The 72,089-nt window shown below is 32.6% G+C and overlaps 4 protein-coding genes across 7 annotated transcripts; 3 read left to right on the top strand and 1 right to left on the bottom strand.

The window, feature by feature from the left end:
- Positions 1 to 16,764: 16,764 nt before the first annotated feature.
- LOC134683000 (uncharacterized) lies at positions 16,765 to 26,586 on the bottom strand. Of its 2 annotated transcripts, none has more exons than XM_063541985.1 (4): positions 26,541 to 26,586; positions 23,391 to 23,519; positions 20,754 to 20,915; positions 16,765 to 19,879 (listed from the first exon to the last, which is right to left on the bottom strand). In XM_063541985.1, the coding sequence occupies exons 2-4, from the start codon at positions 23,507 to 23,509 to the stop codon at positions 16,840 to 16,842; spliced, it is 3,321 nt and encodes a 1,106-aa protein (XP_063398055.1). In that variant the 5' UTR covers positions 23,510 to 23,519; positions 26,541 to 26,586; the 3' UTR covers positions 16,765 to 16,839. The 2 variants fall into 2 exon arrangements, with proteins under 2 accessions (XP_063398055.1, XP_063398056.1); XM_063541986.1 differs by having other exon boundaries at positions 26,496 to 26,560.
- Positions 26,587 to 33,937: 7,351 nt separating this feature from the next.
- Positions 33,938 to 39,700, top strand: LOC134682999 (Rieske domain-containing protein-like). The gene is made up of 3 exons (XM_063541984.1): positions 33,938 to 34,138; positions 37,234 to 37,416; positions 37,768 to 39,700. Exons 1-3 carry the CDS (start codon positions 34,087 to 34,089, stop codon positions 37,995 to 37,997), a joined length of 465 nt encoding a protein of 154 aa, XP_063398054.1. The 5' UTR covers positions 33,938 to 34,086; the 3' UTR covers positions 37,998 to 39,700.
- A 6,418-nt stretch (positions 39,701 to 46,118) lies between these two features.
- On the top strand, positions 46,119 to 53,973 carry LOC134683006 (uncharacterized). Of its 2 annotated transcripts, XM_063541997.1 has the most exons (4): positions 46,119 to 46,355; positions 50,479 to 50,496; positions 51,001 to 51,052; positions 53,454 to 53,973. In XM_063541997.1, the coding sequence occupies exons 1-4, from the start codon at positions 46,216 to 46,218 to the stop codon at positions 53,778 to 53,780; spliced, it is 537 nt and encodes a 178-aa protein (XP_063398067.1). In that variant the 5' UTR covers positions 46,119 to 46,215; the 3' UTR covers positions 53,781 to 53,973. The 2 variants fall into 2 exon arrangements, with proteins under 2 accessions (XP_063398067.1, XP_063398069.1); XM_063541999.1 differs by lacking the exon at positions 50,479 to 50,496 and having other exon boundaries at positions 46,121 to 46,355.
- A 7,040-nt stretch (positions 53,974 to 61,013) lies between these two features.
- Positions 61,014 to 67,324, top strand: LOC134682998 (uncharacterized). Of its 2 annotated transcripts, none has more exons than XM_063541983.1 (2): positions 61,014 to 61,083; positions 65,252 to 67,324. In XM_063541983.1, exon 2 carries the CDS (start codon positions 65,256 to 65,258, stop codon positions 66,954 to 66,956), a length of 1,701 nt encoding a protein of 566 aa, XP_063398053.1. In that variant the 5' UTR covers positions 61,014 to 61,083; positions 65,252 to 65,255; the 3' UTR covers positions 66,957 to 67,324. The 2 variants fall into 2 exon arrangements, with proteins under 2 accessions (XP_063398053.1, XP_063398052.1); XM_063541982.1 differs by having other exon boundaries at positions 61,046 to 61,087.
- The last annotated feature ends 4,765 nt before the right edge of the window (positions 67,325 to 72,089 follow it).

Below are 72,089 nucleotides of genomic sequence, written 5' to 3'. Positions count from 1 at the left end.
CTCTTTATAGGGGTGATTGCCCTTGGTCAAAATATTACCCCTTTTTGTGTTCCAGGATAAAAGTAAATAAATAATAGTAGAGAAAATGTAAACAGGAAAAATGATCAGCAAAACATGATCTACAAAAAAAAAGATTGTTTGCATAAATTTACTTTTAGTCTACAATGTTGAAGATTATCATTTGTTGAAGATGCACTTATTCCTATGAGAGCAACAGAGTCTCTAAAGAGCCTCATTTTTATTTCCTGTCGTTTTAAGAAATTTTTTTCGAAGGTTTCGTTTCATTAAACATATTATTTTGCTAAATTATATAACTCTTTTCACTTTTAACTTATATCACGAAAAGTTACTGTTCTGTTGGACTGATGATATCATCAGCCTACTTAGAAGTCAGTGGTTTGTCATTGTGGCATGCGTTTTGAATGGTCTGATGATATTTTTTTGGTTAGAAATAAGCAGTACCTTGGCCTTTTTATAAGTGACAATGGCCGGATGACAAACTGCATTTGACACTATTGTCATTTTATCTAACTTACACATCAATTATGGGTATGATCATACTTTACCTATACAGTGACATTGGAATCAGCATTTTGATCTTAAATTGAGATACAGTTTGATATACATTACAATGTATGGTTATTGAATGATTGATCCAAATGAACCTCTTTAAGATATGTTTTAATTTTTTATGCTATTATAGTTCATTTTTTCATGTCTGCGTTATTAATTTCAACCAGTGAAAAACTAAACGCTAAATAACCCCTGACTACAAAGATAAATCACAAACATTATTATTTTGGCCTAAATTTTAGCTGTAAGCAGTTGATTTCATGTACATATATGGTGTTGGTTTAATGCTTAGAATTCATTTTTCTTTGTTTTAGTAAGACCTTAAACAGCCCAAATGAATACATTTATATAGCTTCGTTTACAATTATATCCATTTCTTTTTTATATTAATGTGTGTAATAATGCTCGTTTGCTCAGTCTTTATTTTTCTATATTGTATTTTGTATACTGTTATGTGCTTTTTTGCTAGGCGTTGTCAGTTAATTTTCTTTTTTGGAGTTTGAATGTCCCTTTGATATCGTTTGCCTCTCTTTGACAACCGTTGATATATGTATTTCGTCAATGTCAGCTCTATACAAACAACCATTCTACTTTTTGCACTATTTTCTTTAGATTTTAGTCCATTTTATTATATGCAAATTACTTGATGTCGTTATTACTTTTTATTGATATTTTCTATTGAATAGTGATTTTAGGTATGTTACAGAAAAATACTATGCTCTCCCCCAGGGATGATGACCCACAGAAGATAAGATACCCCCATATATACCATTGAACATTATTAAATGACTCCAACCCATGTAACCAAGAAAAAAACACTGAAATAAACCTATTATTGTCTTGTTAAACTTTGCAGCTATCACTTAGTTGCAGGGTGAACTTATTCACTGAAGATTTTTCTTTTATCACTCCATGGATATACCATGATCATAATATGGTCGATTTCTCTTATGAAGCACATCTTAAAAACATATTTGGTTTAGCCAAGCTGATAGGTCTAATTGTATAGAAAGCAGGATTATGATATACTCTTTCAACTATGTATTTCCAGTTATTGTATTAACGTTCATCTGTTTAAACTTGTCCATTAGCTGTTTGTTTTCGAGTGTTAATGTGTGTCTTGGTTCTCGTAAATGTTGATTCACTCGGATTGATGGCACCAATTCTATAAATTTATCCAGGCACTTCAAGTGATTTCTAGAATATATTAAAATATCACCAGGAATGAAGTATTTCAATTCCTTAATCAGGTGGAGTAATGTTTGACATGAATTAAATGGGGATGTTGGAATGTGTGGATGTTGGGTTCCATTTAATTTTCAATTCTGTTTTGGTTCGTATGTTTCAGTTTTTTAACCGTTTTCTCATATAGCATTAAAGGAACTAGAGCAAAATGGGGTTTTGCAAGGTAGGATAAAGTGTCAGCCTAGGGGGGAATGTCTTGCCTCAACCTGTAGATACACTAACTAGTCTCACAAGAGCTTAATTAGTTTACCTTGTACATTTAAATCATGGTTTTGATGGAAACTGTTAACCTCCGCTGCATGACTCAAATGTTTTGCATCTAATCAGATCACAATAATACTGTAGCCATACCTTTTGTGACAATTCAAATACAGTATTTATCTTTTTTATAAGAATATACACAAATATTAAATATAAAATAATCAAGAGAATAACGTTGTATATATATATACATTAATAAATGATTTCTAAACTAACCATGCTTTTGTGTTTTCAATTAGTGTACATTAATATATGCTTTGAAATTAAGATGGCAATCCACTTACAATCTGTCCGTATCAATTGAGGCAATACACATGATAAACTTCAACCGAGCGATGTCTAGAATGAAAAGACACCAGTAAAAATAGGAAATGTAAAACATTCTAAAAGGCAACAGATAAGTTTCCAAGATGAACTAAAACTGGAATTGAACCCTTCATATTCCCATATAAATAATGAACACAGAAACACAGACAAACGTCCTGTAGAAAAAGTCTGAGCCAGACTTATCCTGTAACATAATCAACATTGATATACTTTTGATTCCTTACTTTATTCTGTATATACTAGTACCTAAAGTTGCAAGTGGTGAATGAACAGGTATATGGACACAAATTACATTCAGTGCCAATATACGGACAGACATTTCGTCTTTAAAGAATTGCCAGGTACTAGTATTTGATTGTCTGAAGGAGAGAAGTTAAAGATATTAAACTCATAAGTAGATAACAAACTGACAACTCGAGGGATTTTTTCTCTTTTTGTTTTATACAGATTCAGTCTTATCGATTGAGGAACTGTCTAAATATGTTACGTAATATAAAAAAAAAAAGATTTGGTATGACTGCCAATGAGGCAACTCTCCACAAGAGACCAAATGACAAAAAAATACATTTACAGGTCACAAGCCGGGTAAAATGACTAAGAATTAGTTCAGCCAACCAAGAGAATCTGACAACCTTGAACAGTCGACAAGGATAATCACAATACCAGGTGTCGTCAAAAAGAATCGCAACAACAAAAGCTTTTCAAGACAAGACAAAAATATTTTATTTTCTCAGAGACAAACGTGAACAAGATATAGTATAGTCAAAACGAGAATTCTAGCACATTAAACAGAAACCTATAAAGATAATTCAACATAATTATAGTATAGTACATGTGTTCGTTGTTTTTCTGTGGTCTATGATGATTTTATCTGTAGGTTGAAACGAACTATTTATATATTATGTATTTATGTCTTGCATTTATATGTACTGTATTCCTGTCACATTATGTTGTAATGTTGGCGGTATTTTCAAAATTGCATTATAACCAGGAGGTTTTGCTAGTCTTAACACCAGGTTCAACCCACCATTGTTTCTTTTGTTTCTTAAAATGTCCTGTAACAAGGAATATGGCAGATTTTATCACATAGTCCATCTCTGTTTTGTTTTTGAAGCAATTCAGTGTTTCTGTTGTTCCGTATTGTTTCCTCTTATTGTTATGTGTTTCCCTCAGTTTGGGTTTGTGACCCGGATTTCTTTCAGGTACATCAATTTATGACTATTGAACATCGGTTTACTACTGCTGGTTTTTTTTAATATACAGTATAAATAAAATTGAGAAAGGAAATTGGGAATGTGTCAAAGCGACGACCCAACCATAGAGCAGACAACAGCCGAAGGCCACCAAAGGGTCTTCAATTTAGCGAGAAACTCCCGCACCGGGAGGCGTTCTTCAGCTGGCCCTTAAAAATTTATACTAGTACAGTGATAATTTATTATATAACCCTTTATTATATGATGCTTTTTGTTTATCTAAATGGTTTAGCTCTAACGGTATATTTTCATGGTTCTCATATGTAGAAAATACAGCCAATGTAAATAAATCAGACATAAATAAAATACAGGATATAAAATGGGCGTCAAGTTGGTTACCTATTCCCTATTCCCTATTCGTTACCTATTCCCTATTCCCTATTCGTTACCTATTCGTTACCTATTCCCTATTCCCTATTCGTTACCTATTCGTTACCTATTCCCTATTCCCTATTCGTTGCCTATTCGTTACCTATTCCCTATTCCCTATTCGTTGCCTATTCGTTACCTATTCCCTATTCCCTATTCGTTACCTATTCGTTACCTATTCCCTATTACCTATTCGTTACCTATTCGTTACTTATTTGATTTTTAATATCCTTCCCCCTTTTTAATTATGGCATTGAAAAGTTTAATATGGCTGCTATGGAAACGGCACAATTGTGAAAAAAAAATCTGTTTTTGGTTTTTGGTGAACTGTTTGGATATGCTTCAACTCAGAATCATCATATTTTAAAACAATGTAGGTGCCCACTATATACAGGTGTTGGATGACTTTGGCGATCATTGGAACTACAATGTTGCCATGGAAACTACACCAAAATTTTCAAAATTCTCAAAATGCTCAAAACTTCATGAAACTTCACAGTAATGATGAGCAACAATGGTAGATGTGGCATTTGGAGTTGGAATTTCCAAAATAGGTCTTGTTACCATGGAAACAATGCAAAAATTTCAAAAATTTCAAAAATAAGAATTTTGAGTAAACTGGATGAAACTTTACAGGATGGTAACTGGCATAGGCAGAGTCGGATTTTGAAGTTAGAATTTTCAAAATGGCAGCCGTAACCATGGAAACAGCAAAAATATCAAACATTTCAAAATGTTCAAACTTAATGAAACTTTGCAAAAATGTTACTAGACATCTGTAGATGCTCTCTTTCACTTTGGAATTGTCAAAATGGCTGCCGCTCACCTGGTAATAGGGGGAAGGGTGCCATCCGTTATTGCTAGCAATTACAAATCTAGTTGTTAATACTCTTACATATGGTAATAGTTCTAAATTTGATGAGGTAAAATGATCTTTTTATGACCTATTTATATGTGTTTGTGCTCAACCGATCCTTTTACTTCATGTTCGATACGCATTTGTTCCTTACTTGTTTTTTTTATACGTTCTACCTTTTAACTGCTTTATGTCCGTATGTTTGAAGATGGATCTTGGTTCGACGGGATGAAATCACCGTGTTAGCACTTGCATAAAAAAGAAGATGTGGTATGATTGCCAATGAGACAACACTCCACATTAGACCAAAATGACACAGAAATTATCAACTATAGTTTACTGTACGGCCTTCAACAATGAGCATAGCCCAAACCGTGTAGTCACCTATAAAAGGCCCAGGCATGACAACCTCATACAATTCAAACAACAAAATTGACCGCCGTATTTCATATACAAAAAAAAAAACGGAAATATGTAACACAAAAACAAACAATAACTACTTAATTTGAGGCTTATAATACGAGTATCTTAAGTTGCACCTTTTAAAACATCATTTTCAATTGTTTTGTTGTCACTGGTGGAAGATTTGGGCTCTTAGAGGTGATATAACTCTATAAGTGCATTTGTTATAACTCTATAAGTGCATTTGTATCCGTTCCAGCGCTCGGAAAATGCCCTGTTACCTATTCGTTACTTATTCGCTTTTCAAAAGTTTTTTGTACGTTGCACCTTTTTGAAAAGAATTTTCAATTATACTCATATCTCTGGTGGTAATAATGTGTTCTTATAGATGAAATACCCCTATTAGCACATATGTACTCGTTCTAGCGCTCGGATAATACCCTGTTACTTATTCGTTCCTTATTTAATGCACGAGGTATACGTTGCACCTTGAAATAAATCGTTTTTTAATTGTGTTCATGTCTCTGGTGGTAACAATGTGTTCTTAGAGATGAGATGACCCTATTAGAGCGCATGAACCCGTTCCAGCGCTCGGTAAATAACTTGTAACCTATTCGTTACCTATTCGTTACCTATTCACTTATGATACGTTTGTTGTACGTTGCACCTTTGAGAAAAGGATTTTCTATTAAATTCATATCTCTAGTGGTAATAATGTGTTCTTATAGATGAAATACCCCTATTACCGCGCATGTACCCGTTCCAGCGCTCAGTAAATACCCTGTTACCTATTCGTTACCTATTCGTTACCTATTCACTTATAATACGTTTCTTGTACGTTGCATCTTTTAGAAAATAATTTTCAATTATGTCCGTGTCTCTGGTGGTAAAAATGTGTTCTTAGAGATGAAAATATCCTATTGGCGTGCATGTACCCGTCCCAGCGCTCCGTTAATAACCTGTTACCTATTCGTTACCTATTCACTTTTAATATATTTGTTGTACGTTGCACCTTTAAGAAAAGGATTTTCAATTGTGCCCATAAGTCTGGTGGTAAAAATGTGTTCTTAGAGATGAAATGACCCTATTAGCGCGCATGTACCCGTTCCAGCGCACGGTAAATACCCTGTTACCAATTCGTTACCTATTCGTTACCTATTCGTTACCTATTCACTTATTATCCGTTTGTTGTACGTTGTACCTGTTACAAAAGGATTTTTAATTGTCTTTATGTCTCTTGTGGTAACAATGTGTTCTTAGAGATGACATTACCCTATCGCCGCGCATGTACCCGTTCCAGCGCTCCGTTAATACCCTGTTACCTATTCACTTATAAAACGTTTGTTGTACGTTGCACCTTTTAGAAAAGGATTTTTAATTGTCTCCATGTCTCTTGTGATAACAATGTGTTCTTAGAGATGAAATTATTCTATTAGCGCGCATGTACCCGTTTCAGCGCTAGGTAAATACCCTGTTAACTATTCGTTACCTATTCGTTACCTTTTCACTTATAATACGTTATGTACGTTGCATCTTTTAGAAAAGAATTTTCAATTGTGTCCGTGTCTCTGGTGGTAAAAATGTGTTCTTAGAGATGAAAATACCCTATTGGCGCGCATGTACCCGTCCCAGCGCTCCGTTAATAACCTGTTACCTATTCGTTTCCTATTCACTTTTAATATATTTGTTGTACGTTGCACCTTTTAGAAAAGGATTTTCAATTGTGCCCATAAGTCTGGTGGTAACAATGTGTTCTTAGAGATGAAATGACCCTATTAGCGCGCATGTACCCGTTCCAGCGCACGGTAAATACCCTGTTACCTATTCGTTACCTATTCGTTACCTATTCGATACCTATTCACTTTTTATCCGTTTGTTGTGCGTTGTACATGTTAGAAAAGGATTTTTAATTGTCTTTGTCTCTTGTGGTAACAATGTGTTCTTAGAGATGAAATTATCCTATTAGCGCGCATGTACCCGTTTCAGCGCTAGGTAAATACCCTGTTACCTATTCGTTAACTATTCCTTACCTATTCACTTATAGAACGTTTGTTGTACGTTGCACCTTTTAGCAAAGGAATTTCAATTAAGTTCATATCTCTGGTGTTAATAATGTGTTCTTAGAGATGAAAGACCCCTATTGGCGCGTATGTACCCGTTCCAGCGCTCAGTTATTACACTGTTTCTTATTCGTTCCTTATTTGCTTTTTATGCACGAGGTATACGTTGCACCTTGAAATAAATCGTTTTTTAATTGTGTTCATGTCTCTGGTGGTAACAATGTGTTCTTAGAGATGAAATGACCCTATTAGAGCGCATGTACCCGTTCCAGAGCTCGGTAAATAATCTGTTACCTATTCGTTACTTATTCGCTTTTAATGCGCGGGGTATACGGTGCACCTTGAAATGAATCGTTTTTTAATTGTTTTCAAGTCTCTGGTGGTAAGAATGTGTTCTTAGAGATGAAATTACCCTATTAGCGCGCATCTACCTGTTCCAGCGTTCGGTTAATACCCTGTTACCTATTCGTTACCTATTCGTTACCTATTCACTTATAATACGTTTGTTGTACATTGCACCTTTTAGAAAAGGATTTTCAATTGTGCCCATGTCTCTGGTGGAAACAATGTGTTCTTAGAGATAAAATGACTCTATGAAAGCGCATATACCCGTTCTAGCGCTCGGTAAATACCCTGTTACCTATTCGTTACTTATTCGCTTTTAATGCGCGGGGTATACGGTGCACCTTGAAATAAATCGTTTTTTAATTGTGTTTATGTCTCTGGTGGTAACAATGTGTTCTTAGAGATGAAATGACCCTATTAGAGCGCATGTACCCGTTCCAGCGCTCGGTAAATAACCTGTTACCTATTCGTTACTTATTCGCTTTTAATGCGCGGGGTATACGGTGCACCGTGAAATGAATCTTTTTTTAATTGTTTTCAAGTCTCTGGTGGTAACAATGTGTTCTTAGAGATGAAATGACCCTATTAGCGCGCATGTACCCGTTCCAGCGCTCGGTTAATACCCTGTTACATATTCGTTACCTATTCACTTATAATACGTTTGTTGTACATTGCACCTTTTAGAAAAGAATTTTCAATTGTGCCCATGTCTCTGGTGGTAACAATGTGTTCTTAGAGATGAAATAACTCTATTAGAGCGCATGTACCCGTTCCAGCGCTCGGTAAATAACTTGTTACCTTTTCGTTACTTATTCGCTTTTAATGCGCGGGGTGTACGGTGCACCTTGAAATGAATCGTTTTTTTAATTGTTTTCAAGTCTCTGGTGGTAACAATGTGTTCTTAGAGATGAAATAACCCTATTAGCTCGCATGTACCCGTTCCAGCGCTCGGTTAATACCCTGTTAAATATTCGTTATCTTTTCGTTACCTATTCACTTACAATACGTTTGTTGTACGTTGCACCTTTAAGAAAAGGATTTTTAATTGTCTCCATGTCTCTTGTGGTAACAATGTGTTCTTAGAGATGAAATACCCCTATTAGCGCCCATGTACCCGTTCCAGCGCTCAGTAAATACCCTGTTACCTAATCGTTACCTATTCACTTATAATACGTTTGTTATACGTTGCACCTTTTAGAAAAGGATTTTTAATTGGGTCCGTGTCTCTGGTGGTAACAATGTGTTCTTAGAGATGACATGACCCTATTAGAGCGCATGTACCCGTTCCAGCGCTCGGTAAATAACCTGTTACCTATTCGTTACTTATTCGCTTTTAATGCGCGGGGTATACGGTGCACCGTGAAATGAATCTTTTTTTAATTGTTTTCAAGTCTCTGGTGGTAACAATGTGTTCTTAGAGATGAAATGACCCTATTAGCGCGCATGTACCCGTTCCAGCGCTCGGTTAATACCCTGTTACATATTCGTTACCTATTCACTTATAATACGTTTGTTGTACATTGCACCTTTTAGAAAAGAATTTTCAATTGTGCCCATGTCTCTGGTGGTAACAATGTGTTCTTAGAGATGAAATAACTCTATTAGAGCGCATGTACCCGTTCCAGCGCTCGGTAAATAACTTGTTACCTTTTCGTTACTTATTCGCTTTTAATGCGCGGGGTGTACGGTGCACCTTGAAATGAATCGTTTTTTTAATTGTTTTCAAGTCTCTGGTGGTAACAATGTGTTCTTAGAGATGAAATAACCCTATTAGCTCGCATGTACCCGTTCCAGCGCTCGGTTAATACCCTGTTAAATATTCGTTATCTTTTCGTTACCTATTCACTTACAATACGTTTGTTGTACGTTGCACCTTTAAGAAAAGGATTTTTAATTGTCTCCATGTCTCTTGTGGTAACAATGTGTTCTTAGAGATGAAATACCCCTATTAGCGCCCATGTACCCGTTCCAGCGCTCAGTAAATACCCTGTTACCTAATCGTTACCTATTCACTTATAATACGTTTGTTATACGTTGCACCTTTTAGAAAAGGATTTTTAATTGGGTCCGTGTCTCTGGTGGTAACAATGTGTTCTTAGAGATGACATGACCCTATTAGCGCGCATGTACCCGCTCAAGCGCTCGGTAAATACCCTGTTACTTATTCGTTACCTATTCGTTACTTATTTGCTTTTAATACGTTTGTTGTACGTTGCACCTTTTAAAAAAGGATTTTCAATTGTGCCCATGTCTCTGGTGGTAACAATGTGTTCTTAGAGATGAAATGACCCTATTAGAGCGCATGTACCCGTTCCAGCGCTTGGTAAATAACCTGTTACCTTTTCGTTACCTATTCGCTTTTGATTCGCGTGGTATAAGGTGCACCTTCAAATACATCTTTTTATAATTGTGTTCATGTCTCTAATGGTAACAATGTGTTTCTCAGAGATGAAATGACCCTATTAGCGCGCATGTACCCGTTCCAGCGCTCGGTTAATACCCTGTTACACGGATACAATTGAAAATCCTTTTCTGAAAGGTGCAACGCACAACAAACGTATTATAAGTGAATAGGTAACGAATAGGTAACAGGGTATTAACCGAGCGCTGGAACGGGTACATGCGCGCTAATAGGGTCATTTCATCTCTAAGAACACATTGTTACCACCAGAGACATGGGCACAATTGAAAATCCTTTTCTAAAAGGTGCAATGTACAACAAACGTATAATAAGTGAATAGGTAACGAATAGGTAACGAATAGGTAACAGGGTATTAACCGAACGCTGGAACGGGTAGATGCGCGCTAATAGGGTAATTTTATCTCTAAGAACACATTCTTACCACCAGAGACTTGAAAACAATTAAAAAACGATTCATTTCAAGGTGCACCGTATACCCCGCGCATGAAAAAAGATTAGTAACGAATAGGTAACAGATTATTTACCGAGCGCTGGAACGGGTACATGCGCTCTAATAGGGTCATTTAATCTCTAAGAACACATTGTTACCACCAGAGACTTGAAAACAATTAAAAAACGATTCATTTCAAGGTGCACCGTATACCCCGCGCATTAAAAGCGAATAAGTAACGAATAGGTAACAGGGTATTTACCGAGCGCTGGAACGGGTACATGCGCTTTAATAGAGTCATTTCATCTCTAAGAACACATTGTTACCACCAGAGACATGGGCACAATTGAAAATCCCTTTCTAAAAGGTGCAATGTACAACAAACGTATAATAAGTGAATAGGTAACGAATAGGTAACGAATAGGTAACAGGGTATTAACCGAACGCTGGAACGGGTACATGCGCGCTTATAGGGTTATTTCATCTCTAAGAACACATTGTTACCACCAGAGACTTGAAAACAATTAAAAAAACGATTCATTTCAAGGTGCACCGTACACCCCACGCATTAAAAGCGAATAAGTAACAAATAGGTAACAAGTTATTTACCGAGCGCTGGAACGGGTTCATGCGCTCTTATAGGGTCATTTCATCTCTAAGAACACATTGTTACCACCAGAGACACGGACACAATTGAAAATTCTTTCCTAAATGTGCAACGTACAACAAACGTATTATAAGTGAATAGGTAACAGGGTATTAACCGAGCGCTGGAACGGGTACATGCGCGGTAATAGGGTAATGTCAATTCTAAGAACACATTGTTACCACAAGAGACATAAAGACAATTAAAAATCCTTTTCTAACAGGTACAACGTACAACAAACGGATACTAAGTGAATAGGTAACGAATAGGTATCGAATAGATAACGAATAGGTAACAGGGTATTTACCGTGCGCTGGAACGGGTACATGCGCGCTAATAGGGTCATTCCATTTCTAAGAACACATTGTTACTACCAGACTTATGGTCACAATTGAAAATCCTTTTCTAAAAGGTGCAACGTACAACAAATATATTAAAAGTGAATAGGTAACGAATAGGTAACAGGTTATTAACGGAGCGCTGGGACGGGTACATGCGCGCCAATAGGGTATTTTCATCTCTAAGAACACATTGTTATCACAAGAGCCATGGAGACAATTAAAAATCCTTTTCTAAAAGGTGCAACGTACAACAAACGTATTATAAGTGAATAGGTAACAGGGTATGAACCGAGCGCTGGAACGGGTACATGCGCGGTAATAGGGTAATGTCATCTCTAAGAACACATTGTTACCACAAGAGACATAAAGACAATTAAAAATCCTTTTCTAACAGGTACAACGTACAACAAACGGATACTAAGTGAATAGGTAACGAATAGGTATCGAATAGATAACGAATAGGTAACAGGGTATTTACCGTGCGCTGGAACGGGTACATGCGCGCTAATAGGGTCATTCCATTTCTAAGAACACATTGTTACTACCAGACTTATGGTCACAATTGAAAATCCTTTTCTAAAAGGTGCAACGTACAAGAAATATATTAAAAGTGAATAGGTAACGAATAGGTAACAGGTTATTAACGGAGCGCTGGGACGGGAACATGCGCGCCAATAGGGTATTTTCATCTCTAAGAACACATTGTTATCACAAGAGCCATGGAGACAATTAAAAATCCTTTTCTAAAAGGTGCAACGTACAACAAACGTATTATAAGTGAATAGGCAACAGGGTATGAACCGAGCGCTGGAACGGGTACATGCGCGGTGATAGGGTAATGTCATCTCTAAGAACACATTGTTACCACAAGAGACATAAAGACAATTAAAAATCCTTTTCCAACAGGTACAACGTACAACAAACGGATAATAAGTGAATAGGTAACGAATAGGTAACGAATAGGTAACGAATAGGTAACAGGGTATTTACCGTGCGCTGGAATGGGTACATGCGCGCTAATAGGGTCATTTCATCTCTAAGAACACATTTTTACCACCAGACTTATGGGCACAATTGAAAATCCTTTTCTAAAAGGTGCAACGTACAACAAATATATTAAAAGTGAATAGGTAACGAATAGGTAACAGGTTATTAACGGAGCGCTGGGACGGGTATATGCACGCCAATAGGGTATTTTCATCTCTAAGAACACATTTTTACCACCAGAGACACGGACACAATTGAAAATTCTTTTCTAAAAGATGCAACGTACAAGAAACGTATTATAAGTGAATAGGTAACGAATAGGTAACGAATAGGTAACAGGGTATTTACTGAGCGCTGGAACGGGTACATACGCGGTAATAGGGGTATTTCATCTATAAGAACACATTATTACCACTAGAGATATGAATTTAATAGAAAATCCTTTTCTCAAAGGTGCAACGTACAACAAACGTATCATAAGTGAATAGGTAACGAATAGGTAACGAATAGGTAACAAGTTTTTTACCGAGCGCTGGAACGGGTTCATGCGCTCTAATAGGGTCATCTCATCTCTTAGAACACATTGTTACCACCAGAGACATGAACACAATTAAAAAACGATTTATTCCAAGGTGCAACGTATACCTCGTGCATTAAAAGCAAATAAGGAACGAATAAGTAACAGGATATTATCCGAGCGATAGAACGAGTACATATGTGCTAATAGGGGTATTTCATCTATAAGAACACATTATTACCACCAGAGATATGAACTTAATTGAAAATTATTTTCTAAAAGGTGCAACGTACAAAAAACTTTTGAAAAGCGAATAAGTAACGAATAGGTAACAGGGTATTTTCCGAGCGCTGGAACGGATACAAATGCACTTATAGAGTTATATCACCTCTAAGAGCCCAAATCTTCCAGCAGTGACAACAAAACAATTGAAAATGATGTTTTAAAAGGTGCAACGTAAGATACTCGTATTATAAGCCTCAAATTAAGTAGTTATTGTTTGTTTTTGTGTTACATATTTCCGTTTTTTTTGTATATGAAATACGGCGGTCAATTTTGTTGTTTGAATTGTATGAGGTTGTCATGCCTAGGCCTTTTATAGGTGACTACACGGTTTGGGCTATGCTCATTGTTGAAGGCCGTACAGTAAACTATAGTTGATAATTTCTGTGTCATTTTGGTCTAATGTGGAGTGTTGTCTCATTGGCAATCATACCACATCTTCTTTTTTATGCAAGTGCTAACACGGTGATTTCATCCCGTCGAACCAAGATCCATCTTCAAACATACGGACATAAAGCAGTTAAAAGGTAGAACGTATAAAAAAACCAAGTAAGGAACAAATGCGTATCGAACATGAAGTAAAAGGATCGGTTGAGCACAAACACATATAAATAGGTCATAAAAAGATCATTTTACCTCAACAAATTTAGAACTATTACCATATGTAAGAGTATTAACAACTAGATTTGTAATTGCTAGCAATAACGGATGGCACCCTTCCCCCTATTAACAGGTGAGCGGCAGCCATTTTGACAATTCCAAAGTGAAAGAGAGCATCTACAGATGTCTAGTAACATTTTTGCAAAGTTTCATTAAGTTTGAACATTTTGAAATGTTTGATATTTTTGCTGTTTCCATGGTTACAGCTGCCATTTTGAAAATTCTAACTTCAAAATCCGACTCTGCCTATGCCAGTTACCATCCTGTAAAGTTTCATCCAGTACACAAAATTCTTATTTTTGAAATTTTTGACCTTTTTGAATTGTTTCCATGGTAACAAGACCTATTTTGGAAATTCCAACTCCAAATGCCACATCTACCATTGTTGCTCATCATTACTGTGAAGTTTCATGAAGTTTTGAGCATTTTGAGAATTTTGAAAATGTTGGTGTAGTTTCCATGGCAACATTGTAGTTCCAATGATCGCCAAAGTCATCCAATACCTGTATATAGTGGGCACCTACATTGTTTTAAAATATGATGATTCTGAGTTGAAGCATATCCAAACAGTTCACCAAAAACCAAAAACAGATTTTTTTTTCACAATTGTGCCGTTTCCATGGCAGCCATATTAAACTTTTCAATGCCATAATTAAAAAGGGGGAAGGATATTAAAAATCAAATAAGTAACGAATAGGTAACGAATAGGGAATAGGTAACGAATAGGTAACGAATAGGGAATAGGGAATAGGTAACGAATAGGGAATAGGTAACGAATAGGTAACGAATAGGGAATAGGGAATAGGTAACGAATAGGCAACGAATAGGGAATAGGGAATAGGTAACGAATAGGCAACGGATAGGGAATAGGGAATAGGTAACGAATAGGTAACGAATAGGGAATAGGGAATAGGTAACGAATAGGTAACGAATAGGGAATAGGGAATAGGTAACGAATAGGGAATAGGGAATAGGTAACGAATAGGGAATAGGGAATAGGTAACCAACTTGACGCCCATGGATATAAACTATAAACAAGAGAAGAGTTCATTCTCAAAAAAATATTAAAAAAAGAACTTAAAGATAGTTTTTGGAAATGTTTTCTTTGAAAAATTAAAATTAACTAATGAAACCAGTAAAATATTCTTGTACAGTAAAATAAAAACAAAATATGAAATAGACAAATACATTTCAAAAATAGTTTTGAAAATAGAAAATTATTATGTAAAATGCGAGTAAGTGACCATTTTTTGGAAATAGAGAGGGATAGATATAAAAGAATTCAAAGAGAAAATAGAATATGTAAACATTGTAATATAAATGCGGTTGAAGATGAAACCCACTTTTTCTTAAAATGTAAAATTAATAAATCTTTACGTAATCAGCTCGAAAAAGATATAAATAATATATGACCAGAATTCTTTAATTTGTCTGAAACAGATAGATTACAATTAATTCTATCTTCATTTCATATTATGCAGCTTACTGTTCCATTCATTAAAAAGTCATTTGCACTGAGGGGAGTGGACACAACGCCTGCATAAATATTACTGTTTTGCCACTTTATATATAATGTTTTTATGTTAATTTTTCTATTGTGTATATTGTATTGTATTGTTTGTATATGTTTTATATTGTTTCATTCTTGTTTGCTGTATTACCCATAATTGACTCATTTGCAATCATAGCACGTCTCCTTATTTTTATACAAATCACAAATATTTGCAAAAATGGCTTTCTTAAGAGTAACTACAAATGCGGACAAGGTTAGATGATTCTGGTAAACATATATGGAAAGTATACCAATTAAGCAAGAAAATGAATTCAGGTGATCAACATCTAATGAAAACGTATATACCCTGCAATGAATCTGTATACCAAATACAGATGTCCAAATAGCCATGATAAACTGTTGATATAGAGTTATGTCTCAACTTTTCAAAGTTTGGTCATGTTGATAGCTATATCAAAAATATTGAATCCAAATAGCAATATTTAAACTATGCATCATGTAAAGTCAATGAACCATGATGTTGGTGCAGGACCAAATAACCTAATAGAAATGAGAAATGCGAATACATATAAAACTGCAAACCAATAATCATTGACTTATCATAAGTGGTTACCTTTAACTTAAACTTAAATTTAAAAGCATTGTCCAAACAGCATGGTGAAGGTTGGGGCCATATAATCACCATTGGAAAGAGACTTACAAATGCTTATACATTGAATGCATACCAAATATCATTGACTTAACATTAGCAGTTTTTTTCAAAAACTGATCTTACACAAACTGAAAATTTAACATAAATGTATGTCAAACATTTTAGGCCAATGACCATGACTGAGGAGGCCAAAATAAATAATTTCTATGGAAATGAGATGTGCCTATGCAACTATATACCAAATACCATTGATCTGTCACTAGTGGTTCTTCTTAAACTGACCTAATCACAAACTCATACATGTAAAATAATTAAATGTTTTAATGTCAACAGACCATGACATGAGGGAGAGGGGCAAAATAATCTCCAGGGAATTGAGATGTGCAAATGGTAATACAACTGCCTAGTGCCTACAAAATACCATTGACTTATAATTACCACTTATGTTTCCCCATCAACTGACGTTTCCGACCTAGTAAAAAACTAATACACTGTTAAAGATGCTACTGCCACCATCGCCAGAAACAGCATACCTTAACATTGCTCTGTCAAGACAAAAACTGGATATAATACTAAAAATGTATTATCTTAATTGACTTACAGCAGAAAAAATGCAAGAACAGTACAGATAAAACAAATTATAATTCTTTAAAATTCTATCACAATTACAAATATCACAAACAAATATGTAAAATATATCACATCTTATCAAGGAACAGTTTTTTAACTGGTAAATTTCCATAAGGTGAATGTCTACTGTTATATATGGATGGACTAAACAGGTCACATGAGTAGTTAACAGAATGTAAATTAGTAGAGTTATTCCCCCTTATAAAACTTGATTTAGAAATATTGTCTCCCCTTTCAGATAATTTTGAACTTGAAAATGAAAACAAAGAATTACTCTGAGAAAATAAAGCTGGTGACGTTACACAATTGTCATACTTTGCAAAGTTTTCAGTCTTTTCTGATGGAGATATGTTTTCTTTACATCCATCCAAGCCCTCCTCAAAAGTTTCAGAGAAAATTGAAATTAAAGATTTATTGTTATACAATTTGTTGTCAGCCTCATCTGTTTCTGATTCTATCGGTGTAGATGAATGTCGGCTTGATTGCACTAAATCCTTTTGACCTCCAAGATGATTACAGACCTTTGGTAGTTTATTGATCATTTGCAGGGGCTTTGGTCTTTTGAAACATATATCTGGACTTGGTGAAAATAAATCTTGCGATAAGTCAACATGACTACTGGTATAATTTACAATCGGTGAATTTTCTGCTGCAGTAATAATATTATAATTCATGGTTTGGTTTGCTGTTATCTTGTTTTCTGGAATTTTTTCCAACCCTGTTTTTAAACATGATTTTCTTGATTCACCATTATACACTGCAGGATTAGAATTAATTTTCATTTGGAGGTCAATCAACTGAACAGAAGTTTGATAGCTCAGCCGACGGGAAAACTTTACCGATTTCTTTGAAGAATCTTGTCTTTCAGGTCTTCTATTTTCCTGTTCTTCAAATTTATTGTCCTGATTAACATTTTCAACAAGATATCTTGTTAAACTTTTGGAAACAGCAGAAGTTTCGCCAAACAAATCTTCCGATGCATTTAAGTAAAGTGATTCTGAAACAAAACTGTGCCCACACTGAAATTGGTTATTTATACTGTCCTTATAATCAAGGTGTTGCGGATCCAGATTGTGCTGACTTTCACAAATGAATTCCAAACTTTTTTCTGCATCTCTTTGTAAACATTCATTTTTTGTTCCTGAATCAACCAAGTTTTCTCTGAATTCTTTATCATTATGAGTTTCCTTTATTTCGATTGATATCGCTGGAATTTTATCATGTTTATTGATTTTATCCCATTTATTCAAGGAAATGTTAGTTTTTACATTTGCTTGCAGATTTTTGTCAAATTCGTGACTAAGATCTTCAATATCAATATCATTCAATTCTGGGGCACAAGAAATAACAACATCTTCATCATGATCATCATTACAAAACTTATTGAATTCATTTGGAATCTTTTCTTGATTATGATGTTTATTGATTGGAATGGATTTCTGATTGTCAATTTCAGATTTATTTTGCCCTAAAACTAACCTTTGAAGAACAATTTCATTTGTTTTAATGTTACTGCTTTCACTGACTGAGGGTTGCATCTTTTTGTTTTTACTTTCACAAGGCTTGTTAATCAGCTGTTCAAATGAATCTTCAAACATATTGTCAAATATTTCTTCCTCTGTTTCAGGTTTAAATACTGCTCTTGACTTTGTTTCTGGATTAGTGTTAAGGGTTTCCTTTTTTATCATACGAGTCGAATTATCCAAGTATAAATTTGAATTTGCTTCAGCTTGTAAGTTAAGTTCTGTTTTAGATTCCTGAACTGGTACATCAAAAATGGCCCTAGGTTTTCCTTTTGTAAGATGAACAGAATGTTTGACAGCTTTATTTGGCATTGGTGTAGAAACAACATCAGTTTGGTTCTCAAATTCAAAACTTGAATCATCAAATAAATACAGCTCTAATTCTTCAGACTCTGGTACATCGTCTGGTAAATCTGGTACTTTTAGATTCTGCAGTAAGATTGATCCTTCTAGGCTAACAGACATGTTTGCATTAGGAGGTTTTGATTTTAGATTGGACTTCTTTTCTGGGTTAAAATTTGTGCATGTAGATACAGCACTAGTATAACCTGCATCATGACAGACTTTGATATTAGCTTGTCCTATTAGTGGAATATGACTGAAAGAACTATCAACCTGTGAGAAAAGGGGCTCTGAGTTTGTACAAAGTATATCATCCATTTCTGAACTCAAATTGACTGTTTCAAGGTTGATTTTGATTTCACACCTGTTGTTTCCGGAGTCAACCTGAACAGGGCTTTGGTAGGCAGAACTTTCATCTTGAGAGAAAAGCGGTTCTGAATTTGTACATAGAATTTCCTGTTCTATCATATCCTGAGTTTCTCCATCATCTTGTGAGAACAATGGTTCAGAATCTGTTTCTAATTCAGTGTCTAAGTTCCTACTCAATTTCAATTCTTTGTCAGAAAAATTCAAAATGTTTTGCTTATTATCTCCCTTGGATAGACAAACTTCTTCAGACAAATTTTCAACAGTAAAAACATTTTTAGATGAACTTCTTTCAGTGCATTCTGATTTAGAAACCTGTAATTTTGTTGAGGAATTTAAACTGGTTTGAGATCTTCTAAAGCTTTTACCATTTCTATTCTTAGATTCTGATTGAAAAGAAGACTTCTCTATATCGGACATTTCACAACTCAACAAAGCAGTTGTTTGACCTAGAGTTATAGAACTTTGCTCATTTGACCTTGATTGTTGTGAGGAATCTGTTCCCATATTTGAATGCTGCATATATGAGGTACCAGATTTAGATTTATCTGATACATGTTCCTTGCCTACTGTTTCCTCGCTACCATCTTTAAAGAAATTCCTTATAATCTCATAAACTGTCTTTGTTTCTCTGTTGATTGCAGGAACCATTTGGAAAGCCACCATATTTGAGCTATCTTCCTGGGAAAACATGGCATTCTGACATGCAGTACGTTTTGGCGTTATCAAATCTTCTAGACATATTCTTTCCTTCCCACCAACTGCACTAGAAGCTTTCACACCAAAGTAATAATGCTGTCCAATAAAACAATGTTTAAGTCCTAGAAGTAGAATATCTTCTGAGTTACCATACATACTTTCTATCTTTCTTAAAAACCTATAAAATAATTAATACTGAAAGTAGAAATAATTTATGGTGATAGAATACATCTAATTTCTGTGTCATTTTGTCTCTTGTGAAGAGTTGTCTCATTGGTAATTATAATCATACCACATCTTTTTTATATGAAGAAAAAGACTCACAATACATGTACATAAAAGAGTATAATTTTGTGTTTCCATTTTGTAAATGATTTACCGAGCGAGTACTGGAGTATCGCTCGGTAAATCCAATGAGTAATCGATTAGTAAATCTTCACCGAGTTGACATCCCTACTAAATATAAACACATGATATAATAAAAAAAAATAATTGGCAAATCAACTTTAAATGATCTTTTGTAAAAAATGAAGGAGAAAAAATGTGATTTTGAAATTCCAATGCTGATGACATTGAAAAATAAATAAATGCAATCCATGTTTTTTTTAATATTCAGATACAACATGCTGAAAAGTCATCAATTTGTAATAAATTACAATATCAGACTCATTTCTAATAAGGATTATATTTGTTTTAACCATGATAACTTCTGATACATGTACATTGTATATTTACTCTTAACTTGATCAGACCTTATCCTGAAATATCACCTAGTCACATGAATATCAAAATGGAAGTCAACACCTTTTTTTATTCTAGTAACAGGCAAGACAATACAACTGAGAGCCTGATTATCATATAGAGTCAAACCTGCTTGAGACCACCATCTTAAGCAAAAATCTGTGTTATAAGACCATTAATTTAAGGTCCAACTATAATGCATTTCAAAGAAATTAAACCTGTATTAAAAGACCACCTTTCTTAAGAATCCACTCTTTTGCTCTGCCTTAGGTGGTCTCTTAAGACAGGTTTCACTGTATTTTACAACTTACCTAACAAACTGATTGGTAGACATCCCAAAATAAGGCTGCAACACACTACCAAACAAACAAATATTAGCCAGTGTATGACCATCAGTTACCTTTAGTGACAATCTATATCTCCAATCTAAATCTTCTGTGGTAGAGCTACAACCACATTTTAAGCACTGCCATCTACACAAATGGAAATTAAAATGTAAATGCTGGTTAGTCCATGAAAACAGAGACAGAGAATGTACTCCCAACAGACATGGGGTAATCGTAATCAGTAATCATAATCAGCTGTAATCGATTACATTTTGCAGTGTAATCATATGTAATCAGTAATCATGCCATTTCTGATTACAAGTAATAATAATGTAATTGATTACATTGCCATAAACAGGTGTAATCATGATTACTTTTAGATTACTTTAAGATTACATTCATATGATTACTTGCAAATTACAAATCTTGTATACTTGTATATAGGAAAATAGTTTTTGATAGACAATATGAAAATGTAGAGCATGAATAAAAAAATCATGAAACTAGTATTCCCTATGATGGGACTTTGTTTAATGTGATAAATAGTATCATCTATATAACAAGTTTTGTATAACCAAGTGTTTTATTTTGTTAATAGTTTACTGAAGGAATTTGCTTTCCAGTGTTTGTGAGATTGAGCTCCTATGATATAAGAGTATGTCTTGAAAGCATTTTTGTTCATTGATTGAACACTTCTGATATTAAACCAAATTTCATATAAGTATGCCCAATATTTTTATAAAACTACAATGAAATTCAAAAGCAGAAAACATTTAGTTCCAATTTGACTCTGAGGGTCGACATACATAACTGCATAAGCCCTTTTATTCAAAATGGAATATAAAATCATATTTCATTTTTGACAATTTTAATAAATTTTGTTTTCCATAAATATTATGATATATATGTATTCAAAATTTTCAACCAACAAATTATAACAATTAACCACTAATAACTTTATTGATATTGCAATTAAGACAATAAAATTTTAATACCCTAGCTCACCTATTGTTTGTTAAAAAATGGAAGTAGTGATTAACACCTGTAAAAACATTTATGGATGTGTCAATTATGTCCTCACAGACAATAAAACTATACCTAATTGATTTTTCATTATTTGTCCAGGTTTTTTGTGAATTGGGCAGTTGGTTCAAATTTGTAGAAAAAAAACAAAGTTATATCTTTTACATAGAGTTAGGACACTTGTCTATAGCTATGTTATCAAATTACACATGTTACACTGTACTTCTCTAAATTCTTTTAAATAAGATTAATAAATTATGGCTTTAAAAAAAATCACCAAAATTAGCTTTTTCGTGAATATAAAAAGTTATTAGAAATTCTTTAATATTGCAATATACAATGTAATCAAGTAATCACAAGTAATCATGATTACTTTAAAGAAAAGTAATCTAATGTAATCAATTACATTTGAAATAAGGTGTAATTGTAATGTACTCGATTACATTTTATAAGCAAAGTAATTGTAATTTAATCGATTACATTTTAAAGTAATCGACCCCATCCCTGACTCCCAAAGCCCTAATAGAACCATATGCATGCATGGTACAATTGTACAATTGTGCTATATGTTTACAATGGTGTAATCTGAATAGATTTAATAATATACTGCATTATCATTATGGAGCAGATATTTTAGAGCAACAGTGCTTTTTCAAATCCAATGCAAACATGGCAAAGGTGCTATTTCTAAACACTGGGAGATCGCTAAGTCAAGAATATACCCTTTTCATTGTACATTTTGTAAATATGTAATGTTGTTTTTCAAAATGTATGACATTACTTATATAATTACATGTACATACTAGTAAAACATAAAATATATATGCTATCTGAGGATATATGTAGTCAACTCAGGCCTTTGTTAGTCTTTTCTTAATTTTTAATTTTAGTTTCTTTTATATACATGTATTTCGAAGTTTAGTATGATGTCCATTATAATGTGTACTGAACTAGTACAAATGTAGTACATATTTTTGTTCAGGGGCCAGCTGAAGCACACCTACGGATGTCAGATTTTCACGCTGTATTGAAGACCCTTTGATGGCCTTCTGCTGTTTTCTGATCTTTGGTTGGGTTGTTGTCAGCCTTTTTGACACATGCCCCATTTCCATTCTCAATTTTAAGATATAGAAATAACATACATGTAAATCTATTAAAAAGAGCAAAAAATACATATATGTATATATGTGCCTGTCCCAAGTCAGGAGCCTGTTATTCAGTGGTTGTCGTTTGTTTATGTGTTACATATTTGTTTTTTCGTTCATTTTTTAAATAAATAAGGCTGTTAGTTTTCTCGTTTGAATTGTTTTACATTGTCATTTCAGGGCCTTTTATAGCTGACTATGCGGTATGGGCTTTGCTCATTGTTGAAGGTGCTGTACAGTGACCTATAGTTGTTAATTTCTGTGTCATTTTGGTCTCTTGTGAAGTTGTGGAGAGTTGTTTCATTGGCAATCATACCACATCTTCTTTTTTAATAATATGAGTTTGTAAACCAGTTGAGAAAGATGAAATCAAATGCATATCAAATATTTCAAAACTTTTACTCCATTATTGTTTATACTACATTGTACTTATATTCTTAGTAAACATTCATACCTATCTTGAAAGCAATCAGATCTAAGTTTAGAACAGCATTGTGAGCAACAAGGGTAGACAACTTGTCCATCTCTGACATCTGTCACAGTACATAATATCATGTGGCGCTTTTCTGGCATATTTGTTTACCTGTAAATAAAAAAGATAAAAAAATCAAAACAACATGAACAATGGCACAAACTACATGTACAAATGTATGAAGGCATTCTGATTGATTTTTTTTATGCAACACATTTACTGATTGACTGAAAGTTTTTTTTATCTATCAGCTCAGAAACATATTTTTTTCCCATGTGACCCTGATGTGTTAAATACATGTACTCTTTAAATATTAAATTTAGAATTGAGCTAAAAGTAATGACTGCAATGTATTTTGTCTATTCCAAATAATCTTAAAAATAAGGTGCACACTTTTAAATAATGTTCTATATAATGTATGGGTTATTCAATGTGCACAACACATTATAGTACTGCTTCTTTTTATAAGGTTGTCTGCATATATAGAGAATATCATATGGCTTTTTCAATATCGCATCCGTATCAACCCAAGCCACCAAAAGCTCTGCTCGAGGGATTATATTGATTGAGGGTTGATACGGTGTGTGATATTGAAAAAGCCATATCATATACACTTTATTATATAATGATATATATACATATACCTCAAGTAGATGTTTTTTTATGTGACATGATGTCATACAGATAAGGAGGTTTGAAATGACGCCATACAGATTATAGGTTTGACATGACGTCATACATTTTAATGACTGCAATCGATGATGTGACGTCATACAGATTAAAGGTGTGATAAAGCTTTTGCAACCGTGCTGATATCGATATCATCACGGGTGGCTGATACAGCACGTTTGCCGTTAATTGTATTACACATACAATTTATCTGTATTTACTACTAAGTATATAATAAATATGATATATATCATGTATCTACTGATATTGTAAATATCAGCTGCACGTCACAATATCATTAATATGTAGGTTTTAGGATGAGCAGCAGATATTTGGCAATTTTGCACTTATGGTTGCATTTGTGTATTTTGAAATTGCTCGATTGAAACAAGTGTTTTCTTTGTTTTCAAAACAAACAGGAATAAATCCTGATATGTTCAGCCTGGTCAAAACTTAATTCATCAACATGATCAATGTTGGTTATCGTCGAGATTTCCTACATTTTGCCAGACAAGCTGGGACCATGGGTCAAAACAGCTGTTGGACATCAGAGTAATCTTGGACTACGTGTAAAAAATACATTATGACTTGGCTGTTACATGCAATGTCATCGGTCAAAGTTATTAATATTAAAGCTGGGTCAACATATTTGGTGTCACAAAGCCATGATATACAATTTTATTAAAATCTATTACAAGTTACATTTGTGTACCTTGTAACAAGTTACAAGTGGACAGGCAAAAATCTCAAATGCTGTTTGACATTAACTCCTACATACAATACACCTTATCGCTATTTCTCCACCATTACTGGCCTGGATATCTCACAGGTAAAATTAAAAAACATAAAACAAAATATTTGACGCCGCAATGGAAAAGAGATTGTTGTATGCATCAATAGTTCAAGGTGCTGGGTCTGCTGGGATAAGTGATAAGATGTATGTACATGTGACATATATTCAAAGTGATAAATAAACAAGAATGTGTCCATTACAGTCAGCGCGGTTAGCCACTAGACTGATGCCGGTATCAGGATCGTTCGCCCTAATAACATGTTCGCCCTGGGTACGTTCGCCCTGAGTTTGTTCGCCCAGAGAGTCTGTTCGCCCTACTAAAAAATATTGATATTCAGGGCATTGAAGTTGAAAAAACTTATTCAGATATTTCTATGGTATATATTCTTGAAATTTATCGAAACAGAGAAATATTTAAAAGTTTATGGCTTGTTTCGGATCGTTAACTGTTCAATGACAAAATAATTCGGATCACTGATTATTGTCATACTTGTCTTTTGATGGATTATTAATAAAAATCAAACGTTTTGTTTTGATAAAATATTCAGCTTGAAATTGATAAACACAATGATGTACGAACTGTAAATCATGAAACGGATTTACAAGTTCATTATTATACTCGGAGACAGTGCTAGTCTCAGTTATACTGCATGCATTCATGATTGACAGCTGAATACAATCATTTTGTTAACAAATATCAATAAAGAGAAATACATTGTATACCAATTCTACTCTGTAAATCAAAGAGAAAATGATAAAATGGTTGCGGCAATATAAATATTCTGTCAATTTGTTAACAAACTTTAACATATTTTGTTCAAATACTTAAAATTATGTGACTGGACAACAAACAGAAAAAAATAAAAAATATGGGCGAATGGACTCTTGGCGAACAGGTATCAGGGCGAACACGTAGTATGGCGAACGTGAATCAGGGCGAACGGACCCGGATTCACCGATGCCCCAGACTAGTGAAATCTTATATGGACTAGTAAGTTATTGCAAAACTTTGTTTGGACCAATATGAAAAATTGTTTGAATATTGGTTTTTGGACTAGAAGTTAAAAAAGTTTTTGGTGCAGACTGCCATCATTGTCAACATTGTCCATAGAACATGGATGCCCTACTCGATCACAGTCATTTTCTATGTTTAGAGGACAGTGAAAAAAAGGTAAACATTGAAATTTGGCATTAAAATTAGAAAGATCATAAAAATAAGAATATATGTTAATTAGAATTCAACTTCATCAAAACTACCTTGACCAAAGACTATACAATCTGAAGCAAGACAGACGGACGAACGAGTGGATGCACATACAGAACAAACAAAAAAATATATGCCCCTGCCCCTGGTATACATGTAGGACAAGGGGTTTGTTACAATTGCCGGGTTTACTATCCATACAAACCCCTAAAAAAACACATGCTTTTTTAGGGGTTCGTATGGATAGTAAACACGGTAATTGTAACAAATCTCTGTGTGTGGCCTGAGGGGCATTAAATATAATTAAAAGTTATATGTGGGGTGATATGGGGTCCTCCCACTCAGGGGTTGATAATAAGCTCTATGAATCAAATCTATATTAGACTGCTGAACACATTTGATTGATGAGGAAATGTCATACAGGACTACTATAAAGTTCATATACTTGGAAACATTACAATCGTACATTTGTTTTGAAAATGCCGCTGTACAACCGGAAACTCATATTCTAGTTTAAAAATATGACGGTATGGACTAGGATGTCGTTCCGAACATAAAATTATTTTAAAGAGGTATCAAGGATTTGTATAGTAAGTACTGTAGTGTACAAATCCTTGCTACCTCTTTAAAATAATTTTTGACATATAAACAAAAATAACAACATAAACTTTATCCCTTTCTTTAAAAGTTTGAACAATATGCATGCAAATATGTCATATGTCATCATGTATATACATATATATCAAATAAAAACTGGTATTAATATTTTTTTAATGTGACTTTTCAAAGATCTTCAACATGTTCAAAGGGAGGATGGATGATCTGTTGTTTTTTTTGTTGTATTTACTTTTATGTTTATTATTCAAAAATAAAAAAACTTGTGGTATGATTTCCAATGAAACAACTCTCCACAAGAGACTAAATGAGACAGACATTTACAACTCTTGGTCACCGTAAGGCCTTCAACAATGAACAAAACCCATACCGAATAGTCTGTTTAAAAGCCCCAAAAAATACAAATGAAAACAATGAAAACGAGAAAACTAACTCATGGCACAGGTCTATAGATGAATAGATAGCTATAGTATATATGTAGAAAACTTGAATAACAAACGAAAAAAAAAGGTGTATGTACTATATTCTTTCTGTACAACATTCGAGATAAAAAATAAAAAAACTAGTTTTCCCGGTTTATTGTTTTGTTTTTTACCATCAATGTCCATGCTGATTGGTGGGCCAACATTTTCACAGAAGAGGATTTTTTCTCAAAATTTCCAACGACAACTGGCCGCGGGCGGCAACCCTGAGGTAGTCAGTCACTTCCTATATATTCAATTGATATTTTATAGCGTGTCTTTTTTATATTGTGATGTTTCACTTTTTTACAGATCAGGGCGAATGATGGTACATATCAAAACGTTTAAATTCCGTTGCATTTGTTTGCATCTGTCCTTAGTCAGGAATCTGATGTTCAGTAGTTGTCGTATGTTGATGCGGTTGATGCGGTTGGTTAGTGTTTCTCGTTTCTCGTTATTTATATATATTAGACCGTTGGTTTTCCCGTCAAAGTTTAATGGTTTTACACTTGCATTTTTTGGGACCCTTTATAGCTTGCTGTTCGTTGTGAGCAAATGATCCGTGTTGAAGAACATACTTTGACCTATAATGGTTTACTTTTATAAGTTGTTACTTGAATGAGAGAGTTGTCTCATTGGCACAAAGACCAATATCTTTTATATCCAGTATTTGAGGATCCATACCATAGAACGTGCCGCTGGACTAGGTAACATTTTCCATCTTGACTAGGTGGGGAAAACTAGAAGAAATATTGGATAAGGTCAATAAAGTTTTCATTATACTTGGTACTCAGTGGCGGAGCTAGAAAAATTTATGTAAGTAGGAGCCAACTGATTGCCGAAGTGGGCCCGCTCCGGTCACGCTTCAGTGATTCTCTATATAATCAACCATTTTTTTCTCAGATAGGGGACCCGGCCGCTCTGCTTCCCCTAAATCCGCCTCTGTTATTTGAAAAGCCCTGTAACTTTCTTTGAGTTATGGCTGTGTTTTATTCATAAATTTCCCCTCTTTTTGACACTTTGGTATTACATTTTTCCAACACACAAAACTAAACCAATATGGGAAAAGGTTTCATTTTTACCTATATTACATATGAAAAGGTATTCATTTTTACCTATATTACATATGAAAAGGTTACATTTTTACCTATATTACATATGAAAAGGTTTACATTTTTACCTATATTACATATGAAAAGGTTACATTTTTACCTATATTACATATGAAAAGGTTACATTTTTACCTATATTACATATGAAAAGGTTACATTTTTACCTATATTACATATGAAAAGGTTACATTTTTACCTATATTACATATGAAAAGGTTACATTTTTACCTATATTACATATGAAAAGGTTACATTTTTACCTATATTACATATGAAAAGGTTACATTTTTACCTATATTACATATGAAAAGGTTTACATTTTTACCTATATTACATATGAAAAGGTTACATTTTTACCTATATTACATATGAAAAGGTTTACATTTTTACCTATATTACATATGAAAAGGTTACATTTTTACCTATATTACATATGAAAAGGTTACATTTTTACCTATATTACATATGAAAAGGTTACATTTTTACCTATATTACATATGAAAAGGTTACATTTTTACCTATATTACATATGAAAAGGTTTCATTTTTACCTATATTACATATGAAAAGGTTTCATTTTTACCTATATTACATATGAAAAGGTATTCATTTTTATAATCTATAATATACGAAAAGAGGGGGGTAATAAAGCCCCAGCGGGCAGTGCCCTCTATCAATTAAGTATCCGCTGTACACTTGTTCTTTTGAACATATTTTTTTTGTTACTTTAACTCCCGGCCTATATCGTGTAGAAATAATAGAAATGTAAACATTTCAATTATTCAAACAAGGGTTAAAGTTCAAAAATTTCAATTTATTTTGCAGTTGGAGAAAACAAAGAAAAATATGTTATAATATTTATATCGTGTTTATATGTTCTCAAGTTTATTTGATTACGTGCGGATAATTGTAAAATGAAATATGAAAAAAACAGATACTTCCTTAAAATATTGATTGTGTCTATAGATCTATATTCCAATATAAAAAAAATGATAAACTATTTCGTAGTAAAATGTTCACTACCGAATTCCTATATATATATATGAATGTTCAATACTAAGACGAGAACGAGACCAATATTTATATTTTTCAATTACGCAACATTGGGGTGAACGACCACGCAGAAAATAGTTGAACGAACCCTATTGGGTTGAATGAACGTTTGAAATCAATGACAAACTGATCTTTCAGAGGTTACTAACCCTAAAAATTATATCAGTTTTAGGACAACAAGGTCACTAAAGGTTAAAAAGAATGATGCGAGGACGCGTCCTTTTTCTCACCGATATTGATTAGATTTCTATCAACATTGATGAATTATAATTAGCTTTTTATATTTGTTTTTAATAAAGATATTGTTCTACATCTATATTTGTTTATCAGTAATGAGATATAATCAATAAATATACGTTTTATAATATTAAAAAAATAATATAACTAGTAATGTTTATTTTAGCAGTAACGTACAAGTAGAATTAAAAGTGGGGTTGTAGAGAGGTAGGAACTTTTGGAAGTAACCAGGGAAAAAGACACTCACACGAAACGTGTGTCTTATATTTTAAAAGTAATGCAGTGTTAATTTTGTTTATTTTTTTCAAACAATCTGTTTTTGCCAAATCATGGGGCGGGGTGAAAAATCAGTACTCTGTTTCGTCCGTGTGTACTGAGATTTAATGAAAAAACATTATTGAAAATTATCATTGAATAGAGATACAAACATTAATGTTTACAAGACGAATGTAACCAATCTATCAAAAACGTAACATTTAGAACAAATTTACACAAAGGGATTCTACAAAATCCGTTGAATTCTGACCTTTTTTTATAACCGTTGTGTACTAACAGAATATGCTCAGAAAATGCAATTAAATTATCTAATCTACATACATGATATTATTTGTGTACGTTTTTTTTTTGTCGCTTCTCAGTTTATCGTATTTTACATGGGCGGATATAAGGGTGCCCCCCTTTTCATTGGAAAAATTTGGTTGAGTACCACTGTTTTATGCGCACTCTCCTTTGCCGTACATAGTATACAGAAATCATTTTTTTTAGAGTAATTCTAAGATAAAAATATGGCACATAATATTATAATGTCTTTTTCAGAGGTTTTTGAATACTTTAACTGTTTTGAATTGCAGAGTAAACAAAATAACGTCATTAGCATTTTTCAAACACCTATCTACCACCCCTATTTTGTAAATGGTATGGTGCTGTCTAGACGATTGGACTTGACTGAGATCCTAGCTTGGTTCATATCAGGTCATGATAACCGAGAAGAAAGGTCATTTCAGGTCACTTCAGTAGATCATTGGAATATTCCATCTGACTGACACAGTGATCGTAATCAATGAATGAATGAGAAATAGACTAATCCACGGTAAATCGTCATAGACTGATCTGGGATTATACCATTTGCTGGAAACTTGATGATGTAAACAAGTGTATGACGACAAGAAACACAAACATCCTCTGTGAAAATAGATATACTATACTAAATGAGATTTTAAAAGGACATAAATCTTTAACATCAATTCTCTGTAATAATAGACCAAATATGAAAAATTTTGGCCAGATTTTTTCGATTACTTTTTTTTAAAGATTAAATGGTCCAAATAAACAGTCAAATTAAAAAAAAAAAATCAATAAAAAAAATATGTATAGTCTGGTTGCCATAAAAAAAATTGACTTCTCTAAACAATATGTTAATTTGAACCGTGATGTAGCTGGGACATAATATATGTATCAGAATGAATTAACTATATTATAAAAATCAAGGAATAATTATTGTATATTTAAATACTACTGGTATACAATTCCTTGTAAAAATATATTATACTATTAATCATTATGTGCATTATTTTTTTTTTTTAATATATGTTCTATCTCAGACTCCGGGATCCTGGATTTGATGTTAGGACACTCCTAGGAATTATCATGCGTTAAATATTCATCAAGTTAATTTTCCACTGGACGTTATATACGGCCATCTAGCCATCTAGAAATGCTGAAGGGGATTTGCTCATAGTTGAAGGCTGTACAGTGCCCTATATAATTGGAGGCTATATTATCGTCCTTTGGTCATGTTGGTATCTTGTAGAAAGTTGTCTAATTGGTATATGACATGCACGGTTATGTCTGACTTGTAAGATATATATATATATATACATAAATTAGGCCGTTAGTTTTCTCGTTTGAATTGTTTTACATTGACATTTTGTGGCCTTTAAAAGTTGACAATGCGGTATGCAGTGGCGAATCCAGAACATTTCTTAAGGAGAGGACCGCTGACTGACCTCAGGGGGGGGGGGTTGCTCCAGTCATGCTTTAGTGATTTCCTATATAATCAACCAATTTCCCCCCCTGGATCCGCCTATTGGACTTTGTTGGAGGACGTACGGTGACCTATAGCTGTTAAATTCTGTGTCATTTGGTCTCTTGTGGAGAGTTGTCTCATTGACAATAAAACCACATTTTCTTTTTTATATCATGGAAGGTGTCAATATAATTTAACTATCTACCCATGTCAGCTTATAAAATGTACTGCAGTGCACGTACATTGAATGCAGGTCGTGTGGTCTAGCGGGACGGCTGCAGTGCAGGCGATTTGGTGTCACGATATCACAGAAGCATGGGTTCGAATCCCGGCGAGGGACGAACCAATATATATATATATATATATATAACTCGTCTAAACATCATCCCAACAATGTTAGGTCTGTAAATTTGCTTTTGCAAATTTTTGGTTCTTCCCTCGCCGAAAGATAAAATATACAAATATACAAAAATAAAGCTTTCGGTGGCCGTGTGTTACTGACTCAGACCGTACTTATAAATATAATTATTTTCTGTAACTGTATCATGCAATAATTTCTAGGATCCTTTACTATAGATAATTGAGCTGATCTGTAACAATCTCCATGCCTTATATATCATGTACTGTAGTATGCCGCTAGTTTAAAACTGACGAGGAAAGATAACACACGGCCACCGAAAGCTTTATTTTGTAAAGCCCAGGTGGTCGTGTGGTCTAGCGGGACGGCGGATGTGCAGGCGATTTGGTGTCACGATATCTCAGTAGCATGGGTTCGAATCGGCCGGCGAGGGAAGAACAAAAAAATTGCGAAAGCAAATTTACAGATCTAACATTGTTGGGTTGATGTTTAGACGAGTTGCATAGTCCCCGATATAAAAGGATCCGATATGACAATGTTAAACAATTCAAACGAAAAAATGAACGGCTTTATATATATAAAAAAAATGAACGAAAAACAAATATGTAACACATAAAAAAGCGGCATCCACTGAATTACAGGCTCCTAACTTGGGACAGGCACATACATAAATAATGTGGCGGGGTTAAACATGTTATTTACTATATCATTATTAGGCATAACAAATGTTCAGTGGAATAAAACTTGGTACGATGCAGGGCACTTTATGGTAAGGGCACATTTAGGTGGTTTATTTTGAATTATGTTTGGGGCTAAGAGGTCACATATCTAGGTTAGGGTCAAGGTAGTAGGGTTAATTCATAGCTGAGTTGTCACGTAAAGTACCGTCATGGGGTTAAGGTATCGGACTACTAACACAAAGGTTCCTGGTTCGATTCCCGTTTCAGGAACTCAATTTTCGGCTCTCCCTTGACGCCATTTGCGAGTATGGTCTTGAGGAAACGATGATAGCCCGTCGGAAGGGGACGATAAATGGCTGACCCGTGTTAAGAGAGAGTCATATCTCTTGCACGTTAAAGACACCCTTGTAGATTTCGAAAAAGAGTAGGCTAATGCCACTACAAGGCAGCACTCGCACCCGCAAAGTGGAAAGGGATTAATATAAGTTGCAAAACTTGTTTCCCAATCCACTATAAATAAATATGTTTAAACTAAGGTATCAAAGCCATTTACCCACAATAGTTTTTTTTTTCTCGATGATAGAAACTATATTTTATATAAATCTGTACCACGATTAAGTGTGTGGAATTATATAACTCATGCGTTGTTTGTCATTATATTATTTAATACAAAACGGTAAAAAAAATTATCCATATGCTAATAAATTCTCCGAGTGACGTGTTGGATATTTAGGAACACGGCGTATATATACTATGAAATAATGAACACATGGAGAAACTAGTCGAAAAGTATTTGACATAATTTGGTGAACCCTAGAAATTTATCATAGACGACATGAACCAAAATCAAAATTTGGATGATATTGATTGATTGATTGATGGATTGATTGATTGATTGATTGATTGATTTATTGATTGATTGATTGATTGATTGATTGATTGATGGTTGGTTGTCGTTAATGTTCATCCAGTCGGGCAAATGCGGTTTCATGCATGTTTAGGGCGATTTAGAAAATAACGCCATCAGTAAGTTATCTTTCGGAAATTTATTTAACATGTCCAAAAACTATCAACTTTTACAAAAGTGTATAAAAAGTATCCCAAATAGAATAAATACATTTCCTAAAGGCACCGGCTTAGTCTGCGCAACGAAATACGCAATCGTGGACAATATTCTCCTCTCAGGCATATATTGATTTGTAATGAAATATACTGACCAAAGAAGGCTAACTCAGCCTATTTTTATAAGCATGTCGGTTTCCGGAAAGAAAGGTTGTTAGTTCCGAAACCGGTTCTTAAATTACAGTTATTTGTCCTTGACCTCAAATGTAAATACAAACAAGGGCGCCAGAACATGTGTTTTTAAAATGCTGAAAACATTGATATAGACCTACATCATGTATCAAGATGAGGAAATCATACATGAATTTCAAGTTTAATAGACTGATTTAACCAGAGTTAGAGGCCTGAAATGCAAAGCAGTTACAAAATATTCATCCCTGTTGATGGGATAAAATACTCTGGTACCATATGGAAATTTAGTAGCTTTAAATTCCTCAATCATGATTCTATGTCTGATCTATACACTAAAATTTTCATTTGTACATGCCATGTTGGGTATCTATGTATATTCCTGAACAACTAGAGCTGACTTTTATTTAGAAATACTATAAAAATAACTACTAAAAGATAACATTGTTTTGATTGTACACATCTTACAGTTTGTGGTTTCTGTAAACTGTTTACATACATTTGTACGATGAACATGACAAAGTATGGTACATGATGATATGTACATAATTATATCAATTATTCTGAAACAACTTTTCAAACTTTAACCCACTTGACAATTTTTAGCGTCAACAAGCGACAAGAAGCGACAACAAGAATTATTTTAGCGACAACAAGCGACAAGAAACTATTTAGCGACAAGAAAACATTTTTTTTTTAATTAAGATTAATTATTGCAATAAATTTTAAAAGAATATGCAAAAGAAAATAATTTTAGCGACAAGAAAGTTAAAATTGATAGAAAAAAAGGAAACATTATTTACATATTTATTTTATCATCTATTATGTATAACAGGCAGTATTACGTTTTTAAAATTATTGTATTATGAGATTACTTTTCTGTGTGCTTAAGAACATATTATTTATCTTATAATTTGTTTTTTAAAACTCTTTTCGTGCAATATATATTAAACTCGCAAAATGAATTATTTGTGCATCATTGTCCTGAAAATAGTGACAAAATACAAAGAACTGAAACCAAACAAGAGGACTCATGGGAGAAAGTTAAACGCAATCCTAGAGTCCACCACTTCAACAGATGGTTGGCTGACAATCCTCAAAACAAGTGCATGTGCACGTAAACCTTACCAACAGAAACGTATTAAAAATGCTAAAACTACAACTTCAAAAAGGGCAAAAATACAGTGAACCTTAGTGGTAAAAATCTACGGCTTATCAAAATGGGACCACCATGTCTAAATATTATGTTAGATAGGAATGTACATATTACTATATAATGACTAAAAATAATTTAAAAAAAAATAATAAAACAAAATATATATGGACCCAAGGTAGAACCACGTCCTCGTCGTGCGGTCTGGAAACACGCTTAAATAATAAAGATAGAAAAGTGTGGCTGAGAGTTCTACAAACAAAGCATCGAATTGACATAACAAGAGTACACTTAGAGCATACTGTAGTATTAAGCAAATGAATCAATATATTATATTCCATTATGCCCACTCCATATATATCTCCATTCGTTTATTCATACTTTGACTTTGATGAAAACAGATACATACATTATCTTATACATATTCTTCATATTCAAAAATTAAAAAAAGAAGCTCAATCTCTTTCTTCTTCACAAATGTTTAATTTCTTCATCTACCAATATACTAATATAAACTTCACAATCTCTTTCTTCCTCACAAATGTTTCATTTCTTCGTCTATCTATATAATAAAACATTTTAATTAGACATATCTGCTCATAAATTTAAAAAAAACCATTACATACAAATTTCTTTATATCTAATAAATAAAAATTGTTTTCTTGTCGCTTGTTGTCGCTGAAATAATTCTTGTTGTCGCTTCTTGTCGCTTTTTGACGCTTGTTGTCGCTTCTTGGCGCTTGTTGTCGCTAATTAGTGAGACCCTCAATGAGGAAGGACTCCACTCAGCGACAAAATCTGAGGGAGATTTTGAACGAAAAACATTTTCAAAATAAATCTATGTCATCACTCATGAACGTCTATGACATGTATTTCATTTTAACATCTCTTTAATCATGTTAATTACATATGTACTACATAACATGTATACATGCTTAAGGTTTATATAATAATTTATCAGGACATAGACTAAGTCACAATGATTGGTTTAAATAAAAAAATAAACTCTTATTACTGACTACATGAACACAAAAATGTACCCGTTTCCCTGAAATGTTTTGTTGTGTATTTAAACTAAAAAGAAAATATATTTCACCAGCTACATGTATATATATTTATCGTCCTTCCCTACGCCTATATCACTCTGCTCTGTCGCTCAGTAATTCTCGTATCAAAACTTCAAAACGAGACCAGGCATTATCAGCGACGTCACAATGTTAGAGGAGAAGTTATCAGCGACGTCATAATGCGAGAGGAGACGTTATCAAGCTTGCTTTCGTCAAGCGTAAAACTGTCTTAGGGAGACGAAACAAGACCATTAATAAAACGATAAATAGATAATCGGGTTTTCTACGTATAGATATCGTAAAATATCAGCCGCTCGACACAATATGAAACTTTTTAACTCGTTCGCTACGCTCACTCGCCAAAAAGGTTCACATTGTGGCTCGCGGCTGATATTTTACGATATCAATGTGTAGAAAACCCGATAATCTATACGTATCAGGCCTGTTCGCGCCCAATACACTTTCGCACCCTACACGTTTGCACTCTACATGTTCGCGCCCAAGTTTACTTCCAATTCCAGTTGAATAATTTGAAAATCATGATTGTTGTTTTAAATTGCTTTGGTGTAAATACTGAATGTATTTATAGCTTGGTATGAGTGAAACATTGAAGATTTTAAATGAAAAACACAAAAGATAATTGTTTTTAACAGCTTGATCCTTTTGATCTGAAACAATGAAATATTTGTGAAATATAGCAATACACTATTATGACCAATACATGATAAAATTTATTCAACACACAAAAAAAACATAGTCAGAATCTCACTTTATTAAGAAAGGATTATTATTTTTTTTAACAATACACTATCCAAAATATATTTATTCAACACCAAAAAAAAATGCTGTCTCACTTTATTTTGAGACAATGACAACAATTATACTTATAAAAATACACTTGCCAAAACTTGATTACAAAGTTATTCAACACAAAACGAATTAAAATTGGGCCCGAACATGTAGGGTGTGAAAGTGAAAGGGGGCGAACATGAGTGGGTGTGAACGTGAATGGGCGGGAACAGACCCAGATTCATATATATAGAACACATTTCTGACTTGTACTTATACATGTGTGATGTACATAATTTAACATTTATGGTAACTTTAAGTCGTTACTTTATAAATCATTTAACTTTATATTTTTCAGATTTGTTTGACTGGTCTGATCCTTCACAAAAATGTAAAGTAGTACAAACTTCAATACAGCGTCCTGGTTTACTGCGACAGAATAGTAGAACTGGTTCCTTAATCAACTGTAATGAGCAGAAAATAGCCTTGTTCAGACATGGAGTAGATGTGTTTGCCATTAATGAAAAATGTCCACATGCAGGTGCATACAGTTAGATGTACATTGTATTTAAAAAAATAAATAATTATAAATGAACTTGCTACAAGTGTATATTGAATTGCAGATACTTAATAAACACCTTAGAGTATATGTACACACTGTTTTTTTCGGTTTATTTTTTCTCTCCAACTTCAGGGATTTGTGAACTGATGTTTCTTTTTTCATTACTAATTTTGTAACTGGGTACAACTTTGATATACAAATGTACTCTAATTAATGTCTTTCTTCAACATGTTCAGCATATACTTTTTTATTGTCCTTATATAATTACCGTATTATGTGGTATCTTCAATGTAATAAAAAGTTTAAACTTACCACATGGTTTTGTTTTAGGTGGTCCACTGCATTTAGGAGACATTGAAGAAATGCCAGATAATACTTTATGTATACGATGTCCGTGGCATAGCTGGAGGTTTGATTTACTGACTGGGAAAGTAAGAATGCCAAAAGGACAAAACCGTGAAGCCAAAGTTTATCCTGTCAATGTTGGAGAAAATGGAAAACTCTCTATAGGGTTTGATGAATTTAATGCTAGATATTTTAGTGGAGACATTGATTTTTAATCATAGCTGATACATGAAGAGGGTAACTAATATCCCAGAAGATGATAGGCTACATCTAGAAGAGAATCGTTACTCCTTGACTTCAGAGAGGTTAGGGAAGACTGCAGAAATATGTAAAAGAGTTTATAAATTTTTTTCAGAAAAGATACAGAAAATAGCAGTGTGAATTTGTAATTTTATTGTAGCCTTGTGAAATTAGATCTTAACCATGTTAACAAGGAAATTGGTATTATTGTTATTTAAAAAAAATGTTCCTTGTTAGTTATTTTGTTAAAGATTGGAATTTATCTATTTGTAAGCAACTTGGCTGCCAGTGGCTTAAAATGCATGTTTACCTGAAAAATATCAAAAATTGTATTTATGGATGTATAATCCATTTTTCAAAATAACAAATTTCCTGGAGGTTTGTATGAGGACTTGAGCAAAAATAGTATGCAGGCTTTGACAAAATTAAGAATTAAATTATCCATTTAAATGTTTTTTTCTCCTCAATCCACTTAAATTGGTACCCACATACACAAACGAATCCACACTATTTTATTTGCATCGACAATTTTTTTTTCACTTCAGTCTCACTAAAAGAAAGCCTACTATACATGTACAATTAATGGGTAGTATATATTAAGTATAAAATTTGTTATTGATATTTGTTTAATATGTTCTGTAATGCATGTTTGAATGTCTTTTACAGTTTATACATTGTACATGTTAGAGTTAAAACATGCAAAGATGATAAAAAAGTGCATTAAATGTTTTTGATGAATTGAATTACAGTATATTTCTAGTCCAATGAAAATTGCTTGTTATCATACAAATGTATTGTGTATATTTAGTTTGTTATAGTTTTTATGAAGTATATTGGTTACTTTTAGTTTCAATGTTATGATAGACACTTAAAGATATTAAGGAGAGAAGTTGTTGAAGTGGTAGAAAAAGATAAGGATTAGAAAAAGTACACAAAAAAAAGAAATAGCCAAAAAAAAAGCATAGTAATTTAAAATCCTTTTTTAATTCCCTAATATAAAATGCTCATGTAAAGTAGTTTGTTTAAAAAGGTGACATTTGTGATTGTTACATATTTGAGTTTTATTTTCATTACAGTAAATTTAAAACAAAATAGGTTTTTTTTACCATTATAACTTTCATTTCAATAACCCATAATTTGTTATGCTAATGTTATCAGATATAATAGGGCATGTTTACATATGAAGTCAAATACAATCAAAATTAAGAAACCCGTGCTTCAGTTGTGTTTTGTCTTTTTTTTTAGGTTTTTAGAAGAATTTCAGATTTTGTGGGCATTTTTTAACAAATATTATTAATCTTGTATGTCATGTATGTTCTTGCCAAATCTTTTTTTTTTGTAATGGAAGTTGTCAATGTGATTTGTTAATTAGTTGTAAATACAGGTTGTTTTTTTAAATACATATCAGTTTTATGCCCAAAAAAAAATCTGTAAAGCAAAAATCGGAGCAACTGTAGGTTTTCTTGTAATTTTTTTAACAATGTATTCAAATTTTAGATGTTATTGCTTCAGAGATGATTTTTGTATCGTAGAGTTGTTGATATATTTGCCCTTTTGTCTCTTGTGAATAGTTACATGTATCATTCCATATCTTTTTATTTTTGAAGTTTTATGTTCAATGGGAGATAACCCACAATTTTTGTTTATTTTTTTTTGTTTATTTTTTTTTGTTTAAACAGTTATTGTGATTTTTATTAATGGAAGATTTTTAATGTTTTGATTTTGCATCAGATGATAAATTTCATTAGCTATATTTAATTTAATAATTTGAATTTATTCAAATGTTAATAAAAGCCAAACAAAATTAATATTTTGTTCTGCAGATTTTAATTTTTGAATATTTTAACTGTTTTTTTTTTGTTTTAAAAAAATATCTTTAGCTCACATCGATATTTAATGATGGGAAAAGAAAATTTTGAACAAAATGTATATGTTATATATATTTCTAAACAATAAAATGTTTTAATATAATTTATGTCAAGATTGTAAAGTATTAATGAAAGAAGTACTTCCCATGCACTTGTTTTGTCTTCTTTTAATAAATCCCATAGAGAAAAAAACAATTAATTTTGCAAAGTCACTGGGCATTAGTCAAATTAGAAAGCTTAGTGATAGATTTTATTTGTTGAATATAAATATATGTGGTACAGATTTCAGTCTGTTTATGATAACAATGGCATAAAAAAATATAAAAAGTTAAAAAAAATGTCACTATTATAGACAATAACCCTTTATTGTTTCTTCAAACCTTGGATCTGTTAATAATAAATGACAATACCAAAGCACTATCTACTAATTATAAGGTTATGCAAGAGGGGGTTTGGGGGGGGACTTTTTTCAGGATGTAGGGATCTGGTGTTTTTAAGCTGGGGATTTCAGGATTGATCCTTTTGGGAACCGGTAATTCTTTTTTTTTTGAATTTTCGGATGATGGGTCATGATCTAAATTTCTTTAAATTTTGGACCTCAGGATTTCATGTTTTTTTCAGTTTTTAAGACCAGGATTTCCGGATTAGGACCCCTCTGAACCCCCTTCATTCAAGGACAAACAGTGCATTGGAACCTTTTTTAAGTCATAGTTCTATTGAGAGTCAGAGGAAGAAATATTTTTTCAATTACTGCATATTATGATTTATAATGATAATGGTTTTAGGGCATACTTAAGTTTTATACATATTTTATATTTTGTTCATTATAATGCATTATTGTTAAATAATTTAATTTTGGATGTAACGCTTCTTCTGATTGGCTGACGTTATTTTATTATCAGCCCATAGACATAATTTAGTCATGTGACCGTGACGTCATCAACGTTTTTTCATGGTTTCTACGGTTTAAAATAGAATTTAGAATTAAATTATAAGAAATTTTTATCCAACTATCTTTTTTATTTAAGGAATGACTGTAATATTTTTTCTGTCTATTCGAAATAACATAAAAAATGTGGTGCACACTGTTAAATAACCCGCTACACGAGTTATTCAGTGTGCCCCATATTTTTTATGTTATTTCGAATAGACAGAAAAAATATTACAGTCATTCCTTAAATAAAAAAGATAGTTTGATAAAAATGTTTTGTTGAACAATGGTGAATTTGTGTAAAAGAAAGAGAAGAAAGTTTAGCTTTTTTTTGTAGATTTAAGTTACAAATTTCAGAGTTGATTTTGGTGTCTTGTAGTTGTGACAATCCTTGTCATTTGTTTTTTTGTTGGATTGTTGTCGAATAGGCAACTACATCACATCTGTTTATTTTCGAATTTGATGTTCAATGGGAGATAACCAACAATTTTGTTTTTAACTGTTTTTAAACAGTAATTTTGAAATGTACTATTGTATTTGATGAATGATATTTCATGTTGTAGACTATTTAGTGCATCATATGTTTATATTCTTTTAAAAGATATTAAAAGCTATATAGTAGTAATGGTCAATAACAAAGCCTTACCTTCTTTGGTTTAGGTTCATTCAAGGACAAACAGTGCACCAACATTGGAACCTTATATTGTGTCATAGTTTTCTGGAGATTAGGTGTACATCATACATGTAAAAATATTTTTCAATTACAGCATTATATGTTTAATCATGATAATGGTTCTAGGGCATACTTTTAAGTTTTATACAGATTTATATTTTGTCTTTTATAATGCATTATTATTAATAAACAGAAAATTTTAAACATGTTTTGTTGAACAATTGTTGTATAGGTGAATTTGTGTAAACGAATTACTGTAAATTCAGAAAATATTGCAAGGTTTTTATTATTGCAAAAAATGCAACAGAGTTGTAGACACAATAATTTAAACTCGCATTTTGAATTATTTTATATGAATTTAACAGGGTTTTTCTCAAAATTGAAAAATTAAAATCGCATTTAAGTCTAAAATGACATTATCACAAAAAGAAATGCACGCAATAATTTTTGAATTTACAGTAGTTTGACAATGTTAATAAACTGGTAGGTCCTTTCAAGTCCATCATAAGAAGTCAAAGTTAGCTGTTATAAAGTATGACATTATTATAAAAGATAAACTTTCAAATTAATGTCTGTTGAATCTTGTCAAACAAAAAACACTCGAAAAGACAGATGACGATGCAATGTGTCATTCTCTAAATAAACTCATCACAGATACCACAACTTAATTTAGTGTATACGCCAGACGTGCGTTTCATCTACAAAGACTCATCAGTGACGCTCGAATCCAAAAAAGTTAAAAAGGTCAAATAAAGGGTCACATAAAGTATGTAGTTGAAGAGCATTGAGAACCAAAATTCCTAAAAGCTGTGCAAAAAACAGCTAAGGTAAAAAAAAAAAAAAAGTGCTGACTACTAAATTGTCCTTTAAAAAAGTTGTGTGTGAAAACAACAACAGCTATCAAAGATCTACAAGCAACACAAAATTCTCTAAAAACATACACCTTGTGATGAGAGTAACTCATTTGACCCCTTGGGCCAGATGAGTTAATAAAGAATATATTTAAAGAGGAGAGGAAAAGCTGGCTTTCAAAAGGAATGTTGATTGCCTGTTTTCGAAAACTTGTCTTCCAAACACAACAATTTCTTATCAATCAAGAAATTATTTTATTTTTAAAGAAGTATAATACATCTATCCCTTAAACAAGATGTTTGAATCTACTTTAACAATTCCTTCCAATGAAACAAAGCAGTACTTACTCTTTCAATCTGTTAACCTAAGATTGGGAAATAATATATAAAGAGTAAAAGTCGAATGCTTTTATACTGTTAATTTTGCAAGAGGAAAATTTGATTATGACTTCTAAATGATTTGTTTTCTTCTGAATTTTCCTAGTATGATGCCATGAAAAAAGGCTACAATGTCTGATGACGTCGCATAAAAAGAACTCAAGTTTCTGAAAATCTTTGAAAAAGAAGGATAAAAACAGAGAAACAGATTCCGACACTATAACACGTGTATTACGATATTTCTCAACTCTCGACAGTTCAATTTTAGTTATTTTAAAGCTTGGCAAGCCTCGCGCTTTAAATAATAAAATTTAATTGTCTCGAGTGGAGAAATATTGTTATACACTTGTTGCAGTGTAGGAATCTATATTTCCTGAAAAGAGCTTTTGAATTCTCAAGTTTCCACATCTGTCACACATTTAGTTATTACCCCAAGATTGATAAGTTTTAAAGAAACTCTAAAGCTCATCTTGAATAGTTGTTACAATTGTTGTTTATACAGTTTGGAAAAAAGCTTTGTAGATCACTATGCAGACACAGCTATGCGGTATGGGCTTTGCTCATTGTTGAATGCCGTACGGTGACCTATAATTGTTTATGTTTGTGTCATTTTGGTCTTTTGTGGATAGTTGTCTCATTGGCAATCATACCACATCTTACAGCAATATAATTTTGTTTGTAAGGACACTTATGCTATTTTGGTATCCAGTAAAATGAAGGAAGATCTAGTTCTTCATCTTTGGTTGAAATTATTAGAAGCAGAAAAGATGTATGTTTGCCTAGGATTTCCTCTTTGATATAGGTGTTGTTATATATATAGGAAGATGTGGTATGAGTGCCATTAGTACAACTCTCCATCCAAGACACAATTAGTAAAATTAAACATTATAGGTCAGAGTGCAGCCTTCAACACAGCCTCAGCTAACATGAAACAGCAAGCTATTATGGACCTGAAATAGTCTAGTCAAACTAAGGTTTAACCTCAAATTAATTGCAACAGAAAATGTTTTAATTCTAATCTATAGCATTTAGTCCCAAATATACACAGAAAAAAAGTCCCATAAAATCTAACTCGAGGAAAAGTCAAAATCAGCAATTTAATTTCCTATGGAAATAATCATTGGAAAGGGAAGATAAATCTGCAAAAATGAGTCTTTTTTGTCAGTTTTTTGTTTATTTTCTTGAAATTCATGTAAAGCATGATACATGACTATATTACAGGTATATCTGACATCTTCTTCTCATGAAATGTACAAAACCAAAGTGTTCTGTTTATTTTCTTTTTTGGGCACATATTTTATTGAAGAAATTGCAAATTTGGTATTGTTTATATCTGTATATCATATTTGTTCAGCATTTTTTTTATTCTACCTTGTTTAAAGAAACTTTAAAACACAAAAAGAAGAATATATGCTCAATTATTTTTTTATTAAATTTGTGATTCTGTACCTTGACATATCAAAAAATCTAATAAATCATGGTCAACTAGTCATAATGATTTAAGAAATTTAGGTTGAAGCTTGATAAAAGATATGGAAACTCCTTTCTAGTTGTTTGTTGTACTCTAAAGACAGTTAAAATATCAAGAATCAATTCCTTCTGCTAAAAAGAAGCGATAAAGTTGTAATTTTGTTTCAACTTTTTATTGATATTTCTGCCTCTTTTGCAGAGTTATCTCCCATTTTAATGCAAATCTCCATAGGAATTTTAAAATTGTTATTTTTAAGTCTATCATAAGTCATAATTTGTTTAACTTTTTCCTGTGTTTTTTTTAGGTATAGTGCTAAAGATTAACACTTAAAAGTCTTCTGCTGTTGCAATGGTCTGATTTCTGCTAGATTGACTGGAATAAAAATTACTAGTGAATATAACACCATTCAAATAGGAAAACCAACGGTCTAATCAATATATGAGAAACGAGAAATATTAATAACAGTTTTTGGTTAATTTTCCAAATGTCAACCCCTTTTTTACGATATTTTTTTTAAACGAGAACGGAAATTAGGAATGTGTCAAAGAGACAACCTGACCAAAGAGCAGACAGCCCACCAATTCTAATTATGGTTTGTATGAATTTTTACTGAAATGGTATATTTGTTTCTACTGGGAATATACAAGTTTTCAGTCCTGTAACGTTACTATATAGTCCCAGGTTTCTTCTGATTCAGTGAGTTGTGAGCTGACATAATTTTGACTTCGCGCTACCTATATGGCAAACATAAGCAACTTCCCCCTTTAAGACTGATCCCTCGTTGAAATGAGTGAATTCTAAACCCCCGCAAAGTTAGATAGTTTCAGTTCATACATATATCCAATGTTTAAAGGTTGGACAGGTGCTCCGTGAATGTAATCTAACCAATAATTAAATTGTTAATGTAAGAATTAAATAACAAAACATTAAGATCAGATTGTTCAATAAGAATTACCGTATCATACATAACAAATGTGATTGATACTTTAAATTTCGGATTCGGCGATCATGTGTTAATTGTTTCGTCATGGTTACTATATATGTTTATGAAGTTAATACTAGCAAGTATCAGAGACATATAATAACATACATGTCTTTTCAAGTCTTACAACTTGATCGAACCTTCATGCTGTACATGTAAACCTCGGAATCACCGATCACGTGTTGTTTTCGTCATGGTTACTATGTTAGGCTTGAAATTAAAGCCAGCAATTGCAAGTATTCAAACTTTCTGAAGATTGGCTAGTCAAGAAAATATACAACTATAGGGAAAGTTTGACATTATAGAAACAGGTGTGCTTTAATCTTAAATAGAAAGCTAAAACATACACCTCAGGAAAATATGATAAAGGATTTTTAGAAATCAATCTTCGAAGCGGAAAATGCATCTTTTACATAAATTCCATAGACACTGGCCAGGTTTTCTTAGGGGGTGGGGGATTTATCTATATACCTGATTATAACAGAGTTGGTTTTCTATCAAAGACAAGATCCGCCCTAAACAATTATAAATCTATTTCATAAATTTTTGTGTCTATCGAAGTTTGAATGCTACGAAACACTTTTTTTGTGCGATATTCAGATACAAATTAACAAACTCTAAATGCATGCGAAATCCAAAAACGAAATCAGAAAATGCTATATTCTATATCTAGTGTGATGACCTAACACAAGCAAACTATACCCATTTATTAAAATATTATTTGTCTTTGTTCTTTACCTAATGCACACATCACATAAATGGTCAACACAGTTGACAAATAAACTGCATGGTTATAAAACTGAAGTGCATTCGGCTCCGTCTCGAGTATTTTAGATAACGTTAGGCAAAGATACCATAAGAAACCAGCATAACAAATAATTTTTAGAACATTTATTGTACAGAATTAAATATTTAAATGGTATATGTTGTAAAGCTATACCTATAAATATTGTAATGTGTATAAGGTCGGTTTCTATTGATTAGGCCTAATTATATTTTACATATAATCTGGGGTATAAAAAGGAAAGTTGAAATCACAATGTTTAATCGGTTTTTACCTATAGAGATTGAGGACAAGTACGATAGTCACTTCTGGGAGGAATACGTTTTTCCGGGTTACTTCAGAGATCGAACAATGTCCCAGTCTACGGACCCAGCAACTAAAAATAAAATTGCAGAGTAAGTGATTTTACAATTTATTTGCAAGGTTTTATTTATTTATCTTATTCTTTTTTTTTCAGGTATACGTTTGCTGATACTAACACGCTTAAAAAAAAATTCAACTTTTAATTAATTCGACTTGCTGGTCAGCACACAGTTGTCGCACTGTTCACATCATCAGCATTACGCTTATTTTATTCAAGATTAGAAATGATATTAAGATAACTTTTTATTTCAGAGTGGAGCAATTATAAGACTGTCCTTTTTAATTGTCTCAATATAAGCATAAGTTTTTCAGCTAACGATTTACTAGTTTTAATTGTAAACTCTTCATAAATGATGCATACAGAATTAATTTATACTCTCGACTAAACTCGATAACGACCGTTGTAACTTTTTGCCTAGTATGAGACTGGTTTCTGATCCAGTACGTGTTTACTATGAAGATAACTTTAGTTCTATATATATATAGAAATCTTAGTCATGTATGGAAACCTGTTTTAATTTATAAATAAAATTTACCATCATCATCTTGTCTTGGTCTTTAAAGCATTTTTAATCTAATTATGAGTTAGAATTATACTCTGAACTTAAAATCCGTATGTTGTCTCTGTCACGGATACAATGTGTAAGAGGTTTCTGAACTTGATTACAGAATACAGAAACTGGGGGTCCTCTAAGAGCGCGGTATTATTTTTTCAAGTTGTCTTTTTGTTAGTTGTTTTTGTGCGGATGAGTTGACCCATTTTCAAATTGGTTCTTGCAGTTTGTTTATGTGTTGTGTGGGGGACCAATAGTTATGCAGGAAGGCTAAAAGCTCGTTATCATGTTTAACTATGCCATATTCTTATGTCTTTGTCCCAAGTGAAGAAAAATGTATTCTGATGGGTTTCGTTGTTTTAGCATAAATCAGACAGGTTTTATAACGGTTTCATATTTTGCAGTAACGTGGGACTTTTTATAGCTTATCATACGATATGGGTTTGCTCATTGTTAAAGGCAGTATGGTGACCTGTAGTTAGTTACCTCCACGTCCTCTGCCGACTGGTCTCTTATAGAGAATTATATCATTGAAAACCATACGTAGATATAAGAAGATCTGGTATGAGTACCAACAAGACAACTCTCCATCCAAGTCATAATTTGTAAAGGTAAACCATTATAGGTCAGTGTACGGAATAAGTCGACATAGAGCCTTGGCTCACACCGAACAGCAAGCTACAAAGGGTCCCAAACATTACAAGTGTAAAAACATTCAAACAGAAAGACCAATGTCGGTCGAATCTTGAAAAAAAACCGAGAAACACTTATGAACCATATCAACAAACGACAACCACTGAACATCAAGTATCTGACTTATGACAGGATATCTCCTTGATTTTTTATATTCTGAGACACGCAAACAGCCAAGCCATGGTAACCAGCTGCCCAACAAAGTGATATTAAATATAAACGTGTATGGTATTCTTTTTTTAAGGGGCGAGCTCAAGAACACAAATACATGTAGGGTCGATGTTATTGATTAACCCAAATTTTCACTCTCTCCCTTTTCTTAATTGACATTATATTATGAATATACATATGTGTAATGCATTAAGCCTTAAATACGTCGTTCTATATTATTAAAGTGCTGTATTGCTGTATTGGTTTCAAGCGATACCCCCAACAACCTTCATTTATGTTTTGTTTTAGTGTTTGTTTAAGGATCAGAAGTTATTTGGCAGATATTATTTTTAGAGATAAATAATAGACCCTCTATAGTGTTACACTAACCCAGAACGTATTAGTAGACTTGTCCTATATAATACTTGTAACAATGTATTCGAATGTTTATATCTATGTCGTCTATCTGTCACAAGCGAGCAGTCAATCCAAAATGTTTCTTTTTTTATTACAATTGTTCAAATATGATTTTACAATCAATAATCAATTCACCGATTGTTGTTTCGTTGTTCTTCTTTTAAAAACTAAATCGTTCGATTAAAACATTTAAATCAGCTTTTAATTCATACAACATTGTTTTATTTCTATACGTTTGAACGGTTTAAATTAATGCGTCTTTTGATTTTGAACTTTATATGCACTTTTTATTTGAAAGCATGTATGATATTGAATTTACATATATAAATCATTTTCAATGAAATATTTGCACATCTTAAAAAAATGTTAGTTGAACCAAGGATTTCCTTGGTGGAACACCAAGTGTTCCTTGTGTAAGAACGGAACGGTGTTTCGATACGGAGTGGACCACAACTATCTTCTTTTTTCCTTTTATGAACAAAATATTAAGCCTATTTTGACAGCCGTACTAAGCATAGCAATTAAAGAACTTTACCGAACCCCAAAAAATTATACTTTGTGCATACGCATTATCAAAAATTGTTACGGCTCAGCACAATACGTAAATAATGTAGACTTCAAAATGGATTATCATTCTGCCATGGTTGATGACTTTAATATTATGACAAGTGTGAATGACCATAGAGTTTGTCCTCGAGTTTGAGTTCAAAGGGTCAAAGTTCGTGACAAAGTTCGAGTTATAGTTTGGGTAAAAGTTTGTGATAAGTTCAAGTTAATGTTTGAGCTGCATTTCAGGTTACACTTTGTGTTAGACTTCGAATAGAATATCGCGTATGAGTTCCAGGGAACCACTCAAGTTAGGAAATCCAATCGCAGTACTAATTTATCGAAGGACATGTAGGAAAATCCGTCTGTTCGGAACAAATCTTAACAGCATTATGCATACGGGCTCTATATAACATAGAACGTTCTATAATACACATAAACAACTTATTATTATACTTTTTTCTGAGCAACAAGCATTATTAGAATCGAAAGAATATTCCAATAAGTTTTACTTGCTCTAGTTATAACTATGTATGTCTACTGTTGTGTTAAGTTCTTACAAAAACCCACCACATACAATAAAATGAAAAGCGAAAAGCAGTTAAATAAAAAAATAAGTTAATTTGATTTTTCCTTTTTTTCACAAATTTGATTTGTCTCAAAAGAAACAATAAACTTTATTTACAAATGCATTTCATATTTTATATGAGCTTTTACAACATATATCACACTACTATCTTTTCATTATATTTAATGTCTTTATAAGAAAAGCAAAGACTTTTCATTTATGTATATAAAAGTTTTGACAATCTCTCAGCATTTCTCTTTGTCATTCTGCACACTCATTGTAGTTAACCCCAATAAACTTTGAAATAAATATAAAAACATTTATGATATCGTAAATTTATTCAACAACATTTTTATTGAGCAGCTTGGATCAAAAGTAAGATATCTTTTGTTTATATAAAAGTTTTATATATCTTTCTAATAAAGCCGTCAATCATGGGTCTCATGCAGTTATTTTTTTAAAGAGATAACATATGGACCAAAGTTAGGTAATAATATGTTTTAAATTCCTTTTAACACAAAAATTAAATTAAATTTGAAAATACGGGTTTATCGCCTTCAAATAAAGCTCTAATATAATACATGCTAAGAGATATTGCTTGTGCATATTACACCCACTTAAAGTGTGAAAAGTAATGTTTGTTAAGTGCATATATTTAACAATGTTATATGTTCTTTTTAAAAATTTGAAATGGAAAAGGGTAGTAAAATATTGTGAATTTGAGGCTAAGAAACGGTATAACTAAATATTTGTTCAGATGTAAATGTACTGCTTTTTAATTAAGGTTTGCCTGGCATTAAAGCTTTTGAAACGATTTACGTACTCAGCTAATCTGCATATAATTGTATTAACAAGTTGTTAAAATTCATGTGAGAATCCAGTGACCCAGGATAGGGGCGAAATTGTCTTGATCAAATGTGTGCTCTCCATACCCGTCTAAACCAACCACTGTAATTTGGGAACAGGAGATATACAAAAAATCAAAAACGCATTCAGTTTCCATAATTTGATGAGCTACTCAATTGAGATCACCAAGATAATAAGGCCTTTAATAATCGACTTTACAATACGGGTTTTTCTCATTGTTGAAGGCCATAGTATGATATCAAAGAACTAAATTAAAACCTAATAACATATTGTTTTAAATAGAAAGGAAATAGATTTTTTGGCAGTAAAATGTTTTTTCTACACAATCACTTTTGAATTTAAATTGGATGTGTTTTTCAGGTATAGGCGACGCAGAAGGTACTATTAGTTCTTTTACGCTCCACTTTAAGTGGGCTTATTTAGACTGTGTTGGGAGTTTGAATATAATATCACATCATTCGGTGTGCTTGTACATGCTTTTACTGTAACTAGACAGCCAGATTGCTCCCTTCTCGGCACATTTTCATCACAGTCAAACCTCACATAAACATCTTAGCAGTGTGTATTTAAAACTGTCAGAGGGAGGGATTTTGAGACAAGCTTTCATATCACACATTATTTTAGAATACATCTTTAAAGCTTTACGTAGAAATTCAGTATAATATTTACTTGCTATTTGCTTTGTTTTATATCTGTCAGATATGTATTAAAAGGGAGTAAATTTAACTATCTAAATGCACGAAAGTTTGAATTTCATTTATACCTTTAAATAATCAAATAAAATAAAACAAATCAAAATGTTCTGTATACGATTCTAAGAACAGTTTACTGCGTTATGCATTTCAGAAATTAAGTGGTTGACTTGATTTTTTCTTATTCCAGGGAACTAAGACCACCTAATATTGACTACAGTCATCAAGATAGTCTGTTTGGGGTAAGTTTTATATGGGCACAGTATATCAGTATATCTATTCCTAGATTTATAGAGGCACATCATTGAAAAAAAATAATGACGATTTTAACCTTTAAGGATCATGTGGTAGAGACCTATAGTCTGTGCATAAAGTGTCCTTTTTTGCATACTCGTTAATTTTCCGTATTGGCAGTGCTTTAATGGTATGGCGAAGACAAACATTAGAGTAGGAATTTGCCCCAACTAAATGTCATTCTTAATAAACACCAACATACATGAATGTTGCTGAGTTGCTGTCAAATACATTTTTACGCTTTAATCCCTTCCCCGCCTTTTTGTATCGTCTTTAAAAGAAAGAAAAAATCACTTTATGGACCATCATATATATATTATAAGCACTTTACGAAACGTTAAATCGAAAGGTTGGTTTAACTTTGATATGAACGAAAAATTTAATTTTTGATCTATTTTAGAAACATATATTTAGAATTTTTTTATTCATTTGATCAAAGCAAAGGATAATTTGTTGGTAGGTTTTAAAAGTAACTCAGTGTTCACAAGAAATATTCCTTGCTGTAAGACTATTATAGAATAAAATAAGTTTTGAGATTCGCCCGTTATACATAAAGAAGTTCTGAGATTCACTGTAAACAAAAACGTTTTGAGATTCACGCGCACCTTTTCCAAAACAGAAGTTTTGAAATTCCCCTTTGAGACACGAATTAAAGAAATGTGGGGAATAGGCCAATGAGACAGCAACCCAACGACGTATTTTTATTCTTAAGAGAAAAAAAAATTAAACAGCAGAACGTACAAAATGTTACTCATATTCGATAAATATGATAGACACAAATGATGGATATAAAAGTCTTGAGACCATGCTTTTTAATAATAATAGAGAGACACAAATAAATAAATTTGCATGAATTGATGCCAATGTGTAAATTTATGCAAAACAGATGTACCACCAGGTCCAATCGGCGTTAACCGCTGATTTTTCCGCACGAATATCAAGCTTAAAAATGATAAAATTAATATGATCAGATTAAAGATTTACAGTTATATATAATGTTATGAAAAAAAATAAAAATAAGTGATAACGTACATATGAAAACATTGTTAAGAGAAGTTTAGGAATGCTTATTTAATTCAATAAAATGAAGTTGTAATAGTATAATTTAAAAAACAATATAATTAATTTATCGAAATAAGCTAGACAAAAAATATCCTTACAAATCAATGCTTAAAACTATATAATTGATACTATATGGGAGAAAAGTGTCAAACAAGGTCAAATAATTTGACAAAGTTTGACCTTAGATAAGTTTCACTGCCAACTTTATAATGCGCCAGGTTCTAAATCTTTACTATGTATGTAAATGGAAATGATAAGTTACTGTTTTTGTATAAGTTAGGTATTTCTAATCTGGATATGCTCAGATTTTAAAGATTAATTCGTTTTCACTATAGTGACAGCCACTTTAAAATGTACGAAGTTAAGTTTTGATAAGTTATTAAGCTATGATCCTTTTTAGACATATAGCTAAGCACCAAAACAACATTATATGTGATCAATGTTTAATGCGATCACCTGGATTTAATAAACATTTGGTTTATACTGTATAATGTACATACCATACTTACCATAAAACGACCGGAGAATGATATCCACTTAGCATTTCATCTAAATCGTAGTAGATATTGAGAATGGAACGGGGAATGTGTCAAAGAGACAACAACCGGAATATCGAGCAGAAGTCAATATAACCCAAGGCCACCAATGGGCCGTCAACACAGCTTGAATCCCCGCACCCGTAGGTTTTAGCTGGTTAATAAACAAACATTTGAACCAGTTCATATGGACGTCAGACTTAACTCCGAAACATATATAAATGAACCGAAATAAAAAAAAAAAAAAAAAAAAAAAAAAAAACAACAACATTCAAGACACTGGCCAGACGTTCCTTGCTTTAGACAGGCACACAATATGCGTCTATATATGATTTAAATCTTTGTCAATATCCTTTTCCAAAGCAAAGCTCTTTCGTCTCACTTTTCATAAGAATGTTAGAGCGGAATTTTTAGACTACTACATGTAACGGGCATATTGAGTTCCGTCCATTGTCTATGTGTCAGTCGTGTATCAGGTTGAATATTTTTTTAAGGTAGTTTATGCCGTGATCATTTTGAAGTTATGAACACATGCTTTGACCTTTAAAAAAATATGCAAAGTGTGCGCTGGATGTGGTGTCCTAGGACACATGATCTGATCTTATTGTTTTCATATTCATAAGATTCTTACTTGCTTTAGGGTAAACTTTAAATCCAAAAAGAAATGAGTCCTAAATCTTATTTTTATACCATTAAAAAAAATAGAATTGTAATTTTTCTCTATTCTTTACATTGAAAAATTCTTTTGCAGAATTCATTTTCATCTAAAGCGTATTTCGTCGTACACCCAGAATGGATATCTGAAAATGTCGACCCACCTGTGTCAAAACCTTTGAACAGACCACCATGGCCTTGGGAACAACCAAGATACCGTCAAAATCTTCAACGATTCCATGCCTACAAAAACGCACAGAATGGAAACGGTAATGGAGAAGGAACAGAAGAAAGTAAAAATGATATTGAAAACGGAAACTTTGGGTTAAATAATGGACTTAAAACGCAAGAAGAAGAAATTCCATACACAGTACCAAGTTCTTATAAAATAACTCATCCCCCAGAACAACGATTAGGTTATTGATTTTGTTTATTAGATAAGCAGGGATTTTGTCTTTTGAAAATATATTTTTGAATGTTTGAAGATTCATTTGTGTTGGTAAAGGAAGATCAGGTATAAAAATGAGAAAGACAAAATGTTAATCAGTATTAATAGAAATTTTATTTACATTCAGTCATATAAATTAATTTATTAAAAAAATGTTTTGTTGTATTTTTCTTTTTATAATTTGCATCTTTTGCATGTTTTACTTTAAACATCTAGATATTGTCAAGGAGTGTTGGTTGAGATCAAAATTTTACGCCAAAAAATGTGAATTCATATGCGAATTAGCTTATTGGCGTAAACATTCCCCTTTTCCATTTCCAATTGTGAAACGTTTCAATTTCTTTGTAGCAACATTCCATGAGCGTTGGCATATGGAGTAGATATCTTCCATTTAAAACAATGCTCTAAAGTTTGAATTTTCTATTGGTGGATTCAAAGGTCTAAAAGTTGAAGTCATTCCTTCGGAAGTTTTATGGACACCATCGCGAGTTGATTGAAAGTTTTAAATTATTATGTCACATATGACATTTAAAATGTTTCTATTTTTGTTACCACAATGACACCCTCTTCGTGTCGATGATTACATCTCCGAATGAGAATTATCATCGAATTTGTACTCACCATGAACAACATGACTGATGCATGCTACTTCTGAAGTAGTATCTGCCTAAATCTTCCGGAGCATCCGAGACTAGGGTTCTTCATGTTCATTCTTTTAATTATAGTTGTTGATCTTTTCGTTGTCTTTCGTGTATTACTGAAGTGTTACAAGACATCTACGTTCTATCCATTTTTTAGCCAATTTTATCCGGCTTTGGCTTCTGAAGTAACTTCAGAGTCGATCGAATGCATAACGAGAATATCCTGCATTCCTATATTAGGAACCAACTTTTTTTGCCGATTTAGTTCATTGGTCTTAAAAGGAAGACTTCATACAGCAACTTTTAAGGAAAAAAAGCTAACATTATATCCTTTAACTTCTATCGTTATGTTAAGGTTCTCACACTGAATAATTCAAAGTTTGGTGACTGTTGACTGCATCTATACCATCAAAAATGAAAAATAGGAAACCACAAACACAGTTATGTCTGTCTCATATTTTGATTTACACATATAAATTCGGTCGATAGGATAATAGATGAGACGAACTCAGCTTCACGGTTGTGAACCTTCCGATTCTATGTAGCATCATTTCAGTAGCGCCCGCATAAGGAGTAAAAGTGTATTTTCCCTAAATGAATAAGACATTCCCGAGCTTTAATTCCTATCACGATTTCCTTAACAAAGGACGACTGCTTACAAGGAAGCTATACTAACCAAGAGTTTCAAGTGGCACTTTCGAAAAAAATGTAACGGAGTCATCGCGAGTTAGTTATGAAAATCTGTCACAGGTAACAACAGCTTTGTTTCTATTGTCTTCACCACAATCCCTCCCGCTTTTCGTCGATTTCGTACTAACCATGATCAGTATGAGGAGAGCCACTATTGGAAAAGGATCTTTGCGTAGTCTTTTGTTTTCAACGATTGTTTGCAGTGTCGTTGACAGTTAGTTACGAAGGGCCCCTTTGTGTCTCCTGCTTTTATTTGGTACACATGCGGACACTCCTCCAATAATTTATGTAGATTTTTATTTAAGACTTAAATATGGTAAAAGACTTGAACAGACTGTATGATAACCTATATATGCGTTTTGGTTATGTTTTTGTCACCTCATCTAGACTTCCGTGCATGTTCTAGGAATTAAACAAAACTTAAATGATGTAAAGCTTTTGACTTCGAATGCAACGGTTAGATAAATGCATTATTTGGATAATGGATAGAAACAACGATTTTGGTAATAAAATTTATTTTGAGAAAAAAAAATGCCTATTGAATCAAATTCTCTACCACATTAGTCATAGAAGTAGTTAGATCAATAACATCTTATTGGAAAACACTTATATTTATACAAAAAAAATATCATGGTACCGTTGTAGTTTTAAAATAAGCTAGAACAATAAACAACACATGACTAGAATATATATATACAAAAAAGAAATATGAACAAAACGATTTTACTAATTCGAAATTACAATATGATAAAGGCAACAGTAGTATTCCGGTGTTCAAAAGTCATAAATCGATTGAGAGAAAACTATTCCGGTTTACAAACCAAACCTGAAAGAAACACATCAGCTATAAGAGGATTCAATGGTTCTTAATTAATGTAATAGAATGAAAATCGCCTGATCGGAAGTCCTACAAATTTCATCATCTCTTACCTGGCCTCAATAAATATCTGTGTTATAGATTTGGTATCCAAAACACATATTATTTTTTGAACTACTTTCATCATGTTGGACCAAACTATACGATGGCAACAGAAACGACCATATACATATATGACGCAAATAGGTCCATCTTAAAGATTGCCAATTCTCTTCAATTTCCAAGATTCAAAGGAACCATTTGCAGAGTTTGCTTTTAAATTCATTTATTCTTATCAAATACTAATAGGAGGTATGTAAGCTATTTAGGTGTTCTTCGAAAGAAATTATATATGAAAGGATATGATCAATATTTGCTGAAATTCTGTTTACGTATATTTAATGTAAGACTAATTCTGACGTCTATCCAAAATAACACTTCATGTAGAAAAACCTTCAATAATTTCAACTGGCTTTCCGAAATCTTTGTTTTAGATACAAAACTATTAATTTGCCGAAACTTGAAACTTTCGAACGAACAAAATGTTCACATTTTCAAATATGTTCAAAATTTCTCCCAAAGGCCAAGCAGATTTCTAGTGGCTTCATAAACCGCTATTGATACTGACACGGAACATCATCATCACCATCAACACTCACGTCATCATCACAAAATTATTTTCACCAATGATAGCTTGTATTATATTCTATAAACTGTTTGCTTTACATGGATGCTCATCATACTACTATTGTATTTATATATATTATTAATTCGTATATTTTAATGAATTTGATTCGTTTAGGGATAGCCACATTGTTAAACGATCTTAAACTATATTTTCGAAGGTAGAGAGAAAACGGTGAATAGCAAAAAGCATATTGCACGGTTAACTGTTTTAGAATATCTAAGAGCCGATCTACTTTGCGACGTCATGTAATGAATTTCAGGATATTGTTTTAACGTTTTGAAACAAACGATATCTGTGATCAATTATTTGACGAAACAAATATTCAAATACATAAGATGTCAAAAAAAATTAAAAGTAAATGAAATAACAACTAATATTTTGTTATTATCAAGGAGACATAATTATGATATCTATAATTTTCCTACAAAATCAAATGACGATTTTGATACAAATATGGTCGGAAATTAATAATATAACAAATATAGCCTTTGTCAGAGGTCAATACATGATATATCGACCTCGAACTTCATTCTCAGTCGATATATTTCTCACAGGTCAATACAAACAAAGGCTATATTTGTATAATATTGTATTATGGAAAAGAATTCATAAGTATGATTTACTTGAGTCTAATTCATTTTGCTTTAATTTATCAAATAAGATATGTTTTAACTATTATGATTTTGGTTTGTGTCCCATTGACAAAGGACGCTTTACTGTGGTAGCGTAGTGAATGATGTCACAATCTCTAACTGAACAAAATAAGGAAATTATATGATATTTTTTGTTATAAAGATTAAACTCTATGCTCACATCTGTATGCGTCAAGTAAAACTTTTTTTAAAGATAGAACATGCACTTGTTATAAGTATCGTATACGAATACAAAATTCAATACGATGGGAAATATTATTGATAAATCCTATATCAGACGTTGTATTGTTTTTATGTTTTACTAAATCAAGTATTTATATGGTCTTCGTCATGTACGACGGACAGCATAATACATAAAATATCAATGTCCGGAATATAATAATAATGGGTAAAAAATTAAGAATAGCAAAAATATGTCTCACAAAAAATAAAGATAAGATAATTAATAGGTGCTTAATTATGATGAATTCAGGTGGATAATGGACAGAGCATGATAAAGAAATATGGCCTAGAATATCAGATAATACAGTAATCAGTCTATGGAAGAAGCGTATCGATAAAACTTTTCTTATATCAATGAGCGATATTGTCTAATATCAATTGTAAATATGCAGACATTCCATGCGGAAAATGTTGTTTTCGGCAACGAAAAATTAAGAAAATACTAACTTTAAAACTGATTGTTCAAGTATAAACAACAATTGAGTCTAAATATACATTCAGAAGTTAGTTAGAAGCTAAAGTTTATGTCCGTGTAAAATTTGAAGTGCTGTGTTTTTGTTATATACATAAATAAACAATGTGATACTTTTAAAATATCATAGCGGTGTTTTTTGTAATATCGATATTAGTATTAATATTTGACTGCTGTATCCATATTTTGACCTATGAAGTCTGTTTTGTTCATGCATCGTTGTTAATATGACAGAATCTGATGATACTGTCATACACGTGACAGGTTTAGCGCAATATAACCAGGTTCAATCCACCATTTTCAAAATTTGAAAAATGCCAGTACCGATGGGGTTTAATAAACAATGTCGTAATCAAATAGCTAAGTATCAAAATCATTTTTCACATATATATAACATTTAGCAAATTTAAAATGAACGCACCGAAATAATATATATCAGATATGCTCGCAACGCATGCATGGAAGACTTTCTTTATTGAAAACAATGAAACTAACTTTTGACAAAGATGAATCATACTGTCCTCGTTCAAATTGATTCGAAAAACTTTGGCCTGTTCAATTTTCAATCTCCTTTTTTTATACAAATTAGGCTGTTGGTTTTCCTGTTTTAGTGGTTTAACACAAGTAATTTGTTGGTCCCTATATAGCGTGGTGTTCGCTGAGAGTCAAGGCTCCGTGTTTAAGGCCCTACTTTGATTTATAATGGTTTACTTAAAACAAACTATAACTTTGATGGAAAATTCTCTCATTCGAACTCATGCACCATCTTCTTAATATATCTATAAATCTTATATCAGATAAACCCCTTATAAATAACTGCTTTCTTGTCCTTCAAAAAGTCATTTGGGTGCTGAATCTTTTGTTAAGTGCAATATGAGCAAGCACACTTCTAATGCTTTAAAGGTAACGACAGTTATGGTGGTACAAGAACGATTACGTCAATAAAAATACCAAATAAACAGCACTGAACGATCTGAATGTATAAATATAGAAAATATATTTACACATTTCTAACGTCAACAAAATATACATCTTATTCATTTGTTTTCTAAACATTTTTTTTAGTATTCATTGAAGAAATGAATTTATAACAAGCGATACAAGTTATTTATGCGATCGATTACTAGTCAAAAACGCAAGTCCAATCTCTGTGGTAACAAAGCAACGGAAATGCCCTCACGGTCATCGCGATGTAAAAGAGACTCCAGGCAGCGAGCTAACTATGTTCATAGTGATATCGATTTACCAACGTGGAAAGTCTTTGATATAAAAAAGAACTGTTTTCCTTCTCAATATTTGTTCTATGTTAATAATAAATACATTTTCTGTTTGACTTTTCGATTTTTGATTTTCGTTGTATCTGAAGTTATTCAATTTATAGTCTGAGGCTACTCAGTTGGTATCTTCAAAGTTCGGGACATCAGCATTTGTACATTTTAATTTGTTTGGAATATTTATTTTACCATTTGAATATTTATTGTTATTTGGAGCTGTATTGGATTGGACTGTTTGAAAGATATTTTTTTAAGTAATGATATGTCTGGTCCGCAACGAAGTTGTCAGTGCCATATAGCTTTACCCTTGTTCGAAATTCCGTAATTCCGAAAATCCGAAATTCCGTCATTCTGAAACAAACCATTATACGGAGGTTTTTTTTAACGCCTTCATATACTAGTATTGGGCTGATTTTTGTTATGTGAGTTAACCATGATGAGTTACAGATCAAGTTTAAGTTTTGTTCTGCTTGGCTAATTTTTGCCGAAATTACGGGATATGGACTTTGATAAATTGTTGAAAAACTCAGTTATACAGACTTTTTTTCTAAATGCTTTCAGATATTGGACTGATTTTTTTTGTATGTAAGTTAACTATGATGATTTGCAGATGAAATTTAGAAATGTTTTGCTCCGCTAATTTTGGCCAAAATTAAGAATAAGCAACTTCGAAAATTGTTGAAAATCACAGTTATACTGACTCTTTTTCTATACGCCTCTAGATTTTGACATATCTAGTTTTGTCTGTTTCGATATTACCCATGTGGATAGGCTATATCAGTGTTACCTAAAGGGCAGATCCAGCCGTTTTTAAAAGGGGGTTCCAAACCTAGGATAAGGGGGTTAGGTCCAACCATATGTCCCAATTCAAATGCATTGATCGGCCACTGGACCTATATTAGAATCTAATAGGTTGGTAGTCTATTTACAACCGCATTTAAATTCCACCATTGCATCATCACTTCAAACAGAATTAGTCGGTTAATGTGATTGAAAACAATAGACTGAACAGGTTGTTAATACTTTCAAATATCAATAGGGTCAAGCAACATTTTTAAAATGATAAGATCGTGTTAGCGTTAATTTTGTTACAGATACGAAATTTTAGTAAACATTGATCCTCAAACATTAAGCCGGTCATGAATTAAGTTTGTGAATTATGTTTGCGGTTCTTTTGACATGCATTGTGACGTGTCATCGTATTAATTTTATATTAGAAAACTATAGCAGTTATATTAGAAAAGTATCGCATTCATAAATTGTAGATATTAAAAAAATATCGCTATGATATAAGACAAACATCGCATTGATATTTTAAAATATAGCAGTATCTTTGACTTATAGGCGATTTTGGCTTATCCAACAATTGAATCAGTCATCTCAATTGCATTCCGCATAATTTGCTACATGACATTAATTGAATTTGTACATCTGCAAATGGTCAATCGTGCATTTATGTCTCATTTATTCAACAATTCAATTTTCTCGTTTGAATACACCTTACTTTATACCGAGAAATCTTCGCTCCTTCATAAAAATTTAAACATTCGTCTGAGATTTCCCACAATGCAACTCGTTGATATAAGAAAACATCGCTCATTGATATAAGAAAAGTTTTTATCATATCGCACCTTCCTTAGACTGGTAATGAATATTCTTCCTATCCCGCTCCCATCCTTCAGATCTTCCTATATCAAGGCGAAATTTAATTATACGCAAAGGGAAAGAACTGTTGTCGGTAAATGGGTTATGAGATCATATGCTGATTATAATCTTCCTGGTTGTAAGTACGTCTAATGAGTTATGAAAAGACTTCTTTATGAACAAGACAAATGTTTTAATTTTTCAATTTTGTGTTGTTTACCAAAAAACTCTTTAAACATTAAATTAATTGTTATTGTTAAAATATATGTCATGAACACTACTAAACAGATAGTATAGATTTAAACCGAAGTATGGATACAACATGTATAATCGTAACATCACATTTATTGTGTTTGAATTTTTATACTTGTTGTGACTGAAAATTTGTCGTGTATGTTAAAAAGAAAGTAGACACTATCAACAAACCAGTGATGATATATACGTCACTTGATGCATTTTTTTCAATAGATGGTTATTATAGCAAACGGGAGATAACCGAAATTGCACTACCACAGACCACAATTAATTCCTCTATCAGTTCTTTATAACCTTTTGCATCATTAAAAAAATTGCACCATGCACTTTTGTCAAATTTTTGGTGTGTGTAATGTATTTTCTTAGTCCAAATATATATCCAAAATTCAGAAAGATTGAAGCAATCACTTTTACAAATTAAGCCATTACACGCCCATGCCCCTATTGACAAGTCAAGTGATGTTCCGAAAACTGTAATATCACCTTTTTGCACTTGACCTAATCACTCATTCCATATCAAAATCAGTTAAAATACAACATCCAAAAATTTATTTGACCTCTCTTCTTTCATTTCCACCCAAAAAGATTTAAGGAATGAGTGAGGAAAGGAAAGAAAAAAAATTAAGGAAAAATACACTTTAATTAAAAGGAACTTTATTAATTGTGGTCTTGGGCCACATATGTATTATAGTTATAAATCTGTATTGCTAAATGTTGTCCATCTGACAATCAGTGTCAAGTATCTAAAAAAAAAAATATATATGAAAGAGTGTTTTTCGATTTCAGTTTATATAGTTCATAGATCTTCATAGAGCCAATATGAAAAGAAGATATGGTATGATTGCCAATGAGACAACTGTCCACAAAAGACCAAAATGACAGACATTAACAACTATAGGTCACCGTACGGCATTCAACAATGAGCAAAGCCTTTACCGCATACACGGGGGGGGGGGGGGGGGGGGGGTCTCAACATGGGATTTTGGGTACAGGTGTGCAGCTGGGATTTTAAAAACACCCCCATTCATATATTGAATAATTGTGAAATCCCTACCTATACATATATTTCACAGCGAAATCATAACCCATTCATATATTTATGACCCATTGATATGTCACAATCGGTCAATTACTACCTATTGATATATTTCCTCGGTAAAATTGCACCCCATTGATATATTTGAAGGATCAAAAAAGGGACCCATTCCAGCGGCACATATGTATATACCTTTATATAGGAAGAGACCCCCCGTGACCGCATAGTCAGCTATAAAAGGCCCAGATAAGACAATGTAAAACAATTCAAACGAGAAAAATAACGGACTTATTCATGTAAAAAAATGAACAAAAAACAAATATGTAACACATAAACAAAGGATAACCACTGAATTTACAGGCTCCTGACTTGGGACAGGCACATACATAAATAATGTGGCGGGTTTAAACATGTAGCATGTTACCAAAATCTGTGATTTACCCCTTTGATTGTGTCTCGATCTTAAATGTGTTTTTATAGTATTCTTCAAGATCTATGAACTTTATAAACCGAAAGTCCAAAAACACAACATTAATCTCTTTTATATCTTTTATATTGATAAAACAAGCATAGGGTCACCGACTTTATGTTTGATGTATTCGCCAATCCGTTATCTAGTCGGTAGTGGAAAACCCTTAACAATCGAAATGTGCGTTTGACTAAATAAAGTTTAACCATGTATTAAAATGTTTTAAATCTGTTTTTTAAGTCAGTGTTCTGTTGCATTTCGACCCTTTTAAATTTTTTTATGCTTCTAGACGATTTATAATTATTTTTTTTGCTATTAAAAAGAGAAGTTTAATTATATAATAATATAATGATAAAAAAAAATGTAAAATAACAAAAAATATCCAGATCTAAGAAAAATTAAAAATGGAAAGTCCCTTATCAGGAGGCAAAATCAAAAGCTCAAGCACATCAAATGAATGAAGAACAGCTGTGATATTCTTGCCTTGGTACATAAAATTCCATATCCTTCATATGTCGTAAATGGTTGATAAAACCTGTTGTTATAGGTACCTGAACATCTCACTTGTTTGAAAGTCTCATATCATTCTTTTATTTTTTGACAACAATGTTTTAGAAAACCAAAAAAGGCATAATAGTTTGCACCTGTCCTAAGTCAGGAATCTGATGTACAGTAGTTGTCGTTTGTTTATGTAATATATACGTGTTTTTCGTTTTTTTTATATAGAGTTGACCGTTGGTTATCCCGTTTGAATGGTTTTACACTAGTAATTTTAGGGCCCTTTATAGCTTGTTGTTCGGTGTGAGCCAAGGATCCGTGTTGTAAGCCATACAATGACCTATAATGGTTTACTTTTTTAAAATTGTTATTTGGATGGAGAGTTGTCTCATTGGCACTCATACCACATCTTCCTTTATCTATCTACAGATAACAATTTTGGGAACAACAGTCAACATGATGTATTAATCTCAATTACAAAAAGAACAAACAAATATGTCAACAAATAAAAAAAAAACACATGACAAAATTATACTATATGTACAATGTACATAAGCAGAAATGAAAGACAATATTACAGAAAGACATAGAACAGTAACATAATGGCGAGATATATACATACTGATCCACACTTGAAGAAACTTATATGTACAAAAGATGGACGAACAATCATGTCCAAATGCGTTTGTTATAATGTTATACTATTTTGAATTTCTATGTGTATTCATCTGATGAGTTAAACCTTTTTCAACTAAATTGTATAGTTCGTCCTTATGCTGTACTGTTACATCACTGTTCCAGGTTAAGGGGAGTGTGAGGATCGCATCAACATGTTTAACCCCGCCATATTTTTTTTTATATATGTGCCTGACCCAAGTCAGAAGCCTGTAACTCAGTGGTTGGCAATTGTTGATGTGTTAAATATTTGTTTGTGTTTTGTACATAGATTGTGCCGTTAGTCTTCTCGTTTGAATATTTTACATATGTCATTTCGGGGCCTTTTATTGCTGACTATGTAGTACGTGCTTTGCTCATTGTTAAAGGCAGAACGGTGATCTAAAATTGTTTATTTCTGTGTCATTTGGTCTCTTGTGAAGACTTTTCTCATTGTCAATCATACCACATCTTCATGTTTATAAACCAGTAATGCATGAAATTTTGGAACCAAAATAAAAAAAAAAATGATTAACTACAGTTTCATTTGATAGTGTATTGGTTCTATCAAACACACAACAGTGATGTATTTTTACAAAATTCAGTATTTTATGACAAACTCGTGAAGAGAAGTTTTGGAGTAGAAAGGCAAAATGGGAGACAGGAGATATCGAATATATCTTTGATCATCCTGTATCCCGACATTTTACAATGACAACAAGCTTCTCATAGTTATCAAAGGTACCAGGATTATAGTTTAGTATACGCCAGACGCGCGTTTCACAAGACTCATCAGTGACGCTCAAATCAAAATATTTATAGAGCCAAACAAGTACAAAGTTAAAGAGCATTGAGGATCCAAAATTCCAAAAAGTTGTGCCAAATATGGCTTAGGTAATCTATGTCTGGGATAAGCAAATCCTTAGTTTTTCGAAAATTCAAAGTTTTGTAAACAGGAAATTTATATAAAAAAAGACCACATTATTGATATTCATGTCAATAGGTCAACACAGAAGTGTTGACATGAATCTCATGTCATGTCCACATTGTATAGACACTTCCGTACCGTCAGTGGCCAATTGGCAGTTGTTTTCACGTCGTTTGATGCGTTTGCGCTTTCGATTTCACCAATTGATAAGGGGCTTTCTGTTTTGAATTTAACTTGGAGTTATGTAATTTTGTTGTTTTACTTTATTCCTACCGGACATTTACAGTTACTAAATTAAAGCAGTCTATTTGCAATTTAATTAAAATACATATCACGTGCCCAAACTTAACTTACAAATCTTACACTCAAGATCTGTTGTCTATCAGGCTGGTTTATTTACTTCTTAAAATTTTTATCATATAGAATTTCCCACTGACTTGATATGAACTTGAAATTTATAATTTCAGGGTAATGGCAAGCAACTGGAAACTTTGTGGAATTTGTGAACTACGCAACATCAGTAAACAGTCAGTCATATGGTGTTCAGATTGTGAGGAGGGTCTCTGTGATGATTGTAAGGACCATCACAGTTTATCCAAAGGATCACGTTACCATGAAACCGTGAAAATAGCCGAGTACCAGAAATTACCAAGCAACTTTATTCAAATCGCACAGTCCTGCAGAAAACATGATCAAAAGTATCAAATATTTTGTAAGAAGCATGATTGTCCGTGCTGTAAAAAGTGTGTCGTTGAGGACCATAATAAATGTGAAGATTTAAAAGATATAGAAGACGTCATAGGCGGTATTAAGTCTTCAAATGCATTCCAAGATATTGAGAAGACTCTGAACGAGGTAAAAGAGCATATCGAAAGAATTCGAAAAGACCGTGAAGAAAATTTAGCGTCTTTGAAAGAACAAAAGAAGAGCATTGGAATGGAAATACAAAAAGCTAAAACCTCGATCAACAATCACCTAGACCAACTACATCAGACACTACTGAGAGATCTTGATACATCAGAGGAAACAGAGAGTAAAAAGATCCGTCAGTTACTGAACGAAGTTGAGAAGAAGGAAAAAGAGATTAAAGATTTTCAATCTGGGTTAGCAAACATTAAGCAGTATGCTTCCAATTTGCAAATATTCCTTACAACAAAAGAAATGGAACGTGATTTAGGAAAGAAAGAACAGTTCGTGCAGTCAATAATTACAGGCGGGAAATTGAATCATATGCAAATGTCATGGAACATTGAAAATATTTTACAAAATTTTGCCATTGACATTAGATCCTTTGGAGAAATAATTGTTGATAATGAGCCGAACAAACTTATTTTAAGTAGACATAAGGATCAACAGGCTCAACAGATGATCACTGCACCAGCACCAAAGTCCATTGGCAACCTGACAATGGTCTTACGACAGACCATCAACATTGGCGCAGCTGACATCAGAGGATGTACCATACTACCTGACGGAAGGATGGTGTTTACTTGTTACATTCAAAATAAAGTCATAGCAATAAAGAACGACGGTACAAAGGACTTTGAGATGAAATTAGATAGTTGCTTCGACATCGATTACGTAGATAACAATATAATTGTTGTCACGTCTGGTACAAACATAGTCGCTCAGTATATCAGCCTTGTTGACATTGAGAAAAGAAAAGTTGTTAGAAAGCTTCATCTTGGAGAATACATTGAAGGCGCAGTGGTCACACACGACGAAATATTAATATATTGTGCAAGGGACAATGGGTTGAAGACGATTAATTTAAAGAATGAAACAAAAGGTTCTGTAAGATCAGGACCACTAAATGAAAGAGGATTTTCATATGTAACAGTTTTTAATAAAAACATTATATATACAAACAGTTTATTAAACACGATTAAATGCTGTGACTTCCAATTTACGAAGCAATGGGAATTTGAGAACGAAAGAGTTTTACGAGGTCCACATGGTATTTCAGTAGACAACGATGGAAATGTATACGTAGTGGGGACCAGATCAAACACTATAGTGGTTATATCACATGATGGAAAACGTCATAGACAAATCCTATCGTCCAACGAAGGTCTTATCGAACCACAGGCATTGCATTATGACAAGTCAACATGCTCTTTACTAGTTGCAAACAAACAGGGTCGCACATTTGTGTTTGATGTGCAGCAGTGAAAGAAGTGGTTCAGATTTGAACAAAATTTGTGCGGAAATATCAAAACAGCTATTGCAATATTTATTATTTATTATGTTTCATTATCAATTTGTCTGTAAATAAATTTTTGAAGCCAAGTCTTTATACATATTTGTCAGAGTAACAAATATGGACATAAAGATATAATAGAATACCATTTCAAATAAAATGTTTTATTTGAAGTGTTAAAATGACAACTCCTCAGGGTAAAGTAGCAATATTATACAGGAGTTATTATTTTCATCTTTTATCATCTTGATTCTTATATTAAAGTTTATTCGTTATTGCCATGTAAATCTGGATGTGCATTGTAGCAAATTGGCAAGATAAACATATAGATTTCTCGTAATCTTAGAAGGAAACGATTGTCTGGGTTTTATTTTAAGTCAGTAATATGGCAGTTCCTATCTACAGTCCGTTTCTGTATATGTTGGTGTTTGCTTTTGTTGTAGATCAGTGTTTCTTTTGTTCCGTTAGTTTCCTCGTACAGTTGTGTTTCCCTCGGTTTCAGTTTGCTAGGAGGAGGGTACGAAATGCACATTCATAACTGATAAGTCGAATACATACTGACAACGCCTACACAAAATCACGAAAAAACAACGGAAAGATAAACAACTTAAAGCACCACTTAGAAAACAAAAGAATATGCTTCCCATCATAACCTGGATTAATCTTATGAGAGCTTAGGAGCTGACCAGGCTGTATATGTGACATCCGTCCTGCTGATAAAAAAATGAAAATAACACTTAATAAATGTTATGTATTCGTGGCACGTTTATGGATTACTCTCGTTTAGTTATCACATAACATAAAAAAAAATATGTGTCCAATTCTTTGGAGAAAATGCTCTCATATATGTTTTTAACAGTTTGGGGAAGCTTTGTATTATTGGATATTCATTCAATGAACTTGTTATAGAGGCTTCGATTGAGTTTGTCTAATATTTCATGTGACATTTTGCTGAATTATGCACACTGTTTGATTATTTGAATTTCGTTATTGAAACCCAATAATGTGGCAGATAAAATCATCAATACTGTCCCCGCATATGTAAGATACAAAGAAATACTCCGTTTATTAATCCGTCTATCTGGTGATCAGCAGGTTTCGGCAGGTGTAATTGTTGTTCCAATATCAAAGTCCATTGATAATCTCACACTGACATCAAGAGAAACCGTCAATATAGATGGGAGAAACGTCAGAGGATGTACCGTACTGCCTGGTGGAATGTCGATTTTTAACTTGTAACTCGCAACATTAAGTCATAGCAATCAAAACGATGGTACAATTAACAATGTAATAACCTAGATAGATGCTATGATATTGTTCAATTAGGTAACAATAAAATAAAAGTTACTTCTGGTCGTTACTGTGTTTATCAAATGCTTTGACATAGAGCAATGAAAATCTACTAAATCTTTTGATGTTAATTCTTGCAGCAACGGCACAGTGATAACAAACATAGAAACTATAAACAAAATGTGCAGGGCAGAAGTAATTGAGGACAACCAATTTAGGTACTGAAACAAAAGGTTCAATAAGATACTGACCACTTTAGAATTTGTGAATTGTATTACGTAATCATTTTCAACAAACACATTCTCTATATATAAATTTAAAAACCATGGAATCAACACAGTGACATGCATTGGTATCCAAGGTACGACACTGGTGAATTCAAAGAGTAAAGAGATTTAGCCGGATCCGAATGTGTCTCCGTTATAACCAGTCAACACACTCTCTACGTGTTCCAAACAAAAAGGACTGTAAGATTTTGTTTGACGTAAAAATGTCAAAAGAGGCGAGTTTGTATTTGTTTTAATTGACACAGATAAATAAAGAATTCATTATTGCAGTTCCTATGTTCCTGTCTTCTTTTTCTGTGATTATTTTTTGAGATCTAAATATAACAAGTTTGAATGTATGTATCCATGAAAATAAAAAAAAAAGCTACAAAACGAACTTTCTTTAGAGAGTCGGAAGTTATACATTTAGCGTGTGCAAAGATCGATTTCAACAGGGGGAGGGGTTGTGATCTCAATAAATTAGATTAACCCCACCACATGTTATGTTTAAGTCTCATTATATGAACTGCATCTCGTCAGGGGCAGAACGTGGAAAATTAAAAATATAACCGTACTTATCTGTAAATAATTACTCATTTAATTATTATTTTTTATTTTTTAACCTTTTTTTGAACTTATTTTGCCATGTTTTCGACTAATGAGTCTGAAAATCCCTCTGTTAGTTTTCGCCTCTCTTTATCTTTTTCAAACTAGATTAAAGTTTTTATTGCAATTATTTATTATGAGTAAGAAACAAACACATAATATAGCTAAATATTGCAACATGTGTTATACGTTTCATTATCATTCCATTAAGTAATTTCCCACAAGATTAAGACTGATACCAAAAAATTGGACATTTATGTTATCATAGTAATTTGTTTTTTGATAATCTAAACCGCAAAGTATATCCTTCCACTGTCAACAATGTCACTTAATTAGTATTTAAAAAGCAATATAAAATCTTCCATATGACCGAATTCAAAATTCCCTTTAAGTAAACACACAAGTGGTGCAAACTATTAGAAAACCTATTCGGTACATCTTCGTCCCTTTCTATGATACTGATAAGTTTATTTTGATCTCTTTGGCATCATCGATCTATAGAGTAAAATGGGATGAATTGGTATTTAATTATTGAATCGAAACACTTGGTTTCAAAAAGGAAAAAAAAAGATGTATTTATGAAAAATCAACAGTTCATTATTAAACGTTACCCTTGAGATATATAGTATATACATAAGTTTAAATCAATACTTGTACACATGTTTTCAGATAAATACAGTGCATGTAAAAAGCTTCACAGTAGGACGTTAACATTTTTATCCTAAATATAAATTAATACAATGGAATTGTACGTTATGTTCTATGTCCTGTATATATATATATATATATATATAAATTTCTAAACCATATTGTAAACTCGCCTAACACTTTAGTCCATAAAAAATAATAATGTAGAGAAAACAAGTAAATGGGTTAACATTGTAAAAGACTGGTTAAATAAATTAGGTTTTGGTCATCTCACTTTTGATACTTATAATTTAAAATATCACATAAATAGTATCCAACAAAGAATCTATGACCAGGCTTATCAAATTATAAATTGTTCTTTAAATAAATGTGAAAAATTAAATTTCTTTTGTCATACTAAAAGAATTAGAAAAAGGCTCCCATATATTGATATATGTAAATTCAAAACTGACCGATCAGTTTTCAGTAAATTTAAACTAAGTGCACATTCCCTAGCAATTGAAAGAGGGCGTTATACCAACATTGAAAGAAGTAAACGCATTTGCTTATCCTGTAACAGACAAGAAATTGAGGATGAATACCATTTCTTCTCAATCTGTCCATGCTATAAATCATTAAGGGATACCTATATACAAAATATTAATAAAAATCTTAACTTCAATTTTATTAAATTGCAGTCCACTATAACACTTAAGCATTTGACTGTACTTTTAAATAGCAGTCTACCAGTCATTATAAAAATCACCATAAAGTATATTAATGATTGTAATTTATTAAGAACATCTGTATAACTTGTATTTCTTTTAATATGCATTGCCAACCTAATTTTTGTTTGTGTACTTTTTTCAATTGTTCATGAACATTAATAATGTGTTAACTTGATATTTATAGCCTTTTTTCTTCTTTGCTGTGAATACCACTGTCACTCTAATATAATTGAAATCAATTTAACTATTGTAAGTTTATTGTCTTAATTTTGTATGCCATAACCATTTAATGTAAATGTGTTTGTGCGAATAAAATATTGTCTATTGTCTATTGTCTATTGTCTATATACAACTCGTCTAAACATCAACCCAACAATGTTAGATCTGTAAATTTGCTTTCGCAAATTTTTGGTTCTTCCCTCGCCGGGATTCGAACCCATGCTACTGTGATATCGTGACACCAAATCGCCTGCACTGCAGCCGTCCTGCTAGACCACACGACCACCTGGGCCCTCAAAAAAAGAGCTTTCGGTGGTCATATGTTACCTTTCCACGTCAGTTTTAATCCAGCGGCGTACTACAGTACATGATATATAAGGCATGAAGATATATATATAAAGATCACTATAATAAATGTTCTTGTGTATAGAAATATATATAGAATAGATTACTAATAAATCCCCCTAAGCAAACATTTAGACGAATGTGGAGGGGGATTTTTTAAAATATTCCCATTTTATAAAATGAATATGGGTTGTGACATTACACGAGAAGTCAAGGAAAAACATTTTATTTTAAAATTTAAATCACGATTGAATGCAAACTATGCATTTTCTATTGTGTAATAATGACGCTCCATACTTCTATATATAGACTAAGTGTAATACGATTTATCTCCCTTTATATACTCAACGACAACTATGACGTTACATACATACCGTTACATAGTTACGTTAATCATGTATAGTTTCACCTGAAGATTGTTATTTAAACATGAAAGTACTAGTGAATTAAAACTATTCATACCGGAAATGTTGGATTTATTAGTAATCTATATATATATGAATAAAGGCAACAGTAGTATACCGCTGTTCAAAATTCATAAATCGATAGAGAAAAAACAAATCCAGGTTACAAACTAAACCGGAGGGAAACGTATCAAATATAAGAGAACTACGACAAAACAGAGATACAACAGCGAAATGTATAACACACACAGAAACGAACTATAATGTAACAATGGCTACTTTCCTGCCTTGGTACAGGCCCGAGGGTACAGGGCATTTTATGTTTAATAGTCCGAATTGTCGTTTTGATATTGTTTATAATTACATAGTGTGCTAGTTGACTAAAACGATATATATGGGGTCAGTAAAATCCATATGGGGTGAGAACGAAGTGTGATAGTGACCCCATTGATATCGTATTAGACCACAAGCACACTATGCAACGAATTTACCGACTATCTTAACATGTGGTAGTCAGACGAATGTCGTATCAAAGCGACCAAATCTTCAATACCGTTAGTATTAAGAACCTACGTCCATTGATCTATACAAAAACAAATGCCAACAATAACAACTTTTTT

This window comes from Mytilus trossulus, chromosome 9 (assembly GCF_036588685.1).
Source record: "Mytilus trossulus isolate FHL-02 chromosome 9, PNRI_Mtr1.1.1.hap1, whole genome shotgun sequence".
NCBI classification, from domain to species: Eukaryota; Metazoa; Mollusca; class Bivalvia; order Mytilida; family Mytilidae; genus Mytilus; species Mytilus trossulus.
Note: the sequence above shows the minus strand (reverse complement) of the source record. Positions and strands in the feature narration are given on the sequence as shown.

Bases quoted from the DNA above. Each gene is read 5' to 3' on its own strand.
- LOC134683000 (XM_063541985.1), bottom strand. From the start codon at position 23,509: ATGCCAGAAAAGCGCCACATGATATTATGTACTGTGACAGATGTCAGA. The intron at 20,916-23,390 runs GTATGAATGTTT...CCATTTGTGTAG, and splicing joins TCTGATTGCTTTCAAGATAG to ATGGCAGTGCTTAAAATGTG. The intron at 19,880-20,753 runs GTAAGTTGTAAA...ATTATTTTATAG, and splicing joins TCTACCAATCAGTTTGTTAG to GTTTTTAAGAAAGATAGAAA.
- LOC134682999 (XM_063541984.1), top strand. From the start codon at position 34,087: ATGCAAAGCAGTTACAAAATATTCATCCCTGTTGATGGGATAAAATAC. The intron at 34,139-37,233 runs GTACCATATGGA...TATATTTTTCAG, and splicing joins TGATGGGATAAAATACTCTG to ATTTGTTTGACTGGTCTGAT. The intron at 37,417-37,767 runs GTGCATACAGTT...GTTTTGTTTTAG, and splicing joins TGAAAAATGTCCACATGCAG to GTGGTCCACTGCATTTAGGA.
- LOC134683006 (XM_063541997.1), top strand. From the start codon at position 46,216: ATGTTTAATCGGTTTTTACCTATAGAGATTGAGGACAAGTACGATAGT. The intron at 51,053-53,453 runs GTAAGTTTTATA...ATTCTTTTGCAG, and splicing joins ATCAAGATAGTCTGTTTGGG to AATTCATTTTCATCTAAAGC.
- LOC134682998 (XM_063541982.1), top strand. From the start codon at position 61,050: ATGAGATCATATGCTGATTATAATCTTCCTGGTTGTAA. The intron at 61,088-65,251 runs GTACGTCTAATG...TTATAATTTCAG, and splicing joins TATAATCTTCCTGGTTGTAA to GGTAATGGCAAGCAACTGGA.